Source organism: Saimiri boliviensis, chromosome 4 (assembly GCF_048565385.1).
Source record: "Saimiri boliviensis isolate mSaiBol1 chromosome 4, mSaiBol1.pri, whole genome shotgun sequence".
In the NCBI taxonomy this organism is placed as follows: Eukaryota; Metazoa; Chordata; class Mammalia; order Primates; family Cebidae; genus Saimiri; species Saimiri boliviensis.
The window spans coordinates 20668780-20740868 of record NC_133452.1 but is presented as its reverse complement, the minus strand read 5'-3'; the positions used below and the strand labels follow the sequence as shown (position 1 = coordinate 20740868).

The following is a 72089-nucleotide window of genomic DNA, read 5'->3' as shown; positions in this document are numbered from 1 at the left end:
AACTCATCCCTTTTTTATGGCTGCATAGTATTCCATGGTATATATGTGCCACATTTTCCAAAATAGACAACTGGGATCTAATTAAACTTAAGAGCTTCTGCACAGCAAAAGAAACTATCATTAGAATAAACCAGCAACCAACAGAATGGGAAAATTTTTTGCAATCTACCCATCTGAAAAAGGGCTAATATCCAGAATCTACAAAGAATTTAAACAAATTTACAAGAAAAAAATAACCCCATCAAAAAATAGGCAAAGGATATGAGTAGACACTTTTCAAAGAAGACATTTATGCAGCCAACAAACATTTGAAAAAAGGCTCATCATCACTGGTCATTAGAGAAACGCAAATCAAAACCACATTGAGATACCATCACACGCCAGTTAGAATGGCGATCATTAAAATTATGGAGACAACAGATGCTGGACAGGATATGGAGAAATCAGGAATACTTTTACACTGTTGGTGGGAGTATAAATTAGTTGGACCATTGTTGAAGACAGTGTGGCAATTCCTCAAGGGTCTAGAAATAGAAATACTGTTTGACCCAGCAATCCCATTACTGGGTATATACCAAAAGGATTATAAATCGTTCTACTATAAAGACACACACACACACACACACACACACACACACACACACACACATGTTCATTGCAGCACTGTTTACAATAGCAAAGATTTGGAACCAACCCAAATGCCCATCAATGGTAGACTGGATAAAGAAAATGTGATCTATTATTTTCAATCCTCACTTCTATTCCTGCTGTCCAAGACTAGTAAGAAGGAGGAGACTTATTGACCCCTCCATACTGACAGAGGCCATGGAAGAGACAGAGCTGAAAGTGCTCAAGACTGCTCTGAACATTGATAGTAAGCTCAGGCATAGCTGCATAGGGTAGATAAGTAGTGCTGGAGTGATTAGAAACTTTCCTCTACGACAGCACAGCATGGTTTAAAAAAAAAAATACGTAGGCTTAAGAAAAAGATAAACCTGGGTTTCAATCTCAGCATTGCCATCTACTACTTCTACGACCTTGGGCAATGTACTTAAATTTTTTGAACTTTAATCTCCATTTCTGCCAAATGGAGATAACAGTTAGTCAACACAGTTGTCATGAAAAATGAGATGATATATACAAGGAATCTTATAGAATGTCTTGCACATAGGAGGAACTCAATAAAACACATCCATTGCTGATGAGGAAATAGGTCAAATAAGGCTCCGCATGTTTGGATATAAACAAAATGTGATTAAGAGGGATTCTTAGATACTTGTAGGTTTTTCAAAGCACTTACTTGCTTGCTACTCCTGCTTTTCTTCCAAGCAGTCAAAGCATATTTCCTGACAATTGCACTGAGTGTTTTAAATAGGTTGACAAACAACAGAGACAATCCTCTGCAAAACCAGCCTTCTCAGACCAGCTTTTTACTAGCTGTGGTTCCAGGAAGCAAATTTAGATGAGGCATATGTTTTAGAAATGGGCTAGAAAGAACTGGAGTCAAGACATAACCCCAGATTCAGAGTGTGCCACTGAGTCTGGGGCTCTATTTGCAGTGGATAAATAGCAGGAAGGTATTATCCAAATGGTGGCCCAGTGAGGGGACTCAGAGTCCCCAGACATCTGTTTCCTAATCTCCAAATTGCACTGTCTCTCCTGGAGTCATGCAATCAAAATGGGAAGCGCCTAGGCCAAAGAGAGTCAGAGAGTGAAGAAAAATGGTTAAGAATCTCCTGGGAAGCTTAGTAAACTTCTAACATCAACATTTACAAAATGTTGAAGAGAGTGATAATTATAGGTGTCACAGGGGGCTCATTGTGAGCCTCATGAAGAGGGCTAGATTCCACTTGTCTGGTATGTATCTGGAAAACTGGTGAGGTGGACCCAACAAAGGTCTCCTGTGTAAAATTTATTCTAAAAGTTAAGAAAATGAGACAGATGGCTTGACTTAGTCATTGCAGGAAGAAGTAAGTCTGAGTACAGCACTGTGTTCTCACTAGGATCATCTACTGGCTGTGCCCAGCAAAAGCAGAAGTAACACCCAACTGCAGGTGGTCCCTGATGGCCTCAAACAGACTCAGCAGCAGGCATGTCAGAGTGAGCAGGAAGGAATACCTGGCAAAAACCTAGTACCCCATGGAGGGGGCTGCCACAAAAGAAGAAACAAATGGGCATGCCATTTGATAAGTATAGATGTTCAGGCTTGTTCAGTATCTCATGGGAGGCATCATAGAGATGCCCCATAACTGGATCTGTACCAGTGGGCAGCAAAAGGAGATAGGGAACCATGGACGGCTTTTGTGATCACAACCACTGTTTAGGTCACAGGTGAATGGGGCCTTGGGAAATGCCAGCACATGAGTAAATGACCATAAATAGTCATTCTTTTGACTGCTAGTTGAAGATTGAAAGCCTCAAAGAAATACACTGTAGTCCACAATAATAACTAAATGCAAAAACCTCTGGAAATATCTACAGATGTATAGATTATGCCAGGCATCCCCCAACTTTTTACACAGGGGGCCAGTTCACTGTCCCTCAGACCGTTGGAGGGCCGCCACATACTGTGCTCCTCTCACTGACCACCAATGAAAGAGGTGCCCCTTCCTGAAGTGCGGCGGGGGGCCGGATAAATGGCCTCAGGGGGCCGCATGCGGCCCGCAGGCCATAGTTTGGGGACGCCTGGATTATGCTGTTAAGTCAAAGAAGACCTTCGTCTCGACAGCCCTGGGATAGAAAACTCTTCTGCTTCCTTCCAGCGTCTGCTGTCTCTGGGGACTCATAAAAGACCTTGTCTTCCCTGATAAGGTGATATCATTTGATTTATGTATCAATTAGATTGGGATAAGCTTTGTCAGTAACAATTTAAAAAAAAGAAATCTCAATGGCTTAATGCGGTAAAGGCTTACTTCTTGATCACATAGTGCCTGATAGGAATTGGGCGGCCCTTCTCCATTTTAAATATATTCCAACTACAGCACGTGTTCTCCATAGTCATCACAGAAGGGAAAAGAGAGCTAGAGAATCCACGGGATGATTTTCAGTGCCAGGCCTACCTGGAAATGCTCATCTCACTTCTGTCCATTTTTCCATTGGCCACAGTTGTCCCTGACCCACCTGGCCCATGAAGGCGTGGAAAGGGATAGTCACCTATCGGGTCAGCATGAAGAATCTCTGCCACATATTTTCTTTAAACAATTCATCTCTCTCATTAGTTGCCTTGTTTAAATTGTTGTTGTTAAATATGTTTATTTAAGTCTTGGGGAATGAATTAGTCAAGAAAGGAGAACTATATTCATCAAGGTTTAAAAAAAAAAATTAAAAGCAAGTACCAGACACATCTTCTTCTGAGTCATCTCAGTGTGATTTATCTAGTAATGAGTTAAATGTTTGCTGTATATTTACCACAGAGTGAGACAGAGCAGCCTTTATGTTCTCAGCAACAGCTTCGAACGCTGCCAGCCCTAGAACCTATTTGTTTTATTGAGAAGAGGGATTGTTGGCCGGAACACAAGGGCTCCCCATTACTCTTTCTGGAAAAAGCAATGGGAACTTTAACTTTTCTCTGGACAGCTGCCAACATCTATCAGAAGAAACAAGAGTGTAACGTCTCTTTCTGAAGGGCCTCACTTAGAATGCCTAACAGCCTCCCAGCCTCTACTGGTGTCAGCAGTGGATAGAGGTCCAAAGGCAAGCTCTTCTGTGTTTACTGGAAGTGCTGAAGTGAATCAACCCTGTAAACGGAAAACCACCAACTGGCCTGACCTGGAATACTAAATGAAACCAAAGGCTAAGGGTACCAAGCTCAAAATCAAGAGCAGAGGCATTCAAGTGTGTCCCCTTCCCCCAGGATTAATGCTGGGTTCAGACAGAGACATAGTCTATGAGTTCAAGTAGAAGACTTCATGTCTGCACTTCAGCTCACTCAAGGTCAAAGTCAAGTCTCTTGGGCAGAGAGGTTTTTGCTTGAAGAAAAATTCTAGAGGTTAGGGTGAGCTAGAAATGAGTGTTAAAGTTTTTTATTTCTCAAAGTTGAGTTCTCTAAGACTCTTTTCTTCAACTCACTGCGGACTTTAAATCTTCCACATGGCTTCCTTCAGCTTCACTAAATTAGCTGCTTCCTCCTAATTCACAGAAAAAAAACATAGAAATGAGTGAGAAAACTCCCAACTCTGTCCACACTGCCCACAAGTTTTTCAGCCAAGTATTTTCCACTTCCTGTCCTGTCCATTCCTCCACCCACCACCGCCCGGCTTCCACCTTCACTGTACCACTGAAGCTGCCTTACCCCAAAGAACACTTGTAAGTCCATGTCTCATTTGACCTTCTCTTGGCATTCAGTACTGCTGGTGACCATTGCGTCACTTTCTACTCTGCTGGCTCCAGGCTCCCCAGATTTCTGGTTCTCCTGACACCTACCAAGTATCCTCATGCCTTCCTATTAAATGTTTCTGTTGTTCCAGCTATCCCATTTCACTCTTGGCTAAGTCATTGATGAAGGCTTTCTTGAATGAAGAAGTACTTAGCGGAAAGGCTAAAGCCAATCAGCTACTTGGAATGAAAATGGGCACAAGGGTTAGTGCAGCAAAAACAGGATGGAATAAGATCCAGCCGTGTCCTTATGGACCTATGCTATGGATCTCATTGAATGGCCCCAGCATCTCCCCAGGCACCCAGACTGAAAACTGTCACACTCACAGCCAAAAGATCCCCGATTACAGTCAAATCTATCTTTTGAAAATCTCTTGCATCTGCTCACTCTGCTTCCTCTGAATGGCTGTCAGCTGAGTTCCGGCTTTTGTCATCCATCACCTGGACTGCTAGCAATAAATTTTCCTTGTTCACTGTGATTCCAGTCTCATGTTCCTCCAATCTCTTCTACATATTGCATTTACAATTATCTTTAAAACATTAAATGTGGTCACATCATTCTTCATTCAAATCTTTTCAATAGTTCCTCCATCATCTCCTTACAAGGTCTCTCATGAGCTGGTTCTCCCCAGCTTCTCCTATTTCTCTTCCACTACTCTCCTGCATACATCTAGGCTCCAAAATTAATAACCACCTTAGAGTTTCCCTGAGTGTTGACATGTTATTGCACTTACACAGCAAAAGCCTTAAGAAATCCTTTCCAACTGTGTGACTGAGATTCTCCATATGGTATCTGTGTAGTTTACGTGTTCTTTTTCTCTTTTTTTGTCTTTTTGTTTTTGTTTTTGTTTTTGTTTATTTTTGAGATGGAGTTGCTCTGTCACAAGGCTGGAGTGCAAAGGCATGATCTCAGCTCACTACAATCCCTGCCTCCTGGGTTCAAGTGATTCCTCTGCCTCAGACTCCCGAGTAGCTGGGAATAAAGGCACACACTACCACGCCCAGCTAATTTTTTGTATTTTAGTAGAGACAGGGTTTCACCATATTGGCCAGGATGGTCTCAATCTTCTGACCTCGTGATCTGCCAGCCTCAGCCTCCCAAAGTGCTGGGATTACAGGCATGAGTCACCATGCCTGGCTATAGTTTACTTTTTATACCACAAGCCTTGCACATAAAAGCATATTGACTTACACATGTAACAGGCATCTCAAATTTAACTTATCTAACATAGAAAAACCTGATTTTTTCCTGCTCTTCTCCATCTCTACTGCTCAGACCTGAAGCCTAGGAGGCAAACACAATTCCTCTCCCTTTCCAACATGGAAAATTAGCTGTCAACTCCATACCCAAAACAGCACAAAGCAATCCACTTCACTCATTCACCGTGGATCTCTCTAGAGTCCATGTCACAGTCTCCAGATGATTGTAAAACTTCCCAGCAAGTCTCCCTGCAACCAGTGTTGCCCCTTAGAACCCATTCTCCCCACTGCAACCCATGTGATCTTTTATGAACATAAATCCTATCATGTCACTCCTTGTTTAAGACCCTCCAGTGGTTTCCTTGAAACTTACAAGAAATTTCAAACACTTTGAGAGTCCTGTGTCAATCAGTCACACCCTCCCCCCATCTCCTGTGTACCTCTGTCTCCCTCACCCTTTGGGCTCCAGTCACACGGAATGTCCTTCTGTCCCAAACACACCAACCTGATTCCCACCTCAGACCCTCGCAGAGGCTGTTCCATCTCCATGAGATGCAGAGGCTGGCTCCTTCCTGACATTTGGTGCCAGCTTAGACATCACCTCTTCAGAAAAGCCTTCCAGGATTACCATGTCTAAAGCACCTTCATCACATCACCCTATCCTGTTGGTATTATGGCTCTTACCACTGGCTGGCTTTAAATCAGCTCTCACCCCTCATGAAAGTATAAGGTCCATGAGGGTAGGAACTTGTTCATCTGCTGTATCGAGTGGTGGTGTCCAAATTATTTAACAACAGGTCTGACATAGACTCCAACCCATCAGAAGGGATGCCCATCTGTAAACCCTCAGCTGGCCTAACTGCAAAGTAGCATCTGGACATCAGCCTTCATAGGCCCTGCGTCTCAACAGCGTGACTCTCAGTACATGCCAGTTGAATGGTGACTGAATAAATCAACCACGGTTTCTTGGTTAGGTTCACTGTTCCATCAGGAACACAGATCTTCATTGCACTTTTAAAATTTATGTATGTACCTGTGTATGTATTTAATTTTGACACTGGGTCTCGCTCTGTCACCCAGGCTGGAGTGCAGTTACACGATCACAGCTTACTGCAGCCTCAACTTCCCAGGCTCCAGCGTTCCTCCCACGTTAACCTCCCAAGTAGCTGGGAGCACAGGCACATGCCATCACATCTGGCTAATTTTTTTGTTTGTGGCAGAGATGGGTTTTCACTGTGTTGCCCAGGCTGGTGTCAAACTCCTAAGCTCAAGCAATCTACCTGCCTCAGTCTCCCAAAGTGCCGGGATTACAGGTGTGAGCCCCCGTGCACAGCCACAGGTCACCATTACTAAAGAAGGGTGTATTGAGCCCCTACCATGTGTCCAGGCCTGATCTGCACCCCTTGAAAGGCCCGTTGGTTTTCCTGCACAGGTTAATTCTCTTCGGGGAGTGCTGTTGCTTTTTAATTTTATTTGGACCAGTAGCTCTGGAATTTGGGTAGAACATTTTCCTCCCAAGTCCTTGACATCCACCAGTGTTCACTTCCTTGTTGTGCATTCTGAGGGCACCCACAGTTAAACAATAGTGAGAGGGGCTATGAAACGATTTCAGAAGATGGAGTTCAAGGTCAGGCAATATCACATGCCAGCTGCGAGTCATCAGGTCTTGGGCAGATCATCTAAGTTCTCTGAGTCTGCTTTTCCATCTTGAAAGCAGGCACATAATAATGATGTGCCTCCCGGATGGCTGAAGGACTGTATGGGAGATGGTATGCAGCAAAGTATCAAGCCAGCCACACCCAGCATTCGAGATCCATATGTGTTAATTTCATTTTGCTCACCACTTCTCTTCAGAGTTTTGATGAAAATCAAATGAAATAATACACATGCAGCTGCTCTGCAAACCATATGTAATGTTCAGATTATTGATCATAAATTAACCCTGATTTGAGAAATCAGGTGACTTTCCAGAAATTATAAAGAGCTGGAAAGGAATTCTAGGCCTTGTGGTGGGAAAGTCTGTGCTCTAGCCAAGGAGACTCGTGCTCTGCTTAGCTGAATAGCCCTCCCAGGAGACAGTACCATTGCAGGGCAATCTTAGCACCTAGCAACCTGTTTGTCATACAAGGTTGCTAGGTGCTAAAAATATAGACTTGCCGGTTTCCTAAAGAAAAGGAAGGTTTTCTGCTGGGTTCAAGCATTGCTCTAGCAGCAAGATCTGGGGGCACTTTCTCTTTTATCTGTCTTTCCAACCAAATGTCTTGCCCTTTATCTGAAAATAAAGCTCTCCCAGCACTTTGGGAGGCTGACGCAGGTGAATCATTTGAGCTCAGGAGTTCAAGACCAGTCTGGGCAACATGGCAAAGCCCCATCTCTACAAAAAAAAAAAAAAAAAGAAAGAAAGAAAGAAAGAAAAAGAAATTACCCAGGTGTGGTGGCACTTGCCTGTAGTCCTTGCTATTTGGGATGGCTTGAGCTTGGGAGGTTGAGGCTGCAGTGAACTGAGGTCGCACCATTGCATTCTAGCCTGTGGGGCAGAGTGAAACCCTGTTTCAAAAGAAAAGAAAAGAAAAAAGAGAGGGGAGGAGAAGGGAGGGGTGGGAAGGGAAGGGGAGGGGAGGGAAGGGGTGGGGTGGGGAGGGGCGGGGAGGGGTAGGGAGGGGCGGGGAGGGGAGGGGAGAAAGCTCCTGGGGCTCTCTCACTTCTCAGCTCTCTTACTCAACCAGGCTTCCCCCGGTTCCTGGAATTCTGTCTCCTCTGCCTTCTCACGCCACTAGACCACCTCATACGGAGGTTCAGACTGTGCTCTGAGCAGCCCTGTGGAGCTACACCTGTCGCTTCATGCTCTCCTCATGGCCACATGCTAGTACACAGCAGTCCCGACCTAGTGACAGCTACCCGCAGTGAGGCCCTCTCCCTAAAAAGCCCCATCAATATTTACATAAAGCCAGTTACCTTGATTTGGAGAAATTAATGTTCTCAGAAGATCACTTAAAGAAGCCCTTAAGTCAACAACGTAGTTCTTGACGCAGCTCACAGCGAGGATTCTTACCAACACTCTGTCTGACAGCTTCTTCCCACTTCAACCAACTATTTTTGCTAATTAGGTACTAAATTTTTGAAGCCATTATTTAAGTCTTTCGTGCCTCCTAAATTCACTGCTTTGGAGCAATTACTTGGTCATCAACCTCTGGTTACCCGCTTGCTCAGACTTGCTCCAAGAGAGAGAAGGGTAAGAATGGATCACAGAGTTGATGTCTCCATTCAAAACCCATCTGCCCCTGACAAGCCATGTGACCCTCAGCAAATCACTTAATTTCTCCATGCCTCCATTTCCTCACAGATAAAACTGGTGATGATGAGGATGATGTTACCTACATCACAGAGATTTGGTAGGAAATTAAGAAAATGTCTGTGAGGTGCTCAGCTCAGCACAGTGCCTCACACACTCACATTAAGTGGAGAACATGTCTTAATTTTAGTATTAGTATTGTTGTTTAGCTCAGTAGGAGGCAAACTAAGGCCCAAGTGTCAAACCCAACCACACACATTCATTTACATATTGTCTATGCATATTTTCAGTATAATAACAGAGCTCAGTGATAGAAACAGAGACGGCATGGCCACAAAGCCTAAAATATGAACTACCTGGCCCTTTACAAAAAAAAAATTGACAACTCTGGGTTTAGCCTGTTGTGTTTCTCCTCCCTGGCCAGATGGTGAGACCAGCATGAAAACCCCTGGTGACGGAGGCTGCTAGTTGCCTCCCAATACCCAGTTTTCCTTTCATGTATAGTCATAGAATCCTCTCCCCCTTTTAGCCTGCACATCATGCCTGGAATAAAAGCTGCATTTTCAGCCAGGCATGGTGGCTCACATCTATAATCCCAGCACTTTGGGAGGCCGGGGCGAGTGGATCACCTGAAATCAAGAGCCTGAGACCAGCCTGGCCAACATGGTGAAACCCTGCCTCTACTAAAAAATTCAAAAATTAGCTGGGCACGGTGGCAGACGCCTGTAATCCCAGCTGCTTGGGAGGCTGAGGCAGGAGAATGGCTTGAACCCAGGAGGCGGAGATTGCAGTGAGCCGAGATTGCACCATTGTACTCCAGCCTGGGAGACAGAGCAAGACTCCATCAAGAGAGAAAGAGAGAAGGAAGGAAGGAAGGCAGGAAGGAAGAATGGATGGAGGGAGGGAGGGAGGGAGGGAAAGAAAGAAAAGGAAGGAAGGAAGGAAAGAGAAAGGAAGGAAGGAAGGAACGAACGAACGAAAGAAAGACAGAATAAATTTCCTATACTCCCTTGCTACTAGATACAGCCATGTGACTGAGTCCTGACCAATGGGACATAATTTCAGCTACGCATTTTTTCTGGGGGAAAAAAATATTATTGGACTTCCCTTTCCTCCTTTCTGGAGTCTGAAATGTTAAATATGGAGGCAAAACCTGAAGCTGGAGCAACAGCCTCAGAATACGACAGAATATGACAACGACCATGAGAATGGAGGCCATTCATAGCAGAACAAAGGGCCTAGGTCCCTGAGCTGCAGAACCACATACTAACCTGGTATGCAACTTATTTGAGCAACTTTGGGCTTTCTGTGCTCAGTGATGATTTGTTAGTCTTAACAAATATGCTAGACAAATCTACTCACAAGAGTAGAAAGCTTATCGTTAGCCCTCAGTGAGCCTTGTCTGACACTACCTAAAAAACTCTTCGCAGTAAATTTTGTACTTGGAAAGGTTGGTTCTTGGCCACACAGAACAATGTATTCCTGCAGAAGGCCAAAAGAATATTGCACATGTTTTATATTTATTCAGGGGAAAGGATTAATACTCATTCAAGAAAAAAAGACTTATTAAAAGGCTTATTCAGGGACAAAAACAGAGATTCATTTGGAACTAAGATTTAAAAGAAGATGAAAGAACAAGCAAAAGAAGAGTGGCATCAAGCCTGAAGAGAGAGAATCCAGGTCTTAGGCTGACACTTGTTCAAGTCAGGTCTCTGGCTCCTGCTTCCAGAAGGAGCTGCCCTCCTAGAAGCAAGCCCTTCAATGGGACAGGGTCAGGGTATGGGTAGAAAGACACTTTTATATTCCTACAGATGAAAAGACTAATGCTCAGTGAGGTGAATTCCTTCAGGGCCACAGGCGGTAAAGATCTAAACCCTGTCTGGTCCAGTTTCAGTGTGACTGCCTGGATGAAGAAGGAGTTAAGGCTAAGTTTATTTCTCCAGAGCAAACCAACTGAGGAGCGCAGGGAAGACAGGAAACAGTCATTGTTTCTAGAAAAAGGATCTTCTGTGATCTTGTGTCCGAAGTCTGTTTGAACTTCTGTAGAATTGCCTGGAACATACACACCCCATGAGTAAAGAAAGGAGACCTAGTACTTTTTTAAATGCCATTGAAATCCATGACTGTAAAGGAAAGAGACTGCTCATATCCTGCCAGCAAAAACCAGATTTAGAAAAGAAAGAGCTGTGTCCAGGAAATTTGTGAACTTTCTTTTTGGATGGCGTATGTCTTCTTTAGAAGCCCTCTTTCATTGTCACTTAGTTACTAATTACAATAGTCTCCAGGGAGAATTGGGCTGGGGCTGGGAGTGTTCAGTGACTGCCAGAGAGTTAAAGGACACACAGAACCCTTCCCAAAATTCAAACCGCTATAGAACCCAGAAGCTTCACAGTTAGAAAATCTCTGTTCTCAGTGAGGCAGGGCCAGCATTTCCCAAAGACGTGCCAAACCCGTTTCCAGGGTTAACTTTTGCTTTACCAAATGTTTTGTGTGTGTGTGTGTGTGTGTGTGTGTGTGTGTGCGCGCGTGTGTGTTTAATTAACCTGCCAATATCCACTGAACACTTAATGTATGCCACATACTGGGACAAGTATATAAGTATACAATGTCATACTTTATAACTAGCAACTGTATGTTATTACCCCATTTTACAGATAAGGAAACTAAAGTCAACTTTAAGAGATTAGTTTGCCCAGAATACACAGCCAGTGAAGTGGCCTTATTGGGATTCCAATTGAGCTTTTTTTCATTTAAACATGCTCTTTAAATTACTTCTCTTTTTTGAAAATGAAGAACTGGAAAAAATTTCTTAGGACCAATTAAGATCAGAGAAGTCTGTGCTCTTTTGTTTTCAAAGTTACCCAGTGCTTTATGTTGCCTTTATTTTTAATCAGTGGCTCTGATTCACCAGCTGCACCTTATGCATAAATGTGGTGTTCTAGAAACAGTTTACTCTTGTTTCAAGGAAACTCTTCTTCATACCCTCACTCGCCAAATTCTTTCATTACTTTTGATAGTTCCCAGTGTGTTTCTGATAGACCTGAAAGTAATCCCAAGAGACCCTTACTGTAACCTGTAGACCAGCAATTCTCAGTTGTTTCGATTTCAAGTCCTCGTGACACTCTTAAAAACTATTGAGAACCCCAAGGAATTTTTGTTTATGCAAGTCAGATCTACTAATATGTACCATTTTAGAATTAAAAACTGGGAAATTTTTAAACAATTAATTAATTTACCTTTAAAAAATAATAACCCCATCACATGTTTGCATAAATAACATTTTCATGATGCATAAGCCATGTTTGAAAACAATTAGTAAGATATGTATGTTTTTATAAATCTCTTTAATGGCTGATTTAATAGAAGACAGAATATGGATTCTCATGCCTTCTTTTGCATTCAGTCTGTTATAATATGCTGTCCCGGGTGAAATATGTAAAGAAAATTCAGCTCTATACAGATACGTAGTGGAAAAAGGAGGAAAATCTTTACAACCCTTTCAGATACTAGTGGATATCCTTATTTAATGCCATTCAAAAACAAAACTCTACAAATGGTAGATTTTTAAAAAAAGATTAATTGCAAATGGAATCAAATTCATTATCAATGAACTTTTCCTACTCTGTTACTTTAAACGCCATTGGACTGTATTTCACTATGAATATACACACGATTATGTGACATCATGCACAGGTCATTTGGAAGCTCACAGAGCTATTCAGATCTTCCAGCTGTTGGCATATTATATAATATCCCCAAAGATTACATCTATTAATATCACTACAAATAGCATCAGAAAAGTTCTGAAGTTTTGGGCAGCTATCAGGCCCACACTGGAAGATTCAAGTTGGGATTTGGATTGTTTGTTTTTTGTGACAAGACCTTGCTCTGTCGCCCAGGCTGAAGTGCAGTGGCACAATCTTGGTTCACCACAACTCTGATCCCTGGGCTCCAGCAATCCTCCCATCTCAGCCTCCCATGCAGCCAGGACTACAGACACACACCTGTAGAGACAGGGTCTTGCTATGTTGCCCAGGCTGGTCTCGAACTCTGGGGCTCAAGCAATCCACTCGTCTTGGTCTCCTAAAGCACTGGGATGACAAGCGTGAAACACCATGCCTGGCTGAGGATTCAAGTTTTTGAAACATCTAATTTCCACTTGAAAGCTTGAATTGTATCGTTGGCAAAAAATACTGTCAGTTATTTTCCTTGAGATGACAACTTCACTTAGTTCTTTTCAAGAAAATCTCTGCCATGTAGCCAAGTGTGAATGACCACAGTTTGGCTGCCAGTCATTCTGTCAAGTAAAATGGTGCTCCTCGAACAAAGCAGAGAGTTTAGCTCACAACTCAGCAACCACATGGCGGTCTTCCTCTCGCCTGTCATGGCACTTGTATTAATATAAGCAGCAGAGGTACTTTCTGTGTACTTCCCATTTTGAAAATACTCAAAAGACCCATAACCTAGGATCGAGATTAATATAATTAATTTCTACTGCTTCCTAAGGGCATCTTGACACTAGCATGTTTTACAAGCCAGAGTGTGACAGTCGGCACAATGACAGCTAGCACAGTTTGCTGCCAGCCATCCATTGCCTTGCCTGGTCCCAAGGCACAGCCAATTTCACCTGCCTCCACGGCCAGTGCATCATCAGTGCAAAGTCAACCCAGTAAAAAAAGGCAAATAGCATCTCAGTGTTATCATAAAAATAGTTTTGACCTCATGGCTCCCCTCAAAGGGCTCGAGGCATCACGGAGAGCCACTCCTACAGCCAACTAAGGGAGGATCCTCAAAAGCCAGACCTTTTGGTCCCTATCCCTCTCACAGTGCAACTCTTAACACACTCTCTGATTGTGGCGTTTAACTCACCAGTAAGAGCCCCTCTGTGTCGTCTAGGAAGAAGGGCAAGGGCAAAGGGAGGACTTTGTTTATGAAGCCTAAGTAGAATATGCTCTGCTAGATAATCAGTCCTGGAATGAAAGAGGGAGAAGTGAGTTCCTGATTGTCTGAGCCCAAGTCCGATGTTGGGAAATGCCAGCATTCCAACCCCTGATTTCCATTTCCCCTACCAGACTTAGGGAAAGTTACTCATCCGCTCTTGACCACATAAATGTATGTGTGATGGCTAATTTTATGTGTCAACTTGACTGGGCTAAAGGATTCCTGGATGTTTCTGGAAGAGACTAGGATTTGAATCAATAGACTGAGTAAAAATCGCCCTCACCAATGTGGGTGGTCCTTATCCAATCTGTAGAGGGCCCGAATGGAACAAAAGATAGAGAAAGGGTGAATTCACTCTCTCTAACCCGGGACAGCCATTCAGCCATTTTCTCCTGCCCTTGGACATCAGCACTCCTGATTCTCTGGCCTCCAGATTATGACTGTAACTTACACCATTGGTTTCTCTGGTTCTCAGGCCCTCCAGTTTGGACTGGAATTACACCAGGTTTCCTGGGCTGTCAGCTTACAAGAGGCTGACTGTGGGACTCTTCAGCCTCCATAATCACATGAGCCAATCCCTCATAATAAACCTTCCTGGCTGGGCATGGTGGCTCATGCCCATAATCCCAGCACTTTGGGAGGCCAAGGCAGGCGGATTACTTGAGGTCAGAAGTTGGAGACCAGCCTGGCCAACATGGTGAAACCCCATCCCTACAAAAAATACAAAAATTAGTTGGGCGTGGTAGCGGGCATCTGTGGTCACAGCCACTCAGAAGGTTGAGGCAGGAGAATCGTTTGAACCTGGGAGGTGGAGGTCGCAGTGAGCTGAGATCACGCCACTGCCCTCCAGCCTGGGGAACAGAGCGAGACTCTGTCTCAAAAACAAAACAAAACCTGTTTTATATAGCTCTATATGTGCCATTGATTCTGTTTCTCTGGAAATCCCGGACTAATGTACCCTGTAACAATTACTCCCTTTGAAAATTAGGAGCTCACAGGTGACTCGAAGCGTGACCTACACTCTTCTTGCTGATGTCTTGTCACACGCAGCAGTGCAAGACTGTGTCTCTTTCTCAATCGCTCTCTCATCTCAGGCTTCGATGAAGTTAGAAAAACTATTTGACTAGAATCACTTTTTCCTAAGTAATCCATACGACATCTGTTAGGAATTACTAATTAATAAGCAACGTTAACCAAAAGAAGAGCCTATTATAAATCCATCTTTCTGTTAGCCTGTGACAACTGCTCCCTTCTATTCATTATTTCCTGCATCAAACTCATTTTGTAAACTAAGATCAAGTCTAATAAAAATTTTTTTGTTGTTGTTGAGTAGCAACAAGCGTGCCACAGGAAATAGTGGTTTATATTGAGTTTATGAAATACAAACTCAAAAGACTATCCTAGTAAATTCAAAAGGACTGTTTCTTCACAAAAAGCTTTTTGGATAAAACAGTGAGGATTCACCAGCTCTGTTTTCTTAGACACCCCGGTCCGTTTTATGTTTCTGTAGTGGAATTCGGTTCTCAGAGCTTTGTGACCTATCAATAAGAACACCTCAATTAGACTTTGCCAGGACCTCTTTTGTTTGTTTTAGTGTGCAGAATCTGCGCAGCTAAGAGAAATTAAAACAACTGATTTCTAAGACTCCTTCAGCTCTGACGTGTAATGATTCTAAGAGTGCCTGTGAGTTTCCAAGCTGGAGCCTGGTTCCTGCTATCGTCCTGCTATTTTGTAAAGTAGGCTCCAGATTCCCTGCTCTGTCCTAATCTGCTGGAAAATGCTTTCAATTTGTAATGCAAACCTGGGTGGATAAAAATGTCAGGTCTCTCCACTCAAGTCCCCATTACGCAGGTTTTCTGTGGCTTAGGGGGTTAAATGCCTGATACAGACTGACTTGCCTCTACCATTTTAGAGAGTTCTCATGTTGTTTCAGCTGCTTATGTGAAAAAATGTGAAGCTGTGTTACCATTTGCGCACTTGATTTAGTGATGCTTTCAATGACTGCTTGCCATTTTCTGGACATGTAATTCCGTTTTTTATATACCATCCCTAGTTAAAACCTTCAAAGCCATATTTTAAATGTATCAGTAGCTGAGGCTGAATGTAAATATTCCTTTACTCTAGCTGAGACTACACACCTCCCCTGTTAGGAAAAGGGGAAAAAAAATGTAGAGACTGTCATAAATAATTTTACTTAAGTGAATGCTGAAATTAGGCACCACATTGCTTGGCTCCCAGTCATCTCTTTGCAGCCAGATATGTAGACTACCCACTGGCCAAAGCTTCGCCTTTTCGGAAATGGAAAGCAGGGAAAAACAATATGACCACCTTTTAAAATGGCATGTTGGTCCCATCTCCAAAGTTAAATATGCCTCGGCAGTTCTCAGTGTAGTAACTACAGCTGACCTTGGATAAAAATGATGTTTACAGCAGCCCGTGAGTCAGGAAGGGTGATAATGAACGAAATGTGATCACGTATTCCTGGCACACACTTCAAATAGTACAAGGAGCTAATTGCATTTAAGTATTATCTTACAAGATGGTGAGCCAATCATTTTGGAGGATAGCCAGAGCCTCCCTTTGCAGAAAAGGAGGAACATTTCAGCAAAAATATATTAATTTTGCCCTCTGAAACTCCAAAAAGTGTTTCCTGGATCAAGTGAAATGGCATGGATTTTTCCCATAAATCGTCCTGTCTGTACTGTCAGATGCTGACATGCATATCAGAGGCTCCTGGGCTGAACTCTGAAATGATGGATCCTGTTATCCTTTGGCTCCTGGTAATCCTCGGTTTAGTGTAGCTTGTGGCACCACTTGCTGGGGTTCTCACTCAGATGACATGAAGGAAATATTCATTCTGCTAGAGTCTGGTGCCTGTCCAGGGCAGAGTGCCAGGCCACAGTGCCACAAGAGGTAAGGGAGACCACAGATGTCTCAAAGAACAAAAGAGCAACAGGAAGAAACCAGTGCTAAAATGGCATGTAAGAACGTACTTCGCTTTCCCTTTCCAACTCATAGGTTGATGCGTAGGTTAATGCTGCCCTACATACCTTTATGTTGGAGTTAAGCAGGCCCTTGAAAAATAAAAGGAGAACTGACAAAGGAACTAAGGTATCTTCTTCCACATACACATTTTTTAGAAAGTGTCAGTGTCATTGATAGCATATGTTGCTTTTTGGCCATTTTTCAGTTCTATGTATATGAAGGATGTTGGGATTAATTGGTCTCTTTCTGGAATTTGTGTTTTGGTCAAGTGCTTAAAAATTTCTTTTAATACTTTTCTGTTAATCCTGTTTTGGAAAGCTGGCATTTTCAGCTAGAATACATTTAGGACTGCAGTTTGCTAAAGACGTTATAGCCAGATTGAACGACAAGATGAAGACACGGACTCTGCTTTCAGGAGCTTATATGCCCAACACTGGAAATGGAAAACTTATAATTATTCTAAAAGCAGGCAATAGGGACACAAATCTTTTGAAATATCAGAAATATCAACTTAAGTTACTTGTAGGCCATAGAAATCTATCTGTGTTTGACAGTTTTACCATAACTAGATACAATTTGTGTATCAGATAACTGGAAGGTGCTTCACAAGAGGAGAAAAGAAAAAAAAAAGAACATCGGAAAGAAAAAGAATATGGATCTATTAACGAAAAGAAGTGAAATTCCATGTCTAAGGGAAATTGTTTCGAGTTAGTCAGAATGCAAAGGCAGTCCAAGGTTTTTTTAACATGACCCATGAAATACCAGGTGCAGCAAGAAACAAGGCAAATACCTTCTTGCTGTTGGCAGGCAGCGTCAGAAAGAGCAGGGCGAAAGACAGCTGGGGGCCTCCCTTTGGGCTTCCCTCCCTCTTGTGGATCAACCATGGTGTTAGAATACAAATGGGGGTTGTGTTTGTCCCATAGCGGGTGATAGGGGCACAACTTTTAAACTGAACGGGTTCCAAGTAAATTCTACCCACTAGGAAAGTCACCAGGCAGTCGGCAAAAAGCAGCCATTCTTCCTGCTGGGGGCCATGAATGAAAATGTATGTCGCGGTGTCAGGTACTCCCAAGTATTGGGAAGTAATAGACCGTAGCATTTCAAATACTCCAAAAACCAGCAGAATTTGAGAGACCGAATACTAACAGCTAAGAATCCAAAATCAAAGCACTAAAAGTTCAAGGAGAATAAGTAAGGGAACAGAAGAAGACCCGAGGCCCAGGGAGGTCGCTGAAGTGAAAGTGGCTCGAGTCCCGTTGAGGACTTTGCTCTCAGAAGCCCCAAAGCTAAACAAGGGATTAAACTGCTCAAGGACAAAAGCGACTGATGAAAGTACCACCAGGAATGCAGAGGGGCTCCCATTAAACCAGACTTAGATCAGGCAGAATGAATGAGAGGATCCCACTCTCTAGCATCCAGGCAGGACACTGTCATTTGGTGCAACTTGGGCACCTGGATTTTCAGCGAGGTCTGCCTGTTCTAGGACACAGAAAACAGCTCCAGTGAAGGCATGGCTGTGGGCTGAGAGTGAACCAAAACTTAGCGGGTAAGAGAAGTGTAAGGACCTGTGGGCTTCTGCTCTTTAGTGACTCCAAAGAATGTGGTCCTATTAGTCCCTGTACGTGAGTGCATGTGTCTGTACATAGAAATCATAATTGGCATCCAGAATCCTCTCCAACCTGTGTTCCGTGGTCAGTCCTCACCTCCACAGACCCCTGCTGTGTCATGCTCACACAGCCTGATGTGCTTACTTCTGATGATTTGTTCTTAGAAATCTACAATAACATTTTCTCCCTTTCCTTGGTAAAAACTGTTTTATCTTAACTGAGCCTCCTCGAGAAGAGGTCAGAAAGTGGAAAGACAGGAAGACGGGCAGCTCTTTGGACCCTTCAAATCCCACCACAGAGCAGTGTCTGTTCATTTAATGCTGTGTTTTTGTTTTTGTAAGATACTAGGTGCAAAAACAAATGTAAGACACTTGTATTTTCCTAATATCAATGTACTTCTATCCCAGTATAATCAATTTCAGTTATTGGGTTCCATGAAGCCATTGCTTAGAAAAGCAGAATTCCAAATAGACAACCCTGGGTACACCTAAACCCAAATTTGGAAAAGGTACAAATCAACTAAGTGTTTAGAGCTCAAAAGTGTTTGATAAATGAAGGCGTATATGAATAAATGAATTAAGAGGGTGGTTATTCACTTTTCAAGAGGATTATTTGCTTCTCAAACAGATTTATTTCAAAATCCCTATGGAAAACTTCAGATCCAACAGAAATTATTTATAACTGCCCTTCAAAGAAAAAAAAACCAGTGAAACAGTATATATATAGATTTTTCAGGAACATATATATTATTGAAAACAAGACTCACTTCTAAGAAACCTTTAATATTAAAATGAGAGATTTTTCTGCTTTCCATGTTATGTGAATCACAGAAAGTAGAAATGCTCAACAAATTCTTAAATGAAGCCTTTTCTTATAGATGACTAGGTGTTATGTCAGGGTCATTTTTTTTATTACAATCTTCTCCTTGCTCCAATAAAATTTAATCATCCTAACTACAACCTTTAGAGTCTACTTTTTGTTGAAAACATAAAAAATGAGTGAAGATTGCTTGTGAAAAAAATCTGGCTCCTTGATGTCCCAGACACAGGCTATTCGGATACTCAAAACACTTGATACCGGCTGCAAGAGAGAGAGTGTCATGTTACCACCAACAAGCAGACAAGGCAAATTCCCATGATGCCAGGCTGCTGGCTAAGGGGTGGAGGGGAGAGAGGCACTTCAGGGCATGCCTTCAAGGGATTGGTTTCCTATGTGATGTCACTCGGGGGTGAGGCCAGTTTGCCACTTGCCCACCCCTTCCACGAAACTACCATTGCCCCCAGAACATTCCCAATGAGGAATCTCTTCTGGACCTTGGGTAAGATATAAGTCATTCTTCCTGAAAATCAAGAAGAGCTGCTAACATGCTCATGTGTTTACAAATGAAATAACTTATAAAATGTGGGATTTGCTTTAGAGTAATCTGTGGGATGGGAGTAGATGTCTCGATCATTGTTGTTACTGGGTGAGAAGTATGTGAAGGTTGTTTATACTTGATCTCTTTACTTTTTGTGTTTGAAACTCTTCATAATAAAACGTTTTTTTTTTAAATCTGCTAACATAGTTGGGGCAAGAAGCCAGCATAGCCACAGAGAGAGAACAAATAAAATGTCCATAGTCACCTCATTTCTCAGGATGAAGAAAGCAAATCAGTACCTATTATTGACTGAAATGTCCCAACCATGGCACCACCCTATCTGATCAACACTGCCTCAAAGCCATGAAGCCCAGCGCCAAGTCAGATAAAGCAGCTGCAAAAATAGAACCTGCCCCAAACTTGAAACCTAAGGAAAATAATAATTTAAATTTTTTTTAAATCTGAAATGAATCCATTTCTCCCTCATTTGCAACAACTTTTCACTTAAATTATGCATCACCGTGACCATTTGAATTACAAATGTATAAATTATTCATGATTTGCAATGTGGCTAAGTGTTCGGGCTCCATGTGTTGAAAGGCAGTGCTAAGCTTGCCTGGAATCTGGCTGACAAGGCGAGGGTGGCATCTGGGGACCCTGGGAAGGCAGATTGCCCTTCAGAACCCTCGGCCACCAGGGCGTAAGAATGGAAGAGTGCATTATACTGTACAGAGCTCTCAACTCTGACCTTCTCACACTGTAAACCATCCCCAACATCTCCTGGCTCCCCAGCCTGTGACAGCTGCTACCCACTGGCACCACCTACATTTTAAACCAGCTGGAGACAGAGTTCTACGTGATAAGCCTGTTATATTTGCAGAGTAAGCAGGAACACCTAATGGCTTGGCCCCCTAATGATTCAGGCACCAGCCTCTGACCGGCTACAGCTATGTGCACTGGCAAAGCAGAGGAAAAATAATTAAAAGAGCCTTTGTCAAAGCTCCCTCTAAATCAACCCTTTAAATGTGTTCAGTTTAAGAGTCCCAATGTACCGATTCAATCACATTGGGCTCTAAGAACCTCAGGAAAGCCAGGATAGCCATGGCCAATTAGTCAAGCAAGATGGATGTGTGTGCGTGCATACGTGTGTGTGTGTGTGTGTGTGTGTGCACGTGCACATGTGCACACTCACATACATGCTCAGAGAATCCACACAGATGCTGAAAGCATTCCCTGGAGAGAGGGCACAGTGACCCCTCAAACAACTGTTCTCTTCTTATTTGAGAAATGGGGAAAAAAAGGGAAAATAACAATTGGAAAAGTGACACCAAAGGGTGACACTCACAGTAAAATAGAAGGGAGAGCAAAGTTAGCACATACAGATCCATTTGAAGAATAAAGCTCAAACAGGCATTTGTAATGTAAGCCACAAGGCAAGAAAGCAAGCTAGCCGTCTAAAACCTAAGGGTACCGGTTGTGAAGGATAGGGCAGGGAGCAGGGAGAGACAGATAAAAAGAAGAAAACACCAGGGATGCCAAAACCAAGGGGGAAGAAAAAACATGCAGTGTCAGTAACTACACGCAAGAATAAGGCTGAAACTGTCAACAGTGCAAAGTAAAACCCTGAACTGGCACCGAGCTTCTACTAACAAAGAGAATGTGTGCTCCGTGCACATGGTACCCAGCAGACCTTTACAGATGTGTGTGTGTAATTTTTTTTCTTCTTTAAGGGGTGAGGGGCTGCTGACAACAGTGGGGAGTCTTTGCACAAGGAATCATGGCGAAATGTTTTTCTCCCGATATCTGCAGACCTACACTGTGCAGAATGAGCAGGCCAGAAAGAAGCAGGGCTTCTTTCCATGACAGACGCCGGAGCCTGCACAGTCAGCAGGGCATGTGAAAGAGGCCTGGCAATTGGTGATGATCCCGTGGGGCAGGGATTTGGGGACTTGGTGGGCACTGGGGACACTCGGACTCTCTCCTGTACTCTCTCTGGCTCAGTGAGACTGAACCTTGCAAGTCCCCATCTTAAGTTTCTTGTAGGCACCACAGGGGGCCTAAAATGTCATCCTTGACTCCAGCGGTGCCCTCGTAGGTTAAGTTTTCAAGCCATTGAGCAGAGTGCTGTCGAGCTGGTTTATTTGTTCTTTGAGTGGTCATGTTATTCTTTGGATCCAAGTTTTAAATTTCCCTAATTCTAATTGCAGTTTCTTGGGGCCTTGGCTAGTTTCAAATTCTGGAAATATATTTGAACACCTCTCCCAGAAGTGGGTAAGAAGTTAGAAAAATCGAAAGCCTTGGCTCTTAGTTCAGTTGAATGTCGAAAAGCCCAAGTTTGGCCGAATGGACTTTGTGTAATGAAATCTCAGCTCCCTCTCTGTTCTCTCAGGCCAAATACCTACTGGATGAAACTGATAAAATTACACAAACAAAGAGGCTTATGGTCTGGTGCATTTATTTCAATTATGAATACTTCGTCAGTTTCATCCTGCAGTCATGCTCGCAATTATGTATTAATTCGTCTAATCATGTATTCAACATGTTGAGCCCTATCCATATGCTAGTCAGGAAACAGAGAGTGATAGTCCCATCATCGGAAGTGATGAACTTCCCTCTGCACTCATCTTAGAAGTATTGGCTTGTGGATACCGCTAAGCTCTACAAGTCTGAGAAGCTCAGCTTTTCTGCCCAGTAAGTCCATGCTTATTAGTTTTCCACTCCTACATTCATCAGTGGAGCTTGAGTTCTTCAACCTGAAAAGGCCAATAGACTGATTTGGTCCAACTTAGATCAATAATAGTTATCTCCTAGATCAAGTACTTGAGGCAATGAATATAAAGCGTAGAAGTCAATGTATCAAGTTTTGTAGACAGTGACCAGAGCGAAGCTCACTGGTCCATGTGATGCTGACCCCAGGTCCTTGATAATAAGCTCATTGACAGTTCTAGGCAGCCATAATCCACACAAATTGGATGGCTTCAGTGGAAGCCTCCTTGCCCTACAAGGTCATAAGGATGAGCTGTCATGAACCAGGAGGTCTATTTTCATCCTGGCTATTGGACCCCACTTTTGACACACTGACATTCAGAGCAAAGGTTAGGAAATTACAGTAAGTGTTTTTCTATGGTCAGGCTGCTCTTCTGGAATTTTAAGGGAACTGAAAACAGGCCGCTTGGCTTCCTGCACGTTTTGTGCATTCACAGCCCTGGGTTTTGCTGCAAGACAGAGATGTGCTATGGGGTAGGAACTGGACAAGCTCTCTTACTGAGCCTGTCAGCCCACTTGCCAGTGGGCGCTCTCAGAAGGAGAACTTGTCCCCTGTGAGAGATAGAAAGCAGGTCTCTCTGCCTTCAGGACACCTACATTCTAATCGGAGACTGCCACACTGCACTGGCAGGCTCACCTCATTACAACTCAGTTCTTGTGCTTCTGAACTTTTACATCAGTATTCGGGGAACATTAGGAAGGAGAGATGAAATGTGGACAATGGTTCCCTTTTATCACATATGAAAAGGGCAGTGGAGCTGATGATTAATAACTACTGCATGCTTTGTGAGCATGAACAGTAGTCACCACTTTAATGTCAGACACTTCATTTTCTGTTCCATAGAAAATGGTGGAAAAAGCAGCAAGAAAACAGCACGCCTCTGTGGTTATATGCTTATGCAATCGGATACTTAATTGCACACCGTAAATTGCATGTATGTAGTAGCAATCATTTGTTTAACAACTCTTTGTGGTGTTTTCTTCTAATTTTCCTACAAATTAAATTTCAAACTTGATTTGGGGGTGATGCCTAAAGTAAGTGAAATGTGCTTTAAATGTCTTTTCTATATAATATTGGCAGTCTTGGGAAAAGCACTTAAAACAGTCACTGCATATCGTAGTATGTAGGTGAATCTAATTTCTCTTGAAAGAAGAAATTTAAATAAGCTAAGTTAGAGCTCCTATATTAAAACACCTAAAATTAAGCCAAGTATTTTAAATGAGGTGAAATTCTCCTCTGGGAAGTTGATGATGAGGAAGAAATCTAGAATCTATCTCTGGTCCTCAAGTAAGAGGAAGCTCAAACATCAGTGGGGCAGGGAAGGTGTTTACATTTCTTCTTCCAGTTGAAGTTTCACAACTTTGGAGGCAAAAAAGAAATGAGGAGTGAACAGCTGGCTTTTACGGAGTATCGGAGAGCAGGGTTTCTGGACCAGGGCTCCCTACACAGAGCGACGGGTTACTGCCAAAGGACGGCAAGAAGATCTACAAACGCGTGGGAGAGCACACTGACAGGAAGCTCGCTGACCTGAATGTGAGAGCCAGAAACAGAGATTTGAGGGTGGAGGGAGAAAACTCTGTGAACTTACAGGACAGGGAACAAGACGTGCACTAGAAAGAGAAGAATGGTTAGGGAGGTGTCCCTTAATGTTCCGCAGAAATAAGGAAGAGGGTGAGGCTGGCCTCGGGGACCATCAGCCAACCCACAGATGCAGAAACAAAGGGAGTTTGATTTTTTTTTTTTTTAAACGGACTCTCACTCTGTCACCCAGGCTTAAGTGCAGTGGCGTGATCTCGGCTCACTGCAAACTCCGCCTCCTGGGTTCAAGTGATTCTCCTGTCTCAGCCTCCCAAGTAGCTGGGATTACAGGCACGCACCACCACGCCTGGCTAATTTTTGTATTTTTAGTAGAGATGGGGTTTCACCATGCTGGCCAGGCTGGTCTCAAACTCCTGACCTCAAGTGATTTGCCTGCCTCAGCCTCCCAAAGTGTTGGGATTATAGGCATGAGCTACCACACTCAGCCCAGGAGCTTGACATTTTAACGTAAGGCAGAATTATGATCTCACAGGGTCACGGAGGCAGGAACAAGGCAATGACAGGAGTACCACGCAGAAGGCTCTGCCCTGTTCAAACAATAAAAGTGGTGGGAGGGCATCATTGAACTGGATGATAAAATCAGATGTATTTAGTTGTCCCTATGTAGCAAGCACTGTGTTTATTGCCTTCTATTAGTTATTTCCTTTAATCCAACAAAGTAGAGTTCCATTTCACAGATGAGGAAATTGAGGCTTGGAGAAGCAGGCTCCAAGGAGGCTTTTAGCCTCTACACTAAACTGCCTCCTGAGAAAACATCCCAGAGCAGAACAAGGCTCAGAATCCCTGTCACAGCCCTGGCCTGTCCTGAGGGATGCTGCTGTTCTTCCCTCTCGGTTACCTGTATGGAACTTGAAGCCCAAAAGGCAGGCACAGCTGATACCCCAGCAGGGAGTACCTGCTCCCGTGCCAGGGCTCAGTACACAATAGCCCTGCTTCGCCTGCCTGGTCTCTACCTCTCATATAGAGAGTGACACATCCTACATGTGATCCACCACCTGAAAGGTGGAGGTAGCAGGGCAGGCTCATGGGTGGGGACAAATGATGACAAGAAATAGCCAAGGAAGTCATGAATGCCATGATGACTACTTGGCAGGGGGTGAGCCACAAGGGCTTTCCAGCACAAGTCACCACTTGGGCACTTGGCACAGGGACCAAGAATCTGTTGTCCAGGGTTCGAGATAAACCTCCCTTGGCTCAGGGTGCCTGCTCAGCCTCTCCATTGAGACACCTCTACTGTAGGCCAAGAAAGCTGATCCCGACAGCTCCCCACAGACAGTAGCCAACTAAACCTCCTTCCTGCCTGGACCCAGCAACCAGCTCTTATCTCTGCGTCTGATTTGTCATGCCTAAGCGTCATGGTTGAGCCGTTGGTCTGTCTCCTCCATTATATCGTGAGTGTCTTAAAGGCCAGAACTGGGTTTTTATCCCTGAATCACCAACATGAGACTGCCCCAACACAAGGACTGAGTAATAGTTTACCAAATGACTCATGGATCTGACATTCTTCGAATGAAAATCCCCTCAGGAAGGTTTTCTCCAGTGGATTAGTCCCGTTTTCCTTTACACTTCACAATATACTTGTTTATTAGATTGTCAACTTCTCAAGGCCAGAAACTCACCTTAATCTATTCAATTGGTGCAAATTGTTTTGGCAACTGCTTTTAATGGCAAGAACTCCAGTGACTTCTGCACCAACCTAATATATCAAATGCCTGATCCATAATGGGTTCTCCACAAACAATAACATAATGTTTTTAACCACCATGGAGCCCTCCAACTCTCCCCAAATGCTGGTAAGTTGGCTCTCTCAATCCTATCGTTGTGTAATTCACATATGAAATGTAAATGTGGCATTTTTACGTTTATTCCTATGAAGTCCCAACAGTCCTTCACTTTGGTTTATGATGATTTTTTAAACTTCTAAATAATAATCATTCACATTTTTGCCATTTGTTTCATCCAAGTTTTTAAGAAATATATTGAACAAAACACCCGTGATTCACAAACCGCTCCTAGTATGAAGTTTTCACATGAGAGGTTTTCAACATTTTTAAGATAAAAGAGAAACCTACCAAAAGCAGACCATCTGATAAAAATCCTAGCTTCCCCTGATGACATGTGCAGACTTGAAAACAGAAGAAATAATAAAGGGAACTCTTGCTACTCGTATGTTTTGAATCAGAATGTCAAAACTGTAAGCCCCTAGAGGTCACCCCTTTCTTAAGAGGTGCCAGGAGGAAAGGGAGAGGCTGGCAAGGGTTGGCTGAAGGGCACTGGGACCAGCAGGAAGTCAGCCACTGCCCACCAACACTCCAGCTTAACCCTGCGCTACTCACTGCTGTCTTTTATGTATTAGAGTTTTGCCTAACGTTTTACTTGGGAGAAACTGATGCCCATAAAAAAAAAAAAGGAAAGTCAACCTCCCTATTTCACTGTTGCCGATGCCCTGCCACGTGTACCTCGCAAACGGCGCTGTGAGTCAGACATCCCGGGGAGCTGCTTATCGTTTTCTTATGCACAAGATGAGAAAACATAGTGTAGTTAGGTTGGCTTCTTAGCAGACAATACCCCGTGCCGAGATGATTAATGAACTGATTTCAACCTGGTGGGAGGTCACTGGTGTTGTGTCATAGAACTGTGTGAGATTTTTTCAGTGATTTGAAGGAAACATCAAAGGCATGTTTGCCATATAGGTAGATGACAAAAAGATGAGAGAAGAGATTTAAAAAACTATTTCTTTACATAAATAAATAAATAAATAAAGATGAGACAACTAAGATTAGAAAGTATCAAAAGCAACTCGTTTTTAAAAATGGTATCGGCCTAAGAATAGATCAAAAACAAAAGGCATACCATGCAACAGGACTAAATGCTATGTGCCACTTTGGGATTTTCAAAAACAATTGCAAAAATACAAGATGAGGTCCTCTGACTTCAGCACTTTTTATTAGAAAGCCAGGAGGTTTCTTATTAATTACAACTGCAGCTTTTTAAGTGTGCACTCTGTGTCACTCAATCTGAGTTCCGAGTGGAGCATAAAAATAGAAGCTAAGGCAGGTTCTGTTTGCGATCATATAAATACAATATTCAAGGCAAGGAAACATCTGACCATAATCTGAACCGGCTGAAGCACCAAGTGGGGATTATGGTTTCAATCCCAGATGACACTCTGTTAGCGGTACCTTCGGAAACTGGGCTCTGAGCCAAGGAAAACAGAATGTTGAAGGCTCCATAAGCCATGGTGGTGAAGAAGTGTTAGAGGAAATGGGGATATTCTGTTGAGGAAGAGCAACCTTGGAAGGAACATGATAGATGTTTCTAAAAATTTGAAACGTCCTAATAAAGGGGGATCTGATATATTTGGTGTAACACCAGAAAGAGGAACTAGAATGGGTGAAGTCTGAGGTAGCAGATGATACCAGTCAGCCTTGCGTGGTTGTGAGCAAAATCATCTGACTAGCTTAAGCAAAAAGATACATCGGTTGGATGGACATGAGGGAGTTCACCATTTCCTAGATGGGCCGAGGAACCAGACTGGGGACCCACAGGAAACAGACAGCTCCAGAAGGTCTTGGTATCAGGTACTTGTTGACCATCTTGCCTAGCACTGTCTCTACAGTTAAAAGAATTCCAGCTGTTTCCTTGCTGCTCGTGTCACTCTGCTCAAGATTAAAGTCCCAGGAACGGGAATTTTATTAGACATGCATAGGTCACACACCAGTCCATTGACTGTCCCAGGGAAGTGAGAGAAAGAGTCTGGCAGAAGCATCTTCCAGGAGTCCCTTTGACTTCCGCAGGGGGAGGACATCTAGATGTATTTGTTGAACCCAGGCTGCTCTAGTGGAAAGCAGTTTATTCCCCAAAAGAAAATCATGGGAAGGAAGAATGGATTTAAGGCATCCAAAAAGTAAAAAAAAAAAAAAAAACTCATGGGCAAGGAGAATGAATTTAAGGCTCCCAAAAGGTAAAAAATGACCATGACGCAGCACTCAAGATGCAGAAATACTTTCTAAAGAACAAAGTGATCCAGGGAACTACAAAAGATGGGAGGGTGGCAGGGAGGTGAGTGTTGAAAAATTACCTACTGGGGACAGTGCTCACTATTTGGGTGATGGGCACATTAAAGTGCCAGGCTTCGCCACTACACAATATACATGCAAGAAATCTGCACTTGTGCCCCCTAAAGGTATAAAAATAAAATAAAACGGTCCAGGAATGTAATGGCCAATGAGGTCACCCTCATTTGAGGTATTCAAGCATAAGTCACAGGATCAAACAATAGAAGGTATTGTCGGCTGAAGTTGGAGACTCCAAGAGTCTGTATCTCTAAATAAGCAATTTTCAACTTGGGAACATGTCACAATCATGGGAAGAGCTTTTTCAAATTATTTCTGCCTCGATTTCTTCCCTGTTCACAAAGATTCTAATGCCCCCTTACCGTTCCTCGTTCCCCATTGCCAAATGAGAACCCAATAAAACACCACATCTGAGGTTTCTCCTGGCTCAGTACTTTATGTTGGTGAAATAGCCCAGAAAAAGAGACAGGAGGCTAATCAAGTGGGGAAGTTCTTTTTTATGTAAAAATCTTTTTAAGTAATAGGAATGTCTCCCTTGCAGAATTAGGCAGCATAAGACATATCTGTTAAAAAATGAAAAGGAACTTGGTTGAAGAAAATTAATAGCTGGAGTTATCTAACAATGCTGCATATGTTGGCTTCCCTCTGCTACTGCTATTTTGTTTGGAAGGGGTCCAATTTTCCCTTGCATAAAAGGAGACAAGAGCTGTTTGAAGCCATTAACAGCACCAATAGGAGGGACATTTGAATTAATAACCAGAGACCAGTCAGCCAGGAGCAATTTTCAGCATAATCTTTTCCTTTGACTTTTGTTGTAAGACTGATATTTTGCTATATTATACTTGGTCCAACATGCCGCAGCAGAGCCAAATAATTTATCTTCCCAACTTTCTTTATTTTTTAAATTGGCCTAAGTAAAATATTTTAATTTATTTGCATGGAGACCCCTTCTGTGGATTGCGTTAGGCACTGTGGAGTGTTATGCCTGAGCGTAAAAAATTCCTTGGAATTTGGCAAGAAATAATATGTTTAAGGGTGTACAAAGATGCTCTTGAAATAATGCTAAGTGAACAGAATAAGATACAAACCATGGATAATGCATGAGTTTCCTTTTGTTTCTTTGAAACTAAATCTATACGAAAGTTCATTTTTCCTCTGTTCATTTTTTCGTCCCTACATGCTCTTGTACAACCCCCCGTCTTGCAAAGTCTTCTTGCATTGTATTTCTGGGGGCTCCCCAAAGACTTTCATATCTGCTAAGAAGCAAGTCCCTAAAGATGCAATGTGGTCCCGTGCTGGTTTCCTCTTCTCCAGCTCCGGCCTCCCCGCGAAGAGGCACGCACACAGGCGCACCACCTACCATGCACATCCCTGACAATGCAGTGGAGCTACCGAGGGGCCCAATCCAGGCTGCGTTCTGTGCGTGAGTGGGCAGGCAGTCAGCCCTGCCTTTCTCCTGCTTATGAAACCTTCAATGGCTTCCTGAGACCCACAATGGCTTTAATGACAAACCCCTTATCCATCTCTAGGCAACCCCACCTGAGCGGCTGGCAACTACTATTTCCTAGAGCTCACCTCTCCTGGAACACCCCAGGGTGCCCCACACCTAAGGGCATCACCTTCGACAGCTTGTCCCCTCCCACTGTTGGCACTGGCCATCTGCCGAGCCTAGTGGGCTCAAAGATGAGCAATGACACCTGTTCCCAGCAGGCTTCTGCTGGTCCTTCTGCCCCAAGTACCACACGCCCCACCCCAAACCGGTTTGTTTGAAAAAATCCACTTTTTCTTCAAAACTCAGTGCTAAGATTTGTGTCTCCGTGCAGTTTTCTGCCTGTTCCCCAGCCCAGTGTGTATGGCCCACACTCAGAGGTCCCATAGCACTTCACTCCTTTTTCCTCTTTCCCTCCATGGTACTTAGCCTGCCTTCTACTAGCATCCTATGTTTGCTCGGCTCCCACTTTAACTAACTCGTGAGCTTCTCCTCGGGGGAGTTTTCTCACCGTGGGTAGGGACTTGTCTGCCATCACTTTGGAGTTCCCAACACCTAGCACAGTGCCTGACCAAGTCTACGTGCCCAGTGAAATAACCAACATGTAACTAAAACCCAGGAAACTCCACGCGGAATCGCTCGCATTTCCACACCCCCCGCAGCTCTAAAAGTCTGTTTTGCTTTTCTCTTGCTCTAGAGCGCATCTGGCTCCTCTTCTTCTCTGCCTCTATGTACCACCTTTTCTCGCTTTTCTTTATCTAGGAGGGAGTCATTGGGCTTGCTTCCTGGCTTGAGCTTCTCTGGGGTTCCTAATTAGGGTACATTGCACAAGGCACAGCAAACCTACTAGGTTCAAACTTCCTGCAGTTAAGAGTCACCCTACATGGCCTGGCCCAGTGGCCTGGTGCTGAACAAGGACATTGGCCAGACAAATGCCCGTCATGCTGGGCCTTGGCCTCCCAGAATGGCACAAGATCCTGGCCCCTGGCTCCCGGCTCCTTCCAAGATGACCGTGTCCACCGCAATACTTAACAGTTGCCAACCGACCGTGTCCGATCAAAGTGATTCTCGCTGTGAATGACTGTGAGACCTGAAGAGCAAAGCCTGCCCACCCTAGAGGCTGTCTCAGGCTGCTAGGGGCATATCCTCTTTCTCTTTTAAAACACAAACTTGCCTGTGCTACCTTCTGTAGGGTATGTGAGCACAGCCAGATTTCCTATTCAAAGGAAGCTTCTTGATTTACTCATGGAGACTGTCACATCTTAGATGACACAGTCTTCTTCAGCGTTCATGTTCAAAACCACCCCACTTGACAGAGCTAGGGCTGAGGGAATGTCTAATCTTAGCAGTAAAACTCACATTTATCCTATTCCGATGACCAGTTTAGAAGAGAAGACAGCGGCAGTGGAAATATCTCTGGGACCTCTACAAGGGATTAACTCAACTGACTGTGGAATGTCAGTGCCTCACCAACTGATATCCAGCTATGAATGTGTTCTCCATCTAAAACTCAAGTGACTCTTAGAAAGGAATCACTGCAGATACCACACACGCAGAGCATTTGTGCTTCCAGTGAGGATGGCGTGTCTGGCTGTTAGCAACACAATTGTCATATGATCGCCTGATAGACAAGCCCAGGCTGACACTGGGCCTAGTCTCTTGGACACTGTGAATTTAAACCTGGCTTGGAGTTGCCATGATCAGAGCTTGCCAGGGTTGTGTGGTGAGGTCACCTGAGTCAGGAACAGAACCAGGAAGCAGAGACTAAGCCATCTGATGGGCAGACCTGTACTCCAGCCACAACATCACTGTCAAAACAAGGTCATGGACAAGCCTAGAATTCATGGTGATCAAAGGAGCTCTAAGCACTGTGGCTGAGGCCTTGCCATAATCCCAGGCTTTCTATGAGAAAAGCACATGCAAATGTTTTGACATGGTGTTGGGATATTTCACTTCAGTTTAGTCAGCTTAGGTACTGGCAAGAAAAACCCAACTGTATTTTACTCAAGCTGCTTTTATTTCGTTCGTTTGTCGTTTTTCTTTTTTATTTTTCTTCCAAGATGGAGTCTTACTCTGTTGCCCAGAGCTAGAGTGCAATGGCGCATCTCAACTCACTGCAACCTCTGCTTCCTGGGTTCAAGCAATTCTCCTGCCTCAGCCTCCTGAGTAACTGGGATTATCGGCACATGTCACCATGCCTGGCTAATTTTTGTATTTTTAGTAGAAACGGGGTTTTACCATGTTGGCCAGGCTGGTCTCAAACTCCTGACCTCAGGTGATCTGCGTGCCTAGGCCTTCCAAAGTGCTGGGATTACAGGCGTGAGCCACCACACCCGGCCTTTGTTACTTTTCTATAGTGTTAACAAGGGGTGAATTATCTCGTGAGCCTGGCACTTGGTTACCTCCCAAAGGCTCAGAACTGTGAAGTGTGAGTCCTCACTCAACAAATCCTTCTTGAGCACCTATAATGTGCCAGGCACTGAGCCCGCTGCAACACTGAACACAGCAGAGGGGTCTCCTGTCCTCACAGGGGCAACAGCCTAGTGGACAGTGTGTCCAACAGGTAAACTTGATCTGTTAGTTAGGCTTTTCTGCACAGGGCCAAGGCCAGTCTATTCAAATACTCAATCACAGAACTAAAAGCATACCCCAAATGGAAAAAGGTTTCCTGTGACCAGAGCAGACGGCAGAGTTGCAGACAGCCCTGGGATTGAAAGTGGCAGAAAGCAGCAGGAGTTTGCATTCCAGAATGGCCAGGCTGCCCCTGCTTTGATTATTATAATTCATTCTAAGAATTACATCTTACAGAAGATTCCCTAGGGACTGGGCCCTCGGCTCCAGGCCTTACCCATGTAATCTGGACATGGCAGGGCTCCTCCTAATCTGTTTGACAGGAGTCTTCCTGCTTCGCTCGCAAGGAAAGGAAGGGGAATCTGAACCTTAAGTCTGAATGTCCCTCTGCCACAGAAGTCATCTAGTTGGCCACCTTCTGCTGTGGAGGCAGGTTCTTCCAGTTTATGAAACAAGGGGGACTTTTCTGCATCTACAGGGAGACCGTCCAGTTAGCCCCTCTCTGCTGCAACCCCTCCACCATTCAATAGACAGAGGCCTTCAGGAGAGCTTCTGAAACTCCAGTGTAAATAAGGTCAGGTGGAAAAACCGTAGAATAATAGCATCATCATCATCATCATTATAAAAAGATAGTAATAACATCTTAGGTTTGCTGCCTAGAGAGATTCAAATCAAGAACAATTACTTTATTTTTCTACCCTTTCCATTATATTTTTATTCCATCTTTACTGTAGTATAATTTGCATTTAATGAACAGATTTTAAGTGTAACGTCTGTTGAATTTTATTATTTTTTAGACTAACAAAGTCAAATATATTTTAAAGTACAATAAAATCAAATGGTTATATTTTAATTAATATAAACATTTAGAGCTACAAATTTAATTATGATACATGTTATGGATTAAACGATCATGTCCCTCCCCCAAATGCATACATTGAAGCCCTAACCCCCAATGTGAGAATATTTGGAGGTAAGGCCTTTATGGAGGTAATTAAGGTTAAATTAAGTCATAAGGGTGGGGCCCTAATCCAATAGTGATCGTGCCCTTATAGAAAGGGGAAGAGACACCAAGAGCTCTCTCACTCTTCGCACAAACACCAAAAAAGAGATCAAAAAAGAGGTTGTGTAAGGACACAGCAAAAAGGTTACCACATACGCACCACAAGAAGAGGCCTCAGAATGAAATCTACCATGCCAGCATCTTGATCTTGAGCTTCCCAGCCCCCAGAACTAGGAATAATAAGTGGTTATTGTTTAAGACACCCAGTCTATGGTGTTTTGAAGTGGCAGCCTGAGCAGACTAAAACAATACATTTTGGGCTCAGTTTAATAGTTACATTTGATAATATATGTAGGCAAACCACTTCATTTTTTTTGTCCTAATAGTGGCCTTTTGCCTATACTCTTTTAAAATCAATAGGATGTTGATCCTGTGTGCTATAAATGATTTTTAATGTTTTTAAAGTGGCACTATAAATTATTACATTTGCTTCTTTCTATCAGACACGGATCCTATCAATGTTTGAACAGATTGAATATTTGCAAAGGTATTTTAGCTTAAATATGGGCTTCTTTGAAGTCTGCTTGCAAATTGATTGTGTTTGCCAGCCACCATTTCAACGCTGTGGGTAGACATACAATGAAAATGAGATTAAATCAAAAAGCAAGGCCGAATTCACTGCAAATTTTCAAAACTGCATATAATACTCCCAAGCAAATACAACCAGAAATTAATTCCATAATACGCTATCTGGAATGATTCACAAATGAAATTGTGATTTCTAATTTAGCTCAAGCCAAAGCATTAGAGGCTAATTGCATGTATACCTAGCCACGGAATCAGACTTGAGGATGGCTTCTCTGAACACATATGTATGGAAAGTAGAAAGAATTGGGAAGGAATTGAATGGACCCAACGCCCACTCTCAGCCTTCCAGCTCGTGCCTCCTCTCTCTGCTGTCCAGCAAGGCTGCTCCTAGGGTCCCTGAGGTCACCCTTGGCGACTGCGTTCCCCACTCCCTTCCCCAGGCTCTGGCCCTTTTCCTCCCTCAGTCTCCCCATTAAACCTTATGTGCCCGGTGCCATCAGGCTCCAGCTTCCCATTAGGAAACTGATCTCTGCAGGATATGGATGTCACGCTGGGGAAGGCCCTCCTTCCTGCCCATCCCACACATTTGTATTGAAACTAGTATGCTCTTATAAAGATCACGTTTAAACCAAGGGATCATTTTGATGATGGCTGGTCCAGTCTTCGGTCTCGAGCTGTATTGGTTTCATGGATCCAACATTCATCTTTATCAAGTTGATTAATTTTTTCCCACAGGAATATAAAATCGCAATACTCCCTTAAGATTTGAGATAACTCAAATAATCACCCTGGGCAACGGTAATACTAATGTCAGTAATCTTTAACTATAAATTAAAACCTGTTAGCACTTTGAAATCTAAATAAAGCTATTCTTTCCCTATGTGTTGTTAGTAGATATTATCATAGAGTTCCTAAAGTTGCCCTTGAGCAGAACAGGAAATAAATTTCTCCCCACGAAAGGATATTGAAGACTTAATAACTGGCCTACTGTACCCCACAAAGAGGCATTTCTCCTAAGGTTGAGCTTCCAAAAATGGGAATGTCCCAGAATGTATGGATTAAGAGAATTTCGTCTGAGACACACACTTTTCTGGAGGAAGCTGTAGCTCTTCCTTGTTGGCAACCCCAAGGCTGTGAATCCCTAGAGAGCCGCTGGTTCGGGACTGTTTTGTCGTGGAGAAGAGAATGTGATATAAGGATGACCGCACATCTCTCTATGGGGCAGTTAGAGTCATCTCCAAAGACAGACATCAAATCCCTGTGGTGTCCAGCCCTGGGTCACACCATGCAAGGACAGCAGGTCTCACAGGTCTCTTCCCCGCTGGGAAATCATAAGAATGCTGTGCCAGAAGGTGCTTCTTCCATGCTCACTCTGGAAGCCCGGCCCTTTCATCACTTTACTATAAACTGAAATTCCCAGAAATTAGAATCTGCATCTGAAATTCCATTAGAATCTCCACATAGGTTTGAATTCTAAAATGAGAGAAGAAATCGACTATACCCATTCTTGGTCTCAGCATCTGAAACAGCTGCCTGCTGACTCATCGTGTAAACACTGGTTCATTCCCTTCTTTCTGAAATCTGCTTGTGCGCACCCAAAATTATTATATTCTGTGTTCGACCATGAGAGCAGGACAAGCTGAAAGGCTGGAGGAGGGCCTCTGCCTTTCTCAATTTAAGTAAATCCATCTGGCTTTAGGCAGGCTCTTCAGATTGACACACTCTCCAGACGTAAATGTGATTTTATTAAGATATAGGGTGACATAAAAATATTTGTGTAATCAATATATCTTGTTCAGCTTGAAACTCTGGGACAGGTCTTCAAGTAATCTCATGTTCACAGATCAAGTAGTCTAATCAGAAGTCTTGATGAAAGTTGGAGGAGACATCATGGTAATTTACACTAGATTCATATTATATCTAATTTCTGTATGCAAAGAAACAGTAATAAGTTTGTACGAATCCTCCCCCACTCCCTTAACTTAAAACACAGGAGACCCCTTTAACTACATAATGTAATACCTCCAACAGGATGACTGGCAGTACTTCCACCTTATTGACTTACCTTCAGTATTTTGCTTGACTGAAGGGAATTCCTCATTAGAGTAAATGGCTATTCTTCGAAGTGATTCTCTTCTTGACACAGTCCATTTTAAATATCCTACTTTTCTTAATAGTTTTCAATGCAATCCACCATCAAAGGAGTTGATGAAAAGAAATAAAATGGAAATGTGGACCTGGGGAGAAGTGATTGAAGGTTCTTCCTTTAAGGGATTGGCTCCTTTTCTCTTATTACACTGTGAAATCTGAAAACATCTCTTGCAACTCTGGTCTCTGTCTTCAGGACATCCCAAGACGCACCACCTCCACGGTTCCTCCCTCTTAGATTATCCCACCCAGTCTGGCAAATGGAACAACGCTGAGATTCTTCCAGCGGACAACTGAAAAGGACACCGAAGAAAGTAGATACAGTCCATGCCCAAAGAAGCACGTAACTTCAGTTTGGAACAGGACTGATGGAAAGATCAATTAGACAATGCGCACAAAGGTAAGTAACGATCAGTGCTGTTGTACCAGAAAACAAGCACAAAGGCTGAGACTTTCCGGTGTTTGGGGAAACAGCCTCAATAAAAGGAATCTCAGAATGGATTTATCCCTCTATCCTACCTTCCATCCCTTCAACTGAGCCTTCACTCATGCTGGGCACTGTACCAAAGGCCAGCAACTCAGAAATGAGGACACTTGGTTCCTACCCTTATAGACGAGGTGGTGGTGGAGGGGGATGCAGAGGGGAGTTGTTGAGGGAAGACAAAAAATCGTGCAGCGAATTGTACCAGAAGACGGGGTGTAGGCTGCTGAGGGAGCAGAAAGGAGGAAGGAGACACGAACTCTGGGAGTTGAGGAAAGGCTGAATCCTGGATAGAGGTGGTGCCCTGCAGAATCTGGAAAGATGAGTAATAATGAGAGCAAGCAGTACAAGCCGGGTGCGATGGCTCACGCCTATAATCCCAACCCTTTGAGAGGCTGAGGCAGGTGGATCACTTGAGGTAAGCAGTTTAAGATCAGCCCGGGCAATATGGTGAAACTCCGTCTCTACTAAAAATACAAAAATTAGCCAGGCTGGTGGTGCATGCCTGTAATAGCAGCTACTCAGGAGGCTGGGGCAGGAGAATCGCTTGAACCCAGGAGGCAGAGGTTGTAGTGAGCTGAGATCACGCCACTGCACTCCAGTCTGGGTGTCACAGGGAGACTTCATCTTGGGAAAAAAATAAAAAAAGATAGGCATTTGCTGCTGCCACCTGTACATGCACCTTCAGATGTATTAACTCATTTAATTCTTTCAAGACTCCATGCGTAGATATCAGTATTATCCCCATTTCATGATGCACAGAGAGATCAAGTAACTTGCCCAAGTCACGAAGCTACCATGTGGCTGAGCTGGGGTTGAAACGCAGGCATTCAGTGGCAGTGTCCACATTCATAACTGTGATGCTAAGAGTTTGTCAGACAGGTAGGAAGCAATTTTCTGGAAGAGGGTCAGGGCCATAGACTTTGTTAAATGACAGAGCATGACATTCAGTGTCAGTAGAGCTTAAAGACCCAAGTTTTGGAAAGCAGAGGAGATCTGAACCGTAGACGTAGCTTCTAGAAGTGGGCCAAGAGCACCCCGGTCACATGCACTGGTGACCAGGGGACTGGTGGCCATCAAATCAATATGGTATGCTCTATATTTCTCCCAAAGACTCAGGAGGGGAGAATTGGATGCTTTTTTCTCATATCAGATAACTTTAAAATGTGGCTTTAGGTTATAGAATAGGATATAAAATTACCATGACATTTTTTCTTGTTTCTTCTTCTATTTGATATACTATTTAAATTGTTTATTTATTTATTTATTTGTTTGTTTGTTTGTTTGTTTATTTATTTTTGAGATGGAGTCTTGCTCCGTTTCCCAGGCTGGAGTGCAGTGGTGGGATCTCAACTCTGCAACCTTTGCCTACCGGGTTCAGGCAATTCTCCTATCTCAGCCTCCCTGAGTAACTGGGACTGCAGACACACGCCACCACGCCTGGCTAATTTTCGTATCTTTTAGTAGAGACAAGGTTTCACCATGTTGGTCAGGCTGGTCTCAAACTCCTGACCTCAGGTGATCCACCCGCCTCGGCTTCCCAAAGTGCTGGGATTACAGGCGTGAGCCACCACGCCCAGCCAAATTGTTTCTTTAATATATTTATTTATACTAAATAAAACAACTCACAGTTATATAAATTATTTCTATTTCTGAAATTCCTTCATGCTTTCTTGTCTGAGATAGTACCTCTGTCCATGCTCATACAATTAGATATTGATGCATGTGGGCAAAATTAGGGTGTTTTGCTGTTTATTTATGCGGATATGGAAGCGGTGCACACTTCGTTCCACAGCCTGCTTTGCTCACTTAATAATATATCATGGCCGGGCGCGGTGGCTCAAGCCTGTAATCCCAGCACTTTGGGAGGCCGAGGCGGGTGGATCACGAGGTCGAGAGATCGAGACCATCCTGGTCAACATGGTGAAACCCCGTCTCTACTAAAAGTGCAAAAAATTAGCTGGGCATGGTGACACGTGCCTGTAATCCCAGCTACTCAGGAGGCTGAGGCAGGAGAATTGCCTGAGCCCAGGAGGCAGAGGTTGCGGTGAGCTGAGATCGCGCCATTGCACTCCAGCCCGGGTAACAAGGGCGAAACTCCGTCTCAAAAAAAAAATTAAAAAAATAAAAAATAAAAAATAATACATCATGGACAGCCCTCTAACGTTGTGTTACTGAGAATCGCACAGAACTCCACACCGTCACTTTTGTACCATTCCCCTACAGACAGATGGTTTCCAGATTCTGCCTCTCCAAGCAAAGCTGAAACTAATACTTCTGTCTAAAACAAATACAGTTCTCCTTCCTCTGCCTTTAGGCTTTAAAAATTATACAGTGATTACTGGACTTGTTACCAAAGGCCCACTTCTATCTTCAAGGGAAATGGCTCCCTAGAATTTGCTCCTAAAAGCAAGTGGTCTGTGCAGGCCTAAAATGTCAAATTGTGTGCAAGAGTCTACTTTTTACAGGACACTATTTCCCTAGAAGACCGCATGAAACAATTTCCAGAAAATGTCAACTCCAGGCTTCATGGATAATTTCCTCCATCTACCTAATTTGCACCATTGAAACAAAGCTTTTTTTCAAACCACTAATCAGAAGTTCTTATGTTGTTTTCTCTTGGACCATGGCTCTTTAAAATAACAGCTGAAATGTCAGAGAACTCCCTAGTCCACCACAGGTGTTGCTGGACTGGGCTGTTAAGCAGTGACAGTCAACATGGGAGGGCAAAGGCAGGCAGGAGCCCCTGCAGGGCACAGGCAGAGGGGCCAGCTCAGATTTGAAGAGTGAGCTTACTTTTTGTATGAGCCTGGGTCATGCATGCTCTGTCGCCCGGCTGGAGCGCGGTGGCGCAATCACCGCTCACTGCAGCCTCAGACTCCTGGGCTCAAGCCATCCTCCCAGCTCAGCCTCCTCAGTGGCTGGGACTACAGATGCACCACCACCCCCGGCTAAGGTGATCTTCTGATTTCCCATCTCCAATGTTTAAGCCGTTTTAATATGAAATTGATGGTATTTGTCAAGGAAGACTCAAACCAAATAGAAAGTGCCTGAGTTCTGCTTTCTCCAAGCCTCTTGCTGCAGCTCTCCCTGTTCAGCAGTCAGGGCTCACTCTCCTCTGCCGTCACCACCCTGCCACTTTCCTGGCAGTTTCAACAGCTCCTGCTCAGGTAAGCCTTCCCTCTTCCCGACAACCGCCACCCCTCCGGCAAGGCTATCCACTCTCACCCTCCACTGCCTTCTCATCAGTGTGAGCTCCCTGATGGCAGGAAGTCATCCCTGCGGCCCCATCCCTGGGGCCCTGCACTGGGTCTGCTTCACACAAACACACGGGTAAGGACACAGATGGCCTCAGGCACATCACACACCTCCTGCCATGGGCCAGATGCTGTTCCAAGAGTTTCACACACGTCATTTTGTTTAAGTCTTAAAACCGCCCTCGGGTAGGCACCACTCATGTACTTTCGTGGGTAAAGAAGCTGAGATAAGGCACCTGCTTGCAACCAGGGGGCCCTCTTAGCAGCCAGACACACTCCTTTGATCTGACTTAAAATGATGATAAGCGGCTTCTCTAGGCCAGGCGTCCCCAAACTATAGCCCCGCACGCGGCCCCCTGAGGCCATTTATCCGGCCCCCCCGCCGCACTTCAGGAAGGGGCACCTCTTTCATTGGTGGTCAGTGACAGGAGCACAGTATGTGGCGGCCCTCCAAGGGTCTGAGGGACAGTGAACTGGCCCCCTGTGTAAAAAGTTTGGGGACGCCTGCTCTAGACTATTCAGCCACTCTCACAACCCGCAGCGCATTTTACGTTCTGGCCTCTCCGATGCACACCTTACTTTTGCCTTCTGTGTTCCTAGCTGGCGTCTATCTTGATCGTATCCTTTTTACATCAGTTTCATAGCTGCCCCTATGGAACTGGAGCTCATTAGTGAGCTGCCGGTGCAGCCACTCTGCTGGAGGGGGCGAGTAGAGGTGTCCCTCGTTATATTCAGTGAGCTCAAGCTGTAATGACACAGTCTGAGTCCCAGGGAGGAGTGCATCCGGTCATGCGGAGGCCACCTCTTCCAAAACCCCGCGCCATGGAGCCGGCGGTGTCCCTCTTTCCCCTGAATTCTAAGAAATGAGCATTCTAATCCTTTGGGATACAGGGAGGAGAACATCACACACCAGGGCTTGTGGAGGGTGAGGGGCCAGGGGAGAGAGAGCATTAGAACAAATACCTAATGCATGTGGAGCTTAAAACCTAGATCTCAGGTTGATAGGTGCGGCAAGCCACCATGGCACATGTATATCTATGTAACAAAGCTACACGTTCAGAACTTAAAGTCAAATAAAATTTAAAAAAAGAAAGAAATGAGAACTTAAAGTAAAATGTTCCCCAGAACTTAAAGTAAAATAAAATTTTAAAAAAGAAAGAAATGAGCATTCTAAGGCTGGGCACGGTGGCTCACACCTGTTATCAGCACTTTGGGAGGCTGAGGCAGGAGGATCACCTGAGGTCAGGAGTTCAAGACCAGCCTGACCAACATGGTGAAACTCCGTCTCCACTAAAAATTCAAAAATTGGCTGGGTGTGGTGGCACATGCTTGTCATCCCAGCTACTTGGGAGGCTGAGGCAACAGAATTGTTTGAATGCAGGAAGCAGAGGTTGCAGTGGGCGGAGATCATGCCACTGCACTCCTGCTTGGGCGACAGGGCAAGACTCTGTCAAGAGGAGAGGGGAAGGGAGGGGAGGGGAGGGGAAAGGAGGGGAGGGAGAAAGAAAGAGAAAGAAAGAAATTGGCGTTCTACACATTCAGAGTTCAGTAAAAACTGTTCACATCTGAGTTTTCCCTCTGGCCGGCGCCCTCTTTCTCCCAAGGTGGTCATAAGTAGCAGCACTGTATCCACTTGAATTCTCCGTCGGTCATTCACATGTATTGAAGGCAGCAACTGCCCCAGCTCTTCCTGTGCCCTCTGGAAAAGGACACTGGCAGCAAGCAAAGTCAGGAATTTTCTGGAGACCTGCTGCAAAGGGGGTGATGCCCAGGTGAGGCGCAACTTGACCAGCTCCCAGCACTGCTATCCCTGCCGTGGGCCTGTTTTGTGAGCTGTGTCTGAGGCACATGCGCTTTTCTCTGTCTTGTCACTGGTGCAGTCAGGTCCCCACCCCCAGCTACAATCACTGCTATTCATCTGCTGCCACAGTTCTGCCTCTTAAAGGACATGTGGCTACCCTCTCCCATGCCTCACCCATCCCCCCACCCCACACACACACAGAGGCCAAATTACACAGCAGAGGAGTGACGGCGCACACAGCCACGCGGGCAGCAGCCCTTCCTGTATTTCCTTTTTCTCTTTGCTCACCTAGTTTCAAACTTTACTATGCTACAGTCTCTCTTCCCTTCCCCCTGCAACCCTGCATACAGACACACACACACATGCACACACACACACTCCCAGACACATACCCTATCAGAAGCAATTCTAGGCCACACCTCCCAGAGCTGAGGGCAGTGCCTAGGGTGTGGATGCTCCCGACAGGTCAGCTTCACCTCCTAGGATACTCACCTCGCAGCACTGAGCCCTCAAAACACCCCACCAGGACCCACAAACCCAGGACCTGCCCTTACGGACACCTCTAACCAAAGGCGCTCTCTCTCTCTCTCTCTCTCTCTCTCTCTCTCTCTCTTTGACTCTCTCTGTCTGTCTCTCTGCCTCTTTCTCTCTGTCTCTCTCTGTTTCTGTCTCTATGTGTCTCTCTCTGTGTCTCTCTATCTCTGTCTCTCTCTGTCTCTCTCTTTATGTCTCTATGTGTGTGTCTGTCTCTCTCTTTCTGTCTCTGTCTCTGTCTCTGTGTGTGTGTGTGTCTGCTTGTGTGTCTCTCTGTCTCTCTCTTTCTCTCTCTCTGTTTCTGTCTTTGTGGATGTGTGTGTGTGTGTCCCTCTCTCTGTCTCTGTGTTTGTGTGTGTCTGCTTGTGTGTCTGTCTCTCTCGTTCTCCCTCTCTGTTTCTGTGTCTGTGTGTGTGTGTTTGTGTGTTTGTGTGTGTGTGTGTGTCTCTCTCTCTGTCTCTCGCTAACACTCTCACTCTCAGGCTGCGCTTTCCTGTGCAGATGCGTCTCCTGCCTTCATTTCTTCCCTCATTTCCTGACTGCCAGTTGCTGCCTGCTCTGCTCCAGGCCCTCACTCCATCACTGGTCTTACAAACCAGTGCAAAAGATGGATTGACAACAACAACTAATAATAATAATAAAATTCTAAGTACAGTACCTGAAATACAAACTGTTATCTATTTGAAAACAGACCAGGAAGCAATCATTTCCACTTGGCCTGTGAGCAAAGGCTGTGGTGAAGAGCTAACATGTAAGCTAGGTTTTGAAGGATGTGTAGGAGTTCCCCGGCAAAGGATGGGAAAGGCATTCCAGGGAGAGGAGGCTACAAAAGTAAAACTCGATGGAAGGGCATGACATGGGAATACCAGGGGGTGGCTTTTGTTTACCAGGGTATACAGATCTTGAAATAGCACAGAATAGGTCCTCAGCAAATATTTATTTTGGATGTTGAATGAAGAAGGATAAAGCCAGATTTTTATGTCATATAAGGAAGTCTAAAGTCTAAACCTTAGTGTGTAGACAGTGAGAATTCGCCAAACTTTTTTTTTTTCTTGAGAAGGAGTCTAGTTCTTGTCACCCAGGCTGGAGTGCAGTGGTGCGATCTCAGCTCACTGCGACCTCTGCCTCCCAGGTTCAAACAATTCTCCTTCCTCAGCCTCCCGAGTAGCTGGGGAGGCGTGCACCACTACACCCGGCTAATTTTTGTACTTGTAGTAGAGACGGGGTTTCAACATGTTGCCCTGTCTGGTCTCGAACTCCTGACCTCAGGCGGTCTGCCCACCTCAGCCTCCCAAAGTGCTGCAACTTCAAGTGTGAGCCACCGCACGTGGCCTACCAAACTTTTTTAAATTAGGGAAATGCCGTTATGACACGTGGGTTTCAGAAAAGAGATAACTCAAGACTGTATGCAAAATGGATTCTAAAGGGGAAGTTTCGGGGGCGTACGGCGGCATACTGGCTCACTGTCTTTTTATTAGTTATGTCAAATCCAATTAGGCTATCCTTTCCTTCGCTTTGCTTCAGATCTTCGTTATTCTTGGGAAATCATATAACTATGCTGCATTAAAATCGCTGCACCTGTTTCATATAGTCACCTATTTAACATATGGACATAGAGGCCTCTGAAACCTCTGGTTTTCGTCATGCATCTCTGCATTGTTTTCTCCAGAACCCCGCCCACTCTCACACTTAACTTCCAAAGGATACTTGCTGCCTCCCTGGTAGCCAGCTTTCATCTGCTCCCTCCTTCTCCATTTTCATTTTGTTTGTTTGTTTGCTTGCTTGTTTTGAGATGGAATCTCACTCTGTCACTAGGCTGGAGTGCAGTGGCACGATCTTGGCTCACTGCAGCCTCTGCCTCCCAGGTTCAAGCAATTCTCCTGCCTCAGCCTCCCAAGTAGCTGGGATTACAGGCATGCACCACCACACCAGGCTAATTTTTGTATTTTTAGTAAAGACGGGGTTTCACCATGTTGGTCAGGCTGGTCTCAAACTCCTGACCTTGTGATCTGCCTGCCACAGCCACCCAAAGTGCTGGAATCACAGGTGTGAGCCACCGTGCCTGGCCACTCTCCATTTTCATTTAAAATCCCACTTCATGAACAGCTCTGCCACTATGAGTCAGTCTTTTGCCAAGTTAACTCTTTCCTTTTGCTGGGTGCCTCCTGGAGATGCGGTATGGTAATCAACCACAGAGATGACTGTAAATGTGGCCATCTCAGACTTCACGTCAGCCCATCACCTGAGGTATGTCAAGCCAACAGTTCACTAGCACTGATGAGTTCTCACCACATGACAAGACTCCTATTTCTTCTTGTCAGCCTCCACCCTACCCTTTCTTTCCATGAGTCTCTGGGGGCAGCTGGTCTCTAGGGGCGAGCACCAGAAGAGGTGGAAAGGTGGTCATTACCCCATATGACCCGGCCTACAATTCCCACTGGGACAAACTTAAGAAGATATAAATTGTAGCTCTAGCATTTCAAGCTAGAGAAGAGATTTGCTTTTTCAATAAAACAATGATAGAATTTTGGATCCAATCATGTTTTCCTTCTTGTTTCCTTGAAAATTATTTCCTGCATAATTCTGTGGCAGCCCACGGACTCATGGCAGTTCCACACATGAGTCCTGTGAACTTTGGAAGTGTTTCCTTTCTGCCAACATCTTCAGTGCTGGGATTAGCACATCACTCATCAAATAAGACAGGAGAATGGTCTCCCCACAGGAACGCCTGCTCTTGAATTCCTAAGCCAATCTCATTTATAAAAAGTTAAGCACTCGTGGCATAACTTGTGACCGATCCAAAAAGACTTTAGCTGTACTTTGCTAAAACATGTACCATATTTAAAATCTAAAAGTGTTATGAAACTCAGTCTCTAGAAAATCATTGTACTACCTTACTCATTCTAATTTTTATGGGAATTGCACTAATTCTTAAACTAGCAAGCAAAGAATGAATTAATGTACAAGAACCATTGAATGGAATATGATTTTCTTGTCTTGTTTTCTTTTTTGAACCAAAAAAGTGTCTCAAGGAATAATTTATCCTTAAGGATAGTTTCTTGAGATTATTTCCATTCAATTTCTTAGAGACTTCCAGGATAAGCAGATACTTGAGCTGCAGACCTGGAAAGAAACCAGCAGTGAACCTGAAGATGGCGGAGTTCTGTGCACATCTTCTAAGGCTGAGCATGGGAGTCCTTGAAAAGGGACATTGTGGTTGGCGGACTATGGTATGTTGAGTTATTAGCATTAATACTCACCCATCCCTATACCCATCCTGTTTTTATTTAAAACTTTGGTATTTTTCTCATCGCAAATGTTTTTGCATTAACTTTGGTTTTTAAAAGCATTTCATATTAATTCTCTTGATTGAGTATCTTGACGCCCTTTAAACTTTTCACTGAAGACAAGTATTTGGTCAGCTCACTCTAGTCTTAGTACTGCTCACACCCTTTGCCATGTGATTTTGGGGTTCCTCCACACACCAGACAGAATATATGTCTCCTCCTTTTGACTTTAGTCATGTGACTGGTGTTGGCCAATGAAATGAGACAGAAGGGATGATTGTGTCACTTCCACTTGCCCTACTTCTCTTCCACTCTTACCATGAAAAGAACATGCCTTTGGTCCCACAAGGAGAAGCATATGGAGCAGAGAAGGAGAGTTACAGGGAGCACAGGCAGCCCAGCCAAGCCCTATGAGGTGCACCCAGCCTAGATCAGCCAAGACACGGAGACCTGAGCTACATCAATACTACTGTTGGGATTTTCTTACTGTTCATTTCACGGAAATATATTACACATACCAACATATGAACAACAGTTATTTCACCCTGGCTGGTTCATGTGAGTTAATCCTGTAATCCTGTTCCCTTTCCCCTTGTCAGCACTTGGCTGAGGAAGGGGGCTGTCTAGGCCCACTGAGGCCAATGAAACATAGAAGAGATTTGCTGGAGTCTTCAGGGTAAATTATTTCCTTCTTTAATGTGACCTGCCAGGATATGCTCTCTTACTCTCTTTCTTACTTCTTTGCGAATAAGAAAGAATGTAGTTTTGACCGGGCGCAGTGGCTCACACCTGTAATCCCAGCACTTCGGGAGACCCAGAGGGTAAGATCACTTGAGGTTGGGATTTGAGACTAGCCTGGCCAACATGGTGAAATCCCATCTCTACCAAAAATTACCTAGGCATAGTGGCACATGCCTGTAATCCCAGCTACTTGGGAGGCTGAGGTAAGAGAACCCAGAAGGCAGAGGTTGCAGTGAGCCGAGGTCACGCCACTGCACTCTAGCCTGGGTAACAGATCAAGACTCTGTCTCAAATATCAAAAAAAAAAAAAAAAAAAAAAAAAAAAAGCGTGCAGTTCTGATGACCAAAAAAGGCCTCCAAAGACCTCCAGGGGAATAAGCCTGAGAAGAAGTCATCTATAGGGGAGTAGAGAGCTGTGGCAATCACGGGAGAGTAGGCAGAAGGCGTAGCAGAACCTACGAAGTCTCCCCAGCCTCTGGGTTTTCGTGCAGGTGATTGATCGGGTTTTCATGCAGGTGATCGGGTTTTCATGCAGGTGATTGCGTTTTCATGCAGGTGATTGATCGGGTTTTCATGCAGGTGATCGGGTTTTCATGCAGGTGATTGATTGGGTTTTCATGCAGGTGATTGATTGGGTTTTCATGCAGGTGATTGATTGGGTTTTCATGCAGGTGATTGGGTTTTCATGCAGGTGATTGATTGGGTTTTCATGCAGGTGATCGGGTTTTCATGCAGGTGATTGATTGGGTTTTCATTCAGGTGATCGGGTTTTCATGCAGGTGATTGGGTTTTCATGCAGGTGATTGGGTTTTCACGCAGGTGATTGGGTGCACATCTTTATGGTTTAACCCACCTAGAGTTGGGCTTCTGTTTCTTGCCACTGAATGACCTCTCTCTAGCTGACTCGGGTTATATGACTGTTTCTGAACTCATTTTAGGACCCTCTCTCCACATTATTCCAAATTTAATAAGCAGCTACCTCATGATCTGAAAGAGAGTTCAGGCATCAGGCTCATGGTCATGATTGAAAGTTCACAGTCCTTCCCTCACAGGGAGCTTCACAGAGCTTTCTGCCTTCATTCTAGATAGTGTCTCCTCCTCCTCAATGGGACCATAATTATACACATAGCTTCTCACTTTTCCCCATGATATCTCTACTTTAAAATGGACAAGAAAGGGAATAATAAAATCAATTGAGGTATTTTCATATGATGGAACATCATAAATCCATTAAAATCTTTTATGTATTAATTCGGTAAATATTTACTCAGCATGTACTCTGTTCCCAGGACCATACTACAGAAGAACACCTGATGATATGGAGAATGTTGAATATAGACTATCCAAAATTCAAGCTACAAAATGTAATCACCATATCTGATTTAGATGATATTTAGATGAGACTTTGGACTTTAGACCTTAAAGTTGTTGCTGGAATAAGTCAAGACTTTTGAGGCTGTTGGGATGGAATAAATGTATTTTGCATGGAAGAAGGACATGACTTTGGGGGGACGTGGAGCAAAATGCTATGGACTAATTGTTGATATCTCTTGAAATCCATGTTGAAGCCCTAAGCTCCAATGTAATGCTATTTGAAGGTGGAGCCTTTGGAAAGCAGTTACTTTTAGATGAGGTCATGAAGGCAGGGTCCCATGCTGGGACTGGTGCCCTTAGAAGAGGGAGAGACACCAGAGCTCACTCTCTCCATCAAGACAGGACACAGTAAGAAGTCTGCAAGCCAGGAAGAGGCCCTCACCAGGAAATAAATCTGCCTGTACCTTGATCTGGAACCTCCCAGCCTCCAGAACTGCGAGAAATAAACGTTTGTTGTTTAAGGAAACAAACAAAACATAATTACAGTACAATCAAATATGTGAAAAAGGAGTGTGTGTGTTTATACCTACAAAGAAAATAGGACTAAGAAGCTATTCTAAAAATATCGGTAAGAATTATCTGTGAATTTTAGCAGAATGTGCAATTTGCTGCTGCTTTGTGTTTTTCCAGATTTATCATATTTTTCTGAAATTAACATGTTATTTCTGTAAACAGGAAAAATACACAACAAAAGAAATCATGCCAGTGTCTTTGATAAATCTAATAAATCCTGAAGTGCTTGTATTCTAGATTGTATTATAATTATGTGATTTCTTTCTTCTTTCAGTGGACCTTGATGTTTAACATATATTTACACAAAATTGCTATGTATATGAGCTAGAGAGGAATATTTTTAAGTAATCAAGAAGTCATATTTACATTTAGAATTGCCTCTGTTTTCATGCCAGATGCAGAATTTGGAAAGGGAAGGAAGAACGAGACAGGCATTGCAGACCGCGTACACGAGTGAGTCCTCCTCAAAAACCTCTCAATATACTTCCAAGAGGGCAGGAAAAAGGAGAAAAAGAGAGAGTGTGTCATGAGACCCAGTTCTCTGGAGGCTCAAGAATGAGTTCAACTAACTGTCCACCCTGCTAGCAGGGAAGAGCTGACTGTACCTTCAAGTCTCTGACCAACCAGTATGTGAAAACCCACATGCTGAGACACTTCCAGACAAGAGCCAGTTACTATTAAAAAGAAATAAAGTTAATTTTTTTAAAAGGAAGATGAAACATTTCTATAGTTTTCATTGCATAATGACAATGCCATAATTCATCTTAAAATATTATACAATAACTTCATCTCAAAATGATAATACAGTAATTCTGTTATACTACTAGAGGGAATTGGAGTAGAGGAAATACGTTAGAATTATATGGGTGGAATGCTATACTTGCATATAGAATTTAATATTTACAAACCATGTAAATTAAGGATTATAAACTATATTACTTTTGCTTACTCTTTGATAAAACTCTTTCCCATACATCATTGCATTTGATTCTCATAACCTCCTTATATGGTCCTTTACACAAATATTCTTCCCTCTCTTTATATGAAGAAGAGACCCATGCAGGCAGGGTAGGATTCAAGCCCAAATCTTATGTGGTCAGGGGAGAACTCAAATATATTATTCATGCTGATTAGATATAGAAATATCTCATTTGCCTTCTTTTTAATATGTTTACTGAACTAGAAAAATTGATTACGCTGGATAAAATTTTCCACACATGAGAAAGCACCCAGTACAGTTCCAGCATTTGGTGGATGTTCCCAAAATATAAAATGACTGACATGCACTTGATCTTAATAAGGAACAGACTTCTTTAGAAAATTACAGCCTTTATATTAGAGTTTTCATTACTCCTTGCTTTGCTCGAAACCCGCCTACATGCTACTGAAGGGCTGCATCCCAGGGGATAAAAAACTTTGTCTCAAATATCAGAGGACTTGAGGTCAAAACCTCCTAAAGGTAGCAATTTATCTCCTTCTTATTAATTCAGACCATAGTTTTAAAGAAAACCAATCTGATCCCGAATATTTCACATGTAAAATGAAAAAGAGTAAAGCTAGAAACCACACATCTAAAATTTTTCCTGCTAAGAAAATTGCCGCAGTCAGAGTGGTTGGTTTGCTGCTGAAAAACAAGCTGGGTTGGATTTGGTGAAGCTTGAACTTCCTCTCAGCAGACATTGTCTCTGGCTGTGAGGTTTACATCTTACAATACCCAGTAAGCATGTCCACGGAAAGTAAAAGCTTCAATAAGTCATTCAGATGGTTTCAAATATTCAAAATACGTGGACTCAGGAGGACCCACTGTCTTGACAGCTGTGTGAATTTTTCACATTTCTACATGATCAAGTTCTTCGGGAAAATTGTCCTCTTCCCTGGGAACCTGAGAACATGGTATTCTGCACCCACCTGTGTGTTGAATAGGCGTTAACTTTGTCTGACAGATGAGAAAAAACCTGCTAAAAACCAGGATCCATGTATTTTTTAAAGGACTGCTTTTTCCCCACTGAGACCCTCAGTGTAAGGACCAAATGCAGCTGAAGGAAGCTGGCCTGCCAGGCTTTCAGGGAGCTTCCAGGCTGGGCCAGTCAATGTGCCCATGAACTTCTGGCCTCGGAATCTTGTCAGTGATGCCAATAATTAGAATTACGTCAATAATAATGTCAGTCATGCTAATAATTATAGTGCTTATCAATAATGCAGATCCTTGGGGCTTTCCCCAGACCTTCCCAATCAGAATCTCTGGGGGCAGAGCCTTGGAAACTGCATTTTAGCAAGGTCCCCTTGTAACTCTCCTAATTCCCCTAAAGTTTGGGCAGCACTGATCTCATAGCTCCCGGAGAAACAAGACAAGCACAAGAAAAGCAAGTGAATGCAACTCCAAGAAAGAGCTCGGGCTCCATCCAAGCAGGCAGAGCGACGACAGGTACACAGACTGGTCAGGAAAAATGCTAGACAGACAGAAGGTCAGACAGTGGGGAGTGACGAAGAAGCAAGCTCTTGCCCACATGAGAGACAGTGTAGCTCCCTGTCCAGTCCACGCTGCTATGGCAACTAGGGAGGTCGAGACAGCAGAAGGACACTGCAGCCTCTGTGTTTGTGGCAAGGGCCCGCTGGCCTTGCTGTGGCCTGGGATTTGCCCCTTCTCCAGCTGTAGAGTCCGGGGTCCCACAGGAGCAATAAGGCCACACAGCGGTGTTGTGCGATGAACTGGAGGCAGGGAGTCTCTACTCCAATGGTGTGCCCATTAATGTTTAATAACAGGCTCTCCAGGGAAAAAGAAAACCCTGGCTTACAGCATTTGCCACTTTCTATGGTGTAAATACTCCCACCATGGCTAATTTCAAGCCATTCAGTGATGTCACTGAACATGAACTTAGGAAAATATAGACACACAAAGGCTCTCACATGCCAGATTGAGTCCCCTCCAGTGCATGGCTGCCTAAGCGCGTGCACACACACACACACACACACACACACCCCTCACATAAATACACTTTTACTTTTGTATCATTTTGTTCTTCTCACACTCCTGTTCCTAAGGGAAGAAGACTGTTCCTCCTGTCCTGTAACTGAACATGTGACTATTCTTTGCTAATCATGCATTTACTCAGAAGCGTCCATTTTTATACAAAAGATCATTTTCCCTTGAGTTAAATAAAAAGTTTTGTATTGGGAAAATGTTCATCACTGTTAACCTATCTCTTTTCAGTCTGATAAAGAAATTACCATATGTCTATATAGTATATAGGCAGATTAATCTCTCTCCCTTCCGAAAAGACGTCCACATCCTAATCACCAGAACATGTGAATACATCATGTGACATGGCAAAGGGAAATTAAGGTTGAAGGTGGAAGTAAGCTACCAATCACCTGACCGTAAAGCAGGGAGGTTATGCTGGATGATTCTGGACCAGTGTTAGCACAAAGGTTCAGCAGGGTTGGATTCAGAGTAATGGGATGTGAATAAGACTGTATAGTCCACTGCTGGCTTTGAAGATGGAGGAAAAGGCCACAGATCAAAGAATGAGGGTCGCCTCTAGAAGCTGGAAAGGGGCAAGAAAACAGTCTCTCCCAGGGCCTCCAGAAAGGAGCACAACACTGTCAGCTCCTTGGTTTTAGCTCAGTGAGAGCCACTTCAGACTTCTGACTTCCGGAACTGTGGGAGCATAAACTTGTGTTGTTCTAAGACACTAAGTTTGTGATAATTTTCGACAGTAACAGTAGGAAGCTAATATAGGATGTAACCGGGAAGAGGCAAAACACGGCAAGAAAAACATGTCACTAGGAAGCCATACGTGACCCTAGAAATGCTGAGCCCATCTGTTCACGGTGCAGACATAGAAAGGCTGCCCATAGCACACTCCCTACACACACACACACACGCACACACACACGATGGGTGAGGACTCTGAAAAGCCTAGGGAAGCAGTCTGAGTCTCTCCAAGAAACATAGAGATGTTAGGGGGCTTATACCTGCCACTTTCTCTCAGCTCTTCTTTCGGAATGTTCCATCTCCACATCACCTAGTCTGAGTACATTGAAACGAGATCCTCAGTGCGAAATTAATACCTGCACCATTGGTCAGAACTGGCATTTAGCATCAGCCAACCTGGACAAAGGCAGGCTATTCAGGAATCTCCAGAAGAATTAGACAGCCTGTCTTACAGATGCTTATTCATAAAAGGGTGGGGAGAGCCGGGAGGTGTCAAACGTGTAGTCTGTAATTTGTCACCTTTCAAATTTCTCCATGGGGCTGAGAGGCCCACCAGTCAAACTTCCACATTTTACAGATGAGGAAGAAGAGACGTTATGCAAGCTGACCCAAGCCACCCCTTCCGCCCATCGGTGTCAGAGCTGGGACTCAGCTGGGCCCCTCCCCTTGGTTCCTCCACTGTAGCCCATGACCCAGGATTCTGTGAAGGAAGAAGAGGTAGACTTTGTTCTATAGTCAAGAGTCAAATAGATGCTGACCGTTTAAAAAAATACATGTGAGTAATAATAGGATTCTACAAGCTAGGAAGGACTCCCAGCCCCCTTTCCCCTGACTTCCATCTCATTATCTGCCCTCTTTCTCAATCGTCCCCAAGAGGAAGTACCAAGATGGCTTTCAAATGTGAGCACTGGCCAGGACACATTTGTTCTGGGAAGGGATCGTTGGATTTTAAAATGTCACACATGGCCACAGTTCACTATGTTTTCATTTCCATTTAAGGCAGAGAGGTAAACCGGCTCAGGCTCCTCCTCATCAGGACATGCCCTGGCATCACTCTCCTTTGCCCAACCATTCCAGTCATTGTGCCAGGTAGCTGGCCAGGTGACCATAACATCGGAAGGACAGAGGTTGAGCTGGAAGCCTGATCCAACGCGTGCTCCAGCGCAGCCTTCTCAGGGTTCTGCTTTGGAGTGGGGAGTGTGGTATGAGGCCTTACTGGGCATTTGCTCAGCTAAAAATAAAGCGAAGCTCACTTCTGTTTGTTATCACTCCTTACACGTACTGCTCCCTTCATGTCTCAGGAGGAGATGCCAAAGCCCATCTTGAGGAAGGCCATGAGGAAAAAAAGGATAAACTGTTGCCACACACATCATGGACAAATTATCCTGCAAACATCGTGTGGACTGAAAGAAGCCACTAAAGCATGCTGGGAATGTTTCTACATCTGTGAAAGGCAAGAACAGGGAAAATGAAATCTATGGAACAGGGGCCGGAGGTGGAGTGGTATTGGCTGAGACGCGCTGAGAAGGGAGCCTGCTGGGTGCTGAAAGTGTGCTCTGTCTCGATCGGAGGGGCAGCTACACAGGTGTGTGCATATGAAAAGCATGTGCTGACCTGTAGCTGAGTAACGAGCTTTATGTATGCTCTTCTGCCTTTAAAACAAAACCTTTGTTTCCCACATGAAATGTACAATTTCCAAATCATTATGTAAATGACAACGTATTTCTATTTTTAGGGCCCTGAAAAACTTAAAATTAGAAATTTTGAAACTATATTTCTCTGGATTAGACTGAAAAGTGCTGTATTTAAGTCATGTTTAATTACAGTTCTGAATTTGAATTTTCTTTCTAATTAGAAAGATCCATCCAGAGGCCCTTTTTTATCCACTTTTACCAAAAGGGCCTTTCGGAGTTCAAGGAAAGGCAAGGCAAGAAATATACATTTCAAAAAAGTTAACACATGTTGATCCTTCCACATTTCTATCTATGGAAATTTAAGACTTTTTGTTAGCATTTGACATTTTTCAGAGTCCTCTTTGCTGCTACAGAAATTTCATATCCAACAGCTATTGTATGTAAAGGAAAATGAAGAGGCATATAAAAGTAGTTTCAGAAAGTTGACTGTGGTATACCAAATTTTTTATCATGTTGAAGAGTTTAAAGGAGATGCTATAAAATATGCATTTACTGGTATTGGAATGGGTGAAAACACAGTATTTTCTCTTTAAAGACGAAAAGAACTATTTAAAAAAAAAACATGTGTTTTTCATAGCATACTTCACTTTATACCAATGATTCTAAGGTTTCTATTAAACAGAAAAACAAATTACAAGTCTGGCAACCACAAAGATGAAAGGGGGTAAAGTCTCCATAAGTGAAAGAGATTTTAACCAATAGTAAAATGATGACAAAATCCCACGGTGTATTGACAGCATTGTTAAAGCTCCAAATTATATTTAATGATAGCTAACTGACGTCTAGGGCTACAAGAACTCATGGATGTCTGGCCGTTGACGAAAAAAGGAAAAAGAGAAATGAGGAATCATGTCTCCTCTGGAGAACAACTAAGTTAAACTGATCTAGCCGAGACACAGTGGTTTCCAAGGTAAAATAACTTCTAATCAACTACGTGAATCGAGTTTGGCCCTGCCTTGCATGTACAACCCGGGCTAATTTATTTCCCCCAGGGAATAAATTCAGCACCCAACAGTAGCTCTGAATCCAAATCTATAGACCCCAGTTGAGGTCAGGACTCTTGTCTCTAAGCAGGTAAGACTTTGCTTGTCAGAGGTCATTTAAATGTGATCTTGAGCAGCAGCTGAAGCTCAGCAAAATCCTTACTCCTTGAAGAAATGCCCTGTTTACCAGGGAATCATGAGTTAAGGGAACTAGACCTAGTGGAAATGCGTAGATGTTTAGGGTGCCTGAACTTTTAGCAGAAAAGTTTCACATAGTATAAGCAAAGAAGAGGATGAGGCTCTCAATGATAGCCACACTCTTATACCAAGCATCAAAGTCAGTAATTTCAAGATCTGCTTTTCTACATAAAAATCTCAAATGCTGTTGGGCGTGGTGGCTCACACCTGTAATCCCAGAACTTTGGGAGGCTGAAGCAGGGGGATCACTTGAGATCAGGAGTTTGAGACCAGTCTGGCCAACATAGTGAAACCCTGTCTCTACTAAAAATACAAAAATTAGCTAGGTGTGGTGGTGGGTGCCTGTAATCCCAGCTACTCGGGAGGCTGAGGCAAGAGAATCACTTGAACCCAGGAGCTGGAGGTTGCAGCGAGCCAAGATCATGCCACTGCACTTCAGCCCTGGTGATAGAGCAAAACTCCATCTCAAAAAAAAAAAAAAAAAAAAATCAAATGTTAGAGTTGCCACCTGGCAAAATAAATATTGGAGCTAATAGCAAGGACCTTGAGAGGATTCTGTTCCTTGGCTGAATGCAAATTCTTGCCGTTTAGTGAAAACAGCAGGACATCAAGAAGCAGCAACTCCACGTCACATTCATCATCTTCAACATCGGCCAGTGACTTCCACCATGAGCCTCTCCCATATGTAAAAACTAAATCCAAGAAAAATTTAATATTTAGGAGTTGATATTCTCTTAACTCTTTTTTTTTTCCTTTTTCTTTTCTTTTTTTTTTATTTTTTATTTTTAAAGTCTCACTGTCATCCAGGCTGGAACGCTATGGCATAACCATAGCTTACTGTGACCTCAAACTCCTGGGCTCAAGCAAACCTCCCACCTCAGTCTCCCAAATAGCTGAGACTATAGGCACACACCATTGTGCCCAGCTAATTTTTTTTTATTTTCGTAGAGGTGGGTTCTCACTCTGTTGCTCAGGCCAGTCTCGAACTCCTGGCCTCAAGTGATCCTCCTGCCTTGGCCTTTCAAAGTGCTGGGATTACAAGCATGAGCCACCACACCTGGCCTCTCTTCACTCTTTTTAAGAGTTAAATATTCTTTGAGGAAAGAGCATTCTACTGATCAAATTTCAATAGTGTATTTTTTTCTCCAGGATTTAGGAAAGCAAAAATGCTGAGAAGTTTTGATAATCATGTTTAATTTTCAGAGCTGTTAAAATATTGTTACTTATTAGGAGAAAAACAATTTCATAGCTGTTGCAGAAAAACAGATCTTTTAAATTAGAAATAAATTGGTAGTTATCTATATGAAAACGATTTTTTTTTACCTAAATTTAACAAATTCTTATTACTGTGCAGACACAGAAACCTCAATTTCATTTGGCAGCCTGCTATGCACAAAAATTATGTTGATGCTGTGTGAAAGCCAAGTTTACCAGTCACCACCCTGCAGTAATTTATGATATGAAAAATGTGTATAGGAGGTGAGTTGCACAGGAACTGTCAGGCTTCAAGGAAGAAGTGTCATGTTAAGCAAACCATACAGGGTTGGTAGGATGTCAACATATGGAGATTAACAGAATATTCCAAGTGAATGGCATGAACAAAGTTTCCCCCAAATGGTGAAAAATAGTCCCTCCTTGCCCTGAAAATACCAAGTAACTTAATAGGCTCCTTTGCTTCTACAAGCCAGGCACACAATTTCCCTAAAAGGAATTGCTAAAGAATATTATGGGACAGGCCAGTGGCATTGGCGCCCAGGAGATCTCCCAAGCATTCCATAGCAGACATGCCTCTCACAGGGAGCCATCTCCGTGGGCTGCCTGGTAGGCAAGCAGTTCTGGGGCACCAGATCTCTTCTTGACTTTGGAAACCGGAGAGTCTGGCAGGGCCCTTTTCTTCTTTCCATGGCATATTCCCAGCCTGCCTCCTGCCAGCTCACAGGGAGGATCAAGTGAATGTGTCTCAGTTTATGCTGAGGCAATGCATATACTACGTGCCCATCATGGGAATTCAAAAATGCACAGGCAGGTCGCTGTGAGTTGCATTGCCCTGAGGACCCAGCAGAATGGGCAGGTGGCACTGGTCTGAGTCTCCTGAACAAGGAAGAGTCACGTTTTGGCCTACTTGGCAAGTCCTAAGGACATGGAAATTCCCTGGCTTCATGGTGCCCTTGCTTGGAGCAGAGACTCCCCTATTAAGGGTCAATGTCTTCCTATTCCCTGAGGAGTGTGTGCCAGGGTCCCCGACAGAGGGATTTAATAAAAAGCTCCATGGCCAAGTTAAATGAGAGTTCTGACATTAATGGCTAATAATTAGTGACTATTATTTGTGACTAATAGCAAGACCTCCTTCCTCAGGGGCCTAATAAAAAATTGTAGCACTGGTTGGAGAAGTATTTCTTGTTTTGTTTTTTTCTTCTTTTTCTTTTTGGTAAAAATTGATGGGGTATCTGTGAAATTTTTTTTTTCATGTATAATACCGTGTAGTGATCAAGTCAGGACATGTAAGGTATTATCTGAGTACAATACGTTTTAAAACAGACACTCTACTCTGCAATCAAACATTGAATGTATATCTGGAGCAGGAGTTTTTATTCCATCCCAGTGCAGGAATGGCTGAAGGAAACCAGGAAGCAGAGTGAGAGAGTAAGGAATGACATCAACATCAGTGACCCTGCAGGGATGGTGACAGGAACAATGTTTGCATGGCAGCCACATGCCCCATGACACAGCAAGGCAAGCCACAGCGGAAAACAGCAGAGAACAAAGAGAGCCGATGAAGTACCAGCAGCACTGGCTTCAGAGAAGAGCTGTAGTGGCTAACGAGAAAGTGTGAGCTAATGAGAAAGTGTGAGCTGTAGCAGGAAAGACACATTGTGGCCGCGTTTCCAGGGATGACTGGTAGAAGCGTTAACCCATTTGGTTATATTCTGTTGTTTTTACCGAAACCTTTCGCACCTTTGCAAACTACAGGGGCTTGGGAATTTAGGATACACTCATCTTTAGAATCATATCATTTCTAAATCAGATTTAGACAAATTTAGTGAGTTGGGGACTGAAAAAAAAAAAGAGGGAAGGAGAGTTTTGACTCATTTGAAACGATGCTGGAAAAAATGCATTTTAAATGACAAGAGTTCAGAACCCTTTTTTTTAAAGCACAGCAGTTTCCAAGATTTACAATTTTGTGGGTCTCTAATGGCGGAGACCCTACAAAGCAAATCCAGCTTTGCCAGTGTTCCCTTTTAGAATGTTCTTGGCATTTGTTTGAGGTCGAGGCTATTTCCATAACGTAAGTCTACACCTTAGCTGTTTTCCAACATCTGAACATCACTGTTAATGCGACTGTTTCTCTTTTATTTTGCTGCGGCCTTTCTCAGCTTCCCACAATTGGGATAGCATTTTATATCCACAGGAATGGAAATCATAACCAATAGCTCACTTTCCTCTTCTGTGGTTTATGTTTGTGTTTTCGCCCTGCTTCCTTAAGCTTCCTTGGCCCCCACCTCCCCTGCAACCATCACCCCCTCAAGCACTGCTCCACTCAGCATCTGTACTGAAAGTAAAGTTTTATGAAAAGTAGAATAAAAATATAACAGGAGCTCATGCCTAGAGGCTTTCTGAGGAGCACTGAACTTGGAGTTGTAAGGCCGGGGTTCAATGCTAACGCCCTAAGCCCCACACATAAGCCCGCCTCGGTTCCCATTGCCTATATAAGGTACGAACTCTTTAGCCTGGAATTCAAAGTTTTCCACAATCTGACACTGACCCGCGTCAGTCACCCACCGCAGGTCCCACATAAATTCTCTTCTCCAGCCAACTGGGAGGTTGCCCCTGAGCAAGGAATGTTCATCGCTGCTCTCGGCTTTTCTGTGTTCCACTTGACTAGAATGCCTGCCCATGCCTTTCCCCTCAGAGGTCCTGAGGACCTGAAGCCTATTTCTGGGTGTTATATGTTACCACCCTCAGAATTGGAAATAAGGTTATGCCCTCACTTAAGTGATGTTAGCTTTCAGTATAAGTCACCTTAGAAGATAAGTCAAAACAATTAAAGAAACAGAAACTGTCATCTGGTATTCATTGGATGTAAAAGAAAGCAGGAGTCAAATCCATGTGCAGAAAGGAAGTGTGAACAGTAAAAGGCTTGACCTGTGTGAAATCTAGCAAAAGGGAGCCCACGCAGCCACAGATTGTCCATGTGTCTGTGACTTTGTCTATGTGTCTGTGTTTTTGCCTAGGAAAGAGAGCGTCCTCACCAGTGAACATGAGCATTCTGGTCCACTTGACAGACTGTCCCTTAGGAGAGGTGAATATGCTCAAGCGTCATAACCTGGTCACCTCACTGCTGAGACCACTCCACTCCTTCCCTTTGCTGGGATTTTTGTGCTCACTGAAGAGTCCTTGGCCATATTTGGAGCCTACGTAGGCTTACGCAGAAAGAGAAAGGCTAATGGAGAGACCAGATTGCCCAAATCCACTTGCAGCAAAACAGTGATCCGCTTATATCCCACAGCTTGATCCCCTGTAAGTTTGTTTTGCCTGAACCCATTGCTAAGAACCTGGCCAACTCCCGGCACGCTGATCAAATTGGGCTGTGAACCTAACAAGCCAAGAGCCAGAGTACAACTGTGGTGACTCTTGGAAGTAATGCCTCCGGAAAGCCCTGTGGGAGGCCGTAATGAATCCCTGGAGACATTATCTCCTGTCTCTATCATTGTGACACAATCTCACCTTGTACCCATCAGGGTCTGGTTGAGTGAGAACCCACACCAGCCATCTCACAGGGAGAAATGAACATAAGGAATTGCAGAACCGAAAATGCAAAAGGGGAACACCCCAGTTTCATGGATGTAACAACAGCAGAAAGTAGCTCTCACCCCTAGGGCTGGCAAAGCAAAAGAAAGACGTTGGAAATCATTGAATTTTAGAAGATTAGAGTAGTAAGGTAAGGCTTCCTGCAAAGCTGGAAGTAGAGGATAGATTGCAGGAGAATAAAAATGAATGAAGGCAGAAGGACCAGTAAAAAAAGACCTGTGAATGCTGACCCAGCTGAGCACTGATCCAGGTCTGAATGAAACGGGTGCCTATGGGAATGGAGAGGAGAGAGGAGATTTGAGGGAGACTGGGAGGTTAGATTTAGACAACTAAGAAGGAGGCACCTGCAGCTGATGCTGGTGTTTCCAAAGGAATGTGGTGAGGCTGGGTCCTCAAGGCAGTCAGGAAACAGCATCCAGATCCCTTCTTCCTCTTCCTGCTGTCCAGAATCCCTCTGGTGTCCCCTACTGTGAGACCCCAACAAGGATCCAGGGACCTGAAAAAGCACAAAAGTGTTTTTCAGGGTCCCTGCACCAATGTCATGAAGCAGAGGAAGAGGGTGATTGAAGTTGTGAAAATAACTTGACAATAGCTTGATCTGGCATGATATTGAAGTATTTAGATATTTCTTGTTTATTTTCTCACTCTTCCACTTGAAGGTTACCACAAGAGGGTAGGGATTTTGTTTTGTTCACTGTGGTATCGCCAATGTCAAAACAGTTCCTAACAAACAGCAAGAACTCAACACAGTCAGGTGTCACTAACAATGAGGCTACGCTCTGAGAAATGCATTGTTGGGTGATGTTGTCGTGCAAACATCATAAGTGTGCTTACACAACCTAGATGATATAGCCTCCTGCACACCCAGGCTATGTGGTAGAGCCTATTGACCCTAGCTGACAAACTCATACAGCATGCTACTGTGCTGAATACTGCAGGCAATTGTAACATAATGGTAAATATTTGTCTACCTAAGCATATATAAACATAGAAAAGGCATAGTAAAAATATGGTGTTACAACCTTACAAGACCACCGTTGTATATGCAGTCTGTTGTTAACCAAAACGTCATTATACGGCACAACTATAGGTAAATGTCAAATGAATGAATTAGTATCATCATCCAAAACAAAAGATGAAAATCAAAAGCTATAGCAAAATATACTCTCCAAAAGAACAATACCTCTTAGCCAACGTACCAAGTTAGGGTTAGATTTGGCTTTCAGTACCAGAAAAACCAAAGTGGTAATGGCTTAACCAAGGCACTGGCTCATGGAAAAGAAACCCAGAGTCACCAGTTCAGGGCTGATGTGGCCCTCCATCTGTCGTGCTAAGGCCCAGGCTCCTTCTCAGCTGTTCTGCTAGTCTCAGCTCCATATCATGGGCCCCTGTGGCTGCTCCACCCCAGCCATCCCATCTGCTTTCCAGCAAAGAACAAGAGAAGTTCTTTGCACATTCCAGAAGTTAGTCATGTGGCCCACATATAGCTGGGAGAAAAATAACATTCTGAATGGCCATGAGCCACGTAAAACTCATGTCCTGGGTAGACAGCAAAGAGGTAGGAATGACTGTTGGAGATAACTGGCATACTCTGCCACAGCAAGCATCGAGAAATTCTCTTCTTTGTTACATACATGAAAGGAAGAAAATAAATATGATTTGCAAGGCATGTATGCTAAGACACCTCATGTTATTATTTTAGGGTGTTACACTGATGTTACATTAAGTGCAGTTGCTCTGAGAATTTATCCAATGCAAGGATATCACGGTCAACATAAATGACATCCTCTTCCTTCCATATTTAGCTGTCCTTTGAGTTTCTGTCTTGTTCTCCCTCTATAAATGTGGTTCATGAAAATGATGAGAATTAGAATAACACAGGATCAAATATGTGGGCTCTGAAGTTACAGAACCTGGGTTCAAATCTAGACACCAGCACTTGCTAACTATATAACCTCGAATAAGTCGTTTCACGGCTCTATTCTTTCCTGTGTAAAAGGAGGCTGATGGTGCTGTCTATACCGGGGGCTTTGGTGGACATTGTTGAACTAAAGACTCAATAAATGTTTCCTATGGTTATTATAATTGCTCTTGGATAGTTCTAACCTCCCAATCTCTCTCAAATCTCTCTCCTCTCCATTTCCAGGCGCAAATCTTTCCTTCAGAACCTGTTCAATGCCCAGCTGGGCCAGCAGTCACGGTCTGTTCTACTGGTCCTTCTGCCTTTATTTTTACTCTCCTTCAATCTATCCTCTTCTTAATGCCAGAGATTTTTATAATATACAATCCTGATGATGCCATGGAGTTCCCTTTAAATTCTTCACATGGCCTCTCATGATCTGACCTTTTCGGCTTCACCTCTTGTCACATCCCCCCGGCAAAACTCGTTACAGTCCCAATAAAGCATTTACACTTTTCAGGCCACACTCTTTCTGAATTTTGACAAGTTGTTTCCTCTGCGGGGATACATTTTCCTCACCTGAATCTCTGCTAAGTGACTTCTTATATTTTACAATGCGACTCCACTTCCTCTAGAACAACTTCCTTGACTTCCTCAGGTCCAAATGAGTTAATACACACAGTGAGCTTAGAATAGTGCCCGGCACAATTGCTTGCCAATTGATGGTGGTTTTCATTATTGTCATTTTAGTTCTGTGTTTGCAGAGTACCTTGTACTTTTTTTTTTTTTTTTTTTTGATACTACTAAATTCCTGTAACTGTTCTCAAGTCCCTGTTTTTCCCACTAGGCTTTTTTCTACCATGTGCCAGAAACTTTTTGGCCCAAGCACGTAGAGGGCTGTCTGGCACACACTAAGTACTGCACGGATACGTGGCTGATGGAGCGGAGGATGGGTGCATGGATGGATAGGCACATGAATGGATGGATGGTTGGTTGAAGCAGGTTTGTGTGGGTGGAAGGATGGATGGGTGGAGGACAACCAGGAGGCTGGAAAATGTCTCTATACTGAATGATTCCAACATGAATTTTCGAAGACTGGGAAAGAGGTAGTATAAACTCCCCCAGGACATACCGATGCTCTGTCACAGAACAAGAGTTTGGAATGAGTTTAGGGGCAGTGAGTAAAGTGCCTGCCATCTTGCCTCAGTAAATAGAAAGTTGTCTGCAAAGATGTTTATCTAATGTGGTAGAAACTTTGGGTAATACTTCTTCTTTGTAAATTTCCTCATTAAGTTTTACATTGTAAGCATGTGACTTCTCTTTCTTTAAAAAAAAAAAAAAAAAAAAAAATCCTGAAGACCAATATGGTCAGGTTAATCCCGAGTGGTGGAAATATGGATGATTGTTATGTCTCCTTTGCACTTTCTGTAGTTTTTAAATTCTTGCCTCTCATGCCCTAATTTTTTCTTTAACAAGTCCAAGAAGCGTGTCTCTTTGGAGAGTACCAGTTGAGCTAGCAGGCTCTGAGTCTGACTGTCTGGGTTCAAATCCTGTCCCTGTAACTCACCAGCTATGGTTCCTTAGTCAACTTACTTAGCCTCTCAAAAGTCTGTGTCTTCACATAAAAACAGATTTGTCCTTCCATATAATATTGTTATGGTGACTATCTGGCGCAGGGGAGAGCTGTTATTATTATTTATTCCCTAGCACTTGGGTCACTGAATCTTGAATACATGGGTTGAATGGAGCCGTTTTATTCTTTGTTTTTTGTTTTTTTCAAGGTTGGAGCGCATTTTTTTATGAAACTTTCTCCAGGCCTCCTCTAGGCTTCATCCATGGTTTCACTTTACTACCATGAAGACACTGAAAAGCTCCATTTTCTATATGGGAAGCCACCGTGCCTGCCACCAGCTGAGAACTCATTTGCCCTCTCTGCAGGGCCAAAAGGGGAGGCTCCAGTGTGCGAAGAGGGAGGAAATGTTCACTTCCCCATCTCTGAAAAAAGAACTTCCTGGTGCTTTTCTGAATGTATCCAGGATAACCTCCCTCAGTGATGGTAAAATCAAATCTTCCCTTTTGCATTTAAAATAAAACATATTGTGTCTGCAATTTCTTGTCTCTGACTGTATTTTCTAGTTCCTCTATAATATCATATGAACATGTATTGCTCGTGTAGTAAAAACTTTTTTAAAAGGAGGGGGCAGGGCACAGTGGCTCACACCTGTAATCCCAGCACTTTGAGAGGCCAAGGCAGGTGGATCACGAGGTCAGGAGTTCAAGATCAGCCTGGCCAAGATGGTGAAACCCTGCCTCTACTAAAGATACAAAAATTAGCTGGGCATGGTGGCAGGCACCTATAATCTCAGCTACTTGGGAGGCTGAGACAGAGAATTGCTTGAACCCAGGAGGTGGAGGCTGCAGTGAGCTGAGATCACACCACTGCACTCCAGTCTGAGTGACACAGTGAGATTCCGTCTCAAAAAAAAAACACACAGGTGGGCGCGGTGGCTCACGCCTGTAATCCCAGCACTTTGGGAGGCCGAGGTGGGCGGATCACAAAGTCAAGAGATCAAGACCATCCTGGCCAACATGGTGAAACCCTGTCTCTACTAAAAGTACAAAAAATTAGCCGGATGTGGTGGTGCATGCCTGTTGTCCCAGCTACTTGGGAGACTGAGGCAGGAAAATTGCTTGAAACCAAAAAACAGAAGTTGCAGTGAGCCAGGATTGTGCCACTGCACTCCAGCCTGGTGATAGAGCGAGACTGTGCCTCAAAAAAAAAAAAAAAATACGCACAGTACAGGAGTTGCTTCCAATTCTCTTAACTACAGAATGAGTCGATCTTTTTCATATCAAATTACTTTTCAAAGTGACCTTGTAGACTGAGCATGAGCCTGGGAGCTAGAAATCCACCAAATCTTTATCAAAGTACAAGAGGCCCTGCTGTGGAGCCTTTGCTATTCCTTTATCTTCTCTGAATCTTAGGTTGCTTGTGCAATACATAAGAATACTCAGGGATATTGAGTTGAATTGATTGGCATTCACTGAGACTACAAAGACAAAACACGTTGTTTTTCTTTAAGGTTGTCGAAAATTGAGGCATAACGCCTAAACAAAAGCTGTTTTATTAGTCTTTGTGCTGAATAAAATGACACATCCTTTGAGTAAATTGTAGTTTTACCTTTGCAAGATTGTCACGTAATCATGCACATTTTCATTGCAGATGCAGATGGTGCCAGTGATGTATTCTCAATGCCTACTGCAGAGCTCGGGGCAAGCCTCTCCAGTGTACACATGGTCAACTCACCCAGCTTTGTCTTTCAGTTTCTTCTCCCTTTCTTCTAGAGGAAGTGTATCACATGGAAGAGTGGTGAAGATGACATAGAGGAGGTACCGTCTTGAAGAATTCTGATCTTGAAGAGTGAGAAGTATTACTGGTCCTCTACTGTTGTGAAAAACTGGGTACTCAGAGAGTTATGGGGTGATATAATAATGAAAGCCCTGAAGTTGGAATGAATCTGCTGCCCTGTGGCTCTATCTCTCTGCACGTTATTCTAATTTTTTTATTTTGACTTAGTTGAAAATACTGTCAAGAATATTACTATCAGCTTCTCAGGAGACTTAGGTAGGAGGATTGCTTGAGCCCAGGAGTTAGAGGCTGCCGTGAGCTACGATTGCACCAGTGCACTTCAGCCTGAGTGATGGAGTGAGATCTTTTTTAAAGAATATTACTGACATGACAGTGTTTGGGAACTCCTGTTCTGTGAAACACACATAAAAATAATGGACAGTGTCCCGGTTCTAGGGGTGTAAATAATTTCGTTCCTGTGCTAGTACGTACACAATTTAATCTTACCAAAGGGTAAGAAGGACGCTGTAATCCAGGTTCTTTCTATCCTGCGGCTCTATTATCTTCTGGCATATTGTTCTCATCTGCTTAGTTAAAGCTAATTCACTCTCATTTTATCTGCATTTCTACCTGAGTGAAAAGAAGAAGCAGAGCACAAGCCACTTCCTTTTTAGGACATGACCCAGAAGTTACAGGACATGACCCAGAAGTTACTAACACCCTTTTGGCCAGATCTTAGTCACCTATCTACAGCTAGCTGCTCAGAAAGCTTGAAAGTGAACTCTTTAGCTGGCCAGTCATGTGCTCTACTTAAAACTCTACTCTATGGAAGAGTCTGCATGTAGGGCATCACATCCAGCATAGAGAGGAAATGGAGGTGTGGCAACTAAAATCTTACCTTCTTATTCGTACTCATGGACAACCAGAAAGCAGAACTTGCCTTTTGCAAACTCAAAGTTACTTTTGAGGTTAACGGAAAGTTGAATGAGATGTTCCTTTTGCTCATTTCAAGCTGAAGACAAAACGGAGTTAAGTGTCCTCACATTCTGAAGAGAGTTGAGCATCAGTAGTTAGTGTCAGATGCCCCCACAAAACCCACACCACACAGTGCCTAGCCCCACCCTCAACTCCCAAAGACTGAGTTAGTGCAGAGGAAGTCATTGAGTAATTGCCCTTCTGAGGAATGTACTTTTCTGTTGTAAGCGGTAATTCCCTCCCCATCCTAGGATAAACAAGTTATATCCCTTTTCAAAGCTAAATGAGCAAGGCTCAAGAAAACCACTTTAAAAAATTAGACGAGTGTTTCTCATGCAGGAGCAATTTGGCTCACCGGATTGAATGGCCAACAATTTCAGTCTGAGTTGGGACTGAAGGGTTTCCCAGATTATTTCATTTCCTACTTTGGCTCTAACAGATTAGCACAAAAGTAGAGACTTAAACAATGCAGAGATATTACCTCACAGTCCTGGAGGTCTGAAGTCTCACTAGACTAAAATCAAGGTGTTGACAGGGTCGTGTTCCTTCTCCAGGCCCTTGGAGAGGATCCACTTCTTGCCTTTTTCAACGTCTAGAGGCTGCCTGCATTCCTTGGCTCGTGGCTCCTTCCATCTTCAATGCCGGCAATCGCATTGCTCTGACCTCTGTTCCTCACCTTTCCTTCTCTGCTTCTGACACTGTTGCCTCCTTCTTACAAGGAGCCTCGTGATTACCACGTGCCCACCCAAATCATCCAGGAAAATCTTCTCGTCTCAAAATACCTAACTTAGTCAAACCCACAAAGTCCCTTTTGTCATATAAAACAGCATATTCGCAGACTTGGGGGATTTGCCTGTGGTCAGCTTTAGGGAGACATTATTCTGTATCCCTTACCAGGACATGGACTTTTAGACTTGACATCAGGAAAGCTGGTCACCCCATTGCCACGAGGTCTTTGGCAATATCTGAAAACATTTTAGATTATCACAACTGTCATCTAGTGCAGGGGTCCCCAACCCTGGGGCCACTGGAGAGTGAATCCTATTGTGAACTGCACATGTGAGGGATCTAGGCTATGTGCTCTTTATGGGAATCTGACTAATGCCTGATGATCTGAGGTGGAAGAGTTTCACCCAGAAACCATCACCCCACCCCCTTACTTTCCCTCACCTTTCTCCCCATATCCATGGAAAAATTACCTTCCACCAGACTGGTCCCTGGTGACAAACAGGTTGAGGACCACTGCTCTAGTGGGTAGAGGCCAGGGATGCTGCCAAACATCCTGGAATGCACTGGCCAACCCTCACAACGAAGAATTACTCAGCCCAAAATGTCAATAGTGCCAAGGCTCAACTCAAGATTAGTGGTATCTAGAAAAGCCAAGAATGGCATCCTTAGATGGTGAAATTGATGATTTCCTTTCTGCTGAGCGGGGGCGGGGGAAAGAAGATGGAGAGAAATGGTAGGTCTTAGAGACGGGCAGCAGTGAGAGGCATGCTTTTCTATTCTTGGCATGGAGCAAGCATTTCAGTTTCCTGTGGGTTGAGTAGCTCTCGTGGAAGCGGGCTGGGAGGAAGCTGCCCTGTCAGCGCCGTGCTCTGAAGATCTGTCCACCAAGTGAGTGAACTCTGGCAGCAAGGGCAAACTGCCAGGGGCAGGTGCTGTGGAGGCTGGACCAGGGTAGGCCAGAGCAAGGCCTTCCAAAAAGGGAACTATGCAGTGGGGGAAGCTTCACATCGCCTCCTAAGAACGTATTTGAAAATTCTGTGGGTGAATCAGCCTCTGGATGCCTGCCACAAAGACAGCATCCACAGCCCATCAGGTCATTGCAGCAAAAGAAGCTGTAACGACCAACATGAGGAGACGGGGCTTGTGTCCCCACTTTGTCTCGAGTCCCTCATAATGAAACGATGAAAGAAAACAGCAAGGCAGGACACATACCTTCTGTGCTCGATATCCTTTCAGCCAGAAGTCTGCCCTGTGATGGGATAGAGAGAAAGTTTTAAATGAGATGTGAGATTCTAGTTTAAACTGAACTAATTTTGATAAATTGGAAGTGACTAGAAAAGATCAGCCCAAGATGTCTTTAAAAACTGCTGCTACTTAGTAGAGCAAGAAGAGTGGACAGACGGTAACTGAAAGCAATGATTAGAGAAAAAATAATTTCGTTCTTCTACCTCACCAAGTTGTCTTCAGAGTATAATATTTCTATTGACCAGCATCATTGTTGGGATCATAAAAAGACCTCAATCCATAACTCAAAAGTGTGGTAGAATCTTACCCCAGGGCCCAGAAACATCAGTTTTCCATGAGACATAAATAATAGTACATTAGGATTGCTACGGCTGGGGTGTCTTGCCCTCAGTCACCCAAAGGCTTCACAGGAGCCGCTGACCCAGTTAAGGGATCCTGTTGCTAAAGTGTGTCACGTGACCTGAGCACTTGCTCTCAGTAACGAATTCACAGACTGTACAATCGCATAGCAAATGTTTCTCTTGCCCCATAACTCTAACTGAAAGCAGCTTATTACCTTGGCTTTCTACACCCAGGTACCTGTTTATGGGAGGAGCCATACTGAAATATTATCATGGCTTTGCCCTCCCTGTATTTTTCCCTTTCTACCCTTTCAAGCAAGTAGACAGATATTTTTGTGCCCTGTGATAATGGGATGTCTAAGAAATTACAGAGCCTAAAGCAGAGGCTTCCTGCAAGATAATTCCCTTTCTTTTGAAAAAGGCAAAGTTCTTTAAAGAGGCTACACTCATTGTCCTGGAGGAAAAGTTCCTTTGAGAAAGGGTAAAAAAAAAAAAAAAGAGTAATGATTTGAGCCTTCATTGAAAAAGGGAAGGTCAGGGTTCCAGACAAAGTGAGGGCCAGGGCAACGCCTATAGAAGGCCCTAGGTAGTGCCAGATGCTGGAGTGGGGGCTGTACCTGTACCCAGAGCTGGATCCTCTCCTCACCACAAGTGTGGCACAGGGTCATGGAGAATTTGAACCAAAGAAGACCACATGGGCATCTCCACAGTAACCAGGCCAGAGAGAGAAGCAGCTCCAGTGCCTTGGGGCTCCACAAGACCCATGGACCCTGGTGTAGCTCTGAGCATAGGTCCCCAAGTATGTTCAAAACAGAATGTCTTGCTTCTCTCTCCACCCCCTGAAGGGCAAGGGGTTAGATTTAGATGAAGGAAATGATCTGGAGTTGTGGACTAATACTGTAACAATATCTCATACGTTTCCCCAATTTTCTTTTCTTTTCTTCTTTTTTATTTTTTTTTATTTTGAGTTGGAGTCTTGCTCTATTACCCAGCCTAAGAGTGCCTTGGTGCTCACTGAGCCTTGAACTCCCTTGGGTTCAAGTGAGCCTCTTGCCTCAGCCCACAAGCATCAGCTGAGACTACAGGCACACACCACCACACCTGGCTAGTATTTTACCTTTTTTTTTTTTCTGGTAGAGATGGGGTCTTGCTGTGTTACTCAGGGTGGTCTTGAACTCCTGGCCTCAAGCAACCCTCCTGCCTTGGCATCACAATGTGCTGGGATTGCAGGATGCGCCACTGCACCTGGCTCATCTCCCCAGTTTTCAACAGAAGCCTATATTCCAAAGCTACATAGCTACAATAATTATTTTTTTATTTTAGAAATCCTGCTTTTCAGGAGGCTAGAATGATCCATGTGGGAACAGATTGGAGCTGGAGATGTCAGTATGAATTCACACTTAGTTTAATATAGATACAGATGGGTACATGTAGTAATATTTGTAGATATATGTGTGTACTCAGGTTAGTGTACCCACATGTATTTCCTCACTCCATCAGCTGAGAGGACCTAAAAGCCATTACTCTGATAAAATACCCCTTGAAAGTAGACTGAGCAGAGTTAAAGCTATATGCAATAAACTCTAAAGCAACCACTATAATAACAAAGTGAAGAGTTATAACCAATAACCCAGCAAAGGAGGTAAAATGAAACCATAAAAAATACTTGATTAATTCCATTACTGGGTGCCATTGTGCATGCCTATAATCCCAGCTGCTCAAGAGGCTGAGGCAGGAGGATCGCTTGAACCCAGGAGTTCAAGACCAGCCTGAACGGCACATCAAGACATCATCTCAAAAAGAGAAGCTTGATTAATTCAAAGGGAGGTATAAAAAGAAAAAAGAGGGGAACAAAGAACAGATGGCACAAATAGACAACAAATATCAAGGTGAGGAATTTAAATCTAACCTTATCAGTAATCACATAAATGCAAATGGGACCTAAGCAACCCGATTAAAAGACAACGATTCCCAGGAGAAATGGTGATGATTAAAAAAAAGAAGAAGAAAAAGAAAAAGGCAAAGATTGCCAATCTGAATAAAACAGACAAACCCAACAGTATGTTTCCTACAAAAAAAATATACTTTACATATAAAGACACGAAAAGATTCAAAGTAAAAAAAAAAGAAAGCTGGAAAAAATATGATCAATTGCATTAATGCATTTTCTAATATTAAAGGAAACTTGCATTTCTTATAAAACAAGCTGGATCACAATCTCTTTTATATATGTGTTGTATACATACATTATATATATGTATACATATTTTAAGACCATGAATATATATAGATATATACATAGTTAATAAAAGAAAGCTGGAGATGCTATTTTAATACCTAACCAAAAAGATTTTAGAGCAAAGAATTTTTTTTTTTTTTTTTTTTTTTTGAGACAGAGTCTCACTCTGTCACCCAGGCTGGAGTGCAGTGGCATGATCTCAGCTCACAGCAAACTTTACCTCCTGCGTTCAAGTGATTCTCCTGCCTCAGCCTCCTGAATAGCTGAGACTACAGGCGTGTGCCACCACACTCCACTAATTTTTGTATTTTTAGTAGAGACAGGGTTTCACCATGCAGGCCAGGCTGGACTCTAACTCTTGACCTCAAGAGATCTCTGCCCGCCTTGGCCTCCCAAAGTGCTGGGATTACAGGCATGAGCCACCACGCCCAGCCTAGAGCAAAGAATTTTACCAGGGACAAAGGAAGTCATTTTACCTGTAATCCTAGCATTTTGGGAGGCCGAGGCAAGCAGATCACCTGAGGTCAGGAGTTCAAGACGAGCCTGGCCTACATAGTGAATCCACATCTCTACAAAAAATTTAATGGGCATGATGGCTGTAATCCCAGCTACTCGGGAGGCTGAGATGGGAGAATTGCTTGAACCTGGGAGACGGCGGTTGCAGTGAGATTGTGTCACTGTACTCCAGCCTGGGCAGCTTAGCAGACCCCATCTCAAAAAAAATAAAGAAAAGAATAGAAAGTCATTCTATATGATGAAGTTGTCAATTCATCAGAAAAACACAGCAATCCTAAATGTCTATGCATCTATAAAAAAGCTTCAAAATACGTAAAGCAAAACCTGATAGAACTGTAAGGAGAAATATACTAATCTATCATTGTAATTGAAGAATTTAACAATCTCTCTCAATAATTTACAGAACAAATAAATAGAAAGACACTAAGAATATAGAAGACTCCAACAAAACTATCACATATGTTTATAATATATAAATATATTGGGAGTATGAGCTAATTAACATTTATAGAACATTCTCCCCCAACAACAAAATAGACATTCTTTTGAAGTGCATATGAACACTTACCCAGTTAGATTATAATCTGAGCTATAAGGCAAATCTCAAAAAATTTTAAAGGATTAAAGTCATGCAATTATCTTCTCTGATCATAAAGAAATTAAATTAGAAATTAAAAGAATGAAATGAGAAATAAAGGAAGATATGTATGATTAAAAGCATTATGCACTGAATTCTCAGATGATACTTTAGAGCAACAGTAAGAACAAACATGAATTCAACAGCAATTTACTGTCTTTCCAAAACAAATCATAAAGCTATGATGGAGTCACATGAATTCATCATACACTAAAGGAGCATTAGTTGCCATTACTCTTGAGAGAAAGCATCTCTTATGATCTTCAGACAAAAACCAAAATCTTCCCACCCACCTAGGGCCATAATTGATCACAAAAAAGCATTCTTAACTGCTGGGCCAAAATATACAACTGGCTGGGACAGCTTAGGGGTTCAATTTTTTTTTTTTAATTCTTTAAACGTTTTGTGAAGATTTTATTTATTTCTTTACTTTAAAAAAAGATTCCCAAGTGGCTAACTAGAAAGGGTGATTTAATATTTATTCAACAAACTAAATGTTTCTCCAGTTAGTATGTTTGAGGGGTTGTAGTACAGGAGGCTCCCTGGGTGACACCTTTCACAAGCTCCCCTCTGCTGTCCCGCTAGCATCAGCCAGCACTTCTTGCTTAATGCTGAGTGAGTGTAGAAAAGAGAAGCCATGAATTTCAGGTTATGTTTCATGCAAATGGATAGAGGAACTGAAAAAGGAACACAAATATATTGGAAATATGGAAGGATGGGAGGGAGTAAGTTTTATCCTCATATGACATGACAGGAAGTCAATTGATAATACCT

At 43.5% G+C, this 72089-nt stretch overlaps 1 long non-coding RNA gene across 1 annotated transcript; it reads right to left on the bottom strand.

Annotated features, from left to right (window-relative positions):
• Nucleotides 1-35574: 35574 nt before the first annotated feature.
• LOC120363212 (uncharacterized) lies at nt 35575-50060 on the bottom strand. The gene is made up of 3 exons (XR_005578850.1): nt 49894-50060; nt 35915-36290; nt 35575-35776 (listed from the first exon to the last, which is right to left on the bottom strand). It is a non-coding gene; the product is annotated as an uncharacterized LOC120363212 (long non-coding RNA).
• Nucleotides 50061-72089: the final 22029 nt, after the last annotated feature.